This window comes from Balaenoptera borealis (genome assembly GCF_965194805.1).
Source record: "Balaenoptera borealis genome assembly, chromosome: 14".
Lineage (NCBI taxonomy): Eukaryota > Metazoa > Chordata > Mammalia > Artiodactyla > Balaenopteridae > Balaenoptera > Balaenoptera borealis.
Genome location: NC_138875.1, coordinates 87496329 through 87568417, shown reverse-complemented (window position 1 = coordinate 87568417; position 72089 = coordinate 87496329).

Here is a 72089-nt window from a genome sequence, read left to right as displayed (position 1 = left end):
CTTAGACTAAAAACATATTCTCTGTTTATCTGCGATTCAAATGGAGCTGGATGTACAAAAGCCTGCAACCGTAGCCGTCCGTCAGTAGGCAGTCTATCGGGGACGGTCAAATACACAATCGACGTGCCGTGCAATCACCAGTATGATGGCAGCTGCAGGTACAAACTGAAGCAGAAATGACAATGAGAACTGGTCCAGACAGAGGAAGTGAAGGTGGATCTTTAGGCAGAGGGAGAAGGTATAACAGACCCTGTAGGTCATCGATCCCTCTGCCCTTCACGTCACTCCTGGATCTTTCAGCCTGTACCATCCACTCTTGCCCTTGACTTGCATATTCTGGTATGTGCCCCTCTGTGCCCAAGGGCTCTCCCTCCTACCCACAGCTGTGAAAAAGTTTGCCGTGTGACTGTGGGCTGGGCTGGGAGAGCTGGGCAGTAACTGCAGCCCCTCCCAGGAGCATCCCTTCACCGGTGACTCTTAGGAGTGGAGTATAAATACCCCGGCCCCCTAACACCGCAGATTGGACCATTCTGAGGGGAGTGTGTGTGTGTGTGTGTGTGTGTGTGTGTGTGTGTGTGTGTGTGTTGCGGTTTTCCCCAAAATGTCACCACCCGATTAAGATCCAGTAATGCCCCGGGGCAGCTGGCTCGAGGGAGCACCCTTAGTGCCTGCCTTTCCTTCAAGCCATAGATTTTCCGCTTCTCATCTGCTGCCCCCTGAACTTCCCGAAGAAGCCGTCTTCCCTTGAATCCACAGTGTTGGATTTTATAGCCTAGGTGGGGAGGGTGAGAGAGAGAGCGGCCCCATTAGTGAGTTCCTTCCGTCTGTTTACCATCCGTCTCTGGGCCAGGGAGCAGCACCCGTGTCACCTGCGGAAGCAGACGCTCCACTGCCCTGGTGTCTGGAGAAAAGACGACGCCAAGATGAAGGTCCTGGAGCGTCTTTCATCTCCCCGCGCTCGCTACTTCATCAGCATCGCGGCTTCGCTGCCAAGACTGATGAAACGCTTAGAAACTTCCCGGCTCCTGCGCTCTCAGTGCCATGTGCGCTGGCAGCTGCCACCTCGTCCTACCTGTGACCCACGCGCGGCTTCCCCAAACGGCCAAAAGCAAACTTTCTCCACCCATTTGGCTTTTTACACAGAGTTGCTCAAGACAATCAGTCATGAATCTCTGGAGGCCTAGTGAGGTGTTTAGGCTTTCTCATATAAAAGCATCCGAAACCAAGATTCTCTTTCTGAGAAGGTCAATGTTGCTTTGCATCCAGGAATTAACACCAGGTAACTGTGGTCAATGAGGAAGAGGGAGGCGACAGGAGATGGAGTGAGCGGGGTCGGGTCACTCAGAGCCTCAGTGACAACTTGGGATTTTTTAAAAGTCTAAGTGGAATGGTATGTCCTTGAAGCCTGGGAAGAGAGATCGTGGCATGCTGCCGTTTCACATTTAAAATGATGTCTCCAATGAACCTATCTACAAAACAGAACTACGGACATTTAGAGCGGAAGGGTGGTTGCCAAGGTTGGGGGGAGGTGTTCGGGGGAGGGATGCATTGGGAGTTTGAGATCAGCAGATGCAAACTATTATCTACAGGATGGATAACAGCAAGGTCCTACTGTAGAGCACAGGGAACTCTATTCAACATCCTGTGATAAACCAGAATGGAGAAGAATATGAAAAAGAATGTATATACATGTATAACTGAATCACTTTGCTGTACAGCAGAAATTAACTCAACATTGTAAATGAACTATACTTCAAAAAAAGGAGAACTTTTTAAAATTAAAGTGATGTCTCTGTCAAAGGGCAAAAAAAGAATCATGGGAACAGATTGGGGGTTCTTACAAATGTCCCAGAAGGGATGATAGCGGTGTGGGTCTGGATGGTGGCAATGCCCATGGTGACACGTAGTCTGATTTGCCAACTATTTTTGAGATGGAACTGATAGGATTTGGTATTTTATTATATACAAGGAAGGATTTAAAGCCTACTTAGTGTTTATACATTTAAATAAAATCAACATATCGTCGCTGTTGTACGACGTGATATTATCAGGCTTCAGAATCTCAGCAGGTGCTGACCGGTGACCTGAGGGGACTGTTAGTTGGGCGACCAGTGATACCTGCACACCGTTATTCCCTAACAACCACGATTTATGATTTTGTCTCATTAAGTCCGCTACTCAGAGGTCACCAGGAGGCGCCCCAGCTTTGTCCCTCCTGAAGATGGCTGTCGTGGTGCATCCAAGGTCCGTGGCAACAGTGCTCTTCTCTGCTGTTACCAAGACAGGGATCGCCAGGGTACGTCACAGAGGCCGAGTCCGAAGCCCTTGCCCTTCTGGGCTCCATCCCACACTTGGACATCTGAGGCCTGTCAGCTGGGTCATCTCTGTCCTTGCAGTTTTTCACTGAAAAACCTCAAACTCACGTTTCCTTAGTCTAAAATACATTATATAATGTTATTTTCAATATAAAAGTGTATTGAGGGGCTGGGGGAGGGAAGGATTGGGAGTTTGGGATTAGCAGATGCTAGCTATTATACATAGAATGGGTAAACAACGAAGTCCTATTGTATAGCATAAGGAACTCTATTCAGTATCCTGTGATAAACCATCATGGAAAAGAATATGAAAATGAATATATATGTGTATAACTGAGTCACTTTGCTGTACAGCAGGAATTAACACAACATTGTAAATCAACTAAACTTCAATAAAATTTTTAAAAGTGTATTAAATTAACAATTTAAATGTTTTCAGTAATAACAAATAAACAATGTGGGAGATTGAAAAAGCAAAGCTTTCATTTTTCTGGGGGGGTAGTAGCCCCATTCTTCCTGCACCACATAAACACATCCATAGGCCGAATTCTTTTCAAAATTCCTTTAAGGGATATTATATCTTGATTATCTTTGTTTCTCCGTTGTTTTATTGTGGTAAATACACATAACATAAATTTTACCATCTTAACCATTTTAGGTGGACAGTTCAGTGGTATGAAATACATTCATAATGTGTCTAGAACTCTTTTCATCTTATAAAACTGAAAGTCTGTTCCCATTAAACACTAACTCCCATTCCACCCTCCCCCAAGTTCCTGGCAACCACCATTCTACATTCTGCCTCTATGGTTTTGACTACTGTGGGGACCTCATGTAACTGGAATCATATAGTATTTGTCTTTTTGTGACGAGTTAATTTCACATAATGTCCTCAGGGTTCATCTATGTTGTAGCCTGTGTCAGAATTTCCTCCCATTTTAAGGCTGAATATCATTCCACTGTATGGATAGACCACACTTTGCTTATCCACTCAACATCCATCGATGGACACTTGAGTCCTCCCAAACACCATCTAGACGATCATACTTCTCATTACCATTTTTGTGACTGTTGATAAAATTCTCACCAGCACAGCCCGCCTTACATTCCCCAAATTTCCCATTAAAATGGAACTGTCTCCTGAATTCAATCAATCTGCTAACAATTACTGAATAGGCTATTCCAAATAAATTGCCCTGTTACCAACCTGCCATCTTGGGAGTGGAAAAGGGATATTGAGATGATACAGTGAATGGATGAGTTTTGATGTGGGAAGTCATTGGATAGAAAGTTGCAAATATCTCAACTCATTTCTTTTGAAGCTGTCAATATTTTGACTTCCCAGTAAAGTTTTGCTCTGGTTAACATGAAAGTGTGCATGTTCATAAGTGATATTTTGCAAATGAAGGGAATGTCAAAGTACTGGAGGAGCCCCATCCTGTGAGTTCTACTGCATGATGTGGTGAGTTCTAACCTATGACTGACCCCCTCAGAGTGTCTGTTGTTGATGGTGGAAGAATTTGCACTTGGGTTTCCTTATAAGACCAGATCTTGCACAGAATACGATAGCAAATAAGAGTCCTAGCTTGCAACTGTAAAGCTAAAATTGGACAAGAGGATTGATATTTTAGCTTTGCATATGGAGGGTCTCAGTGTGTGACTATGTCTTTAACTTTGAACATGAGATAAGAAATTCCTTACACTTGGTGTTGACTTTGGTTTCTTACATGGGCCTTGGGCAAAATTTTACTAACACATAATGCTCTTCATGAAGCAACAGCTGGAATATACTTGGCAACAGCTGTTCATATAAATAATCACCACTAATTGGTTCGAGGGGCCCTCCTGAAATGAGATGCCAAACTGGATAATAGGTTGATGGTGCAATGGAAAGTGATAATATTATGATTATTCCCATCTGCCCTCATTGGTTACAACAAAGAGAAGGGTAACACTCCATTTCATAAGTCTGTGAACCTGGCATATTCACAGGTTCTAGGGTTTAGGAAATGGAAATATTTGGGGGCCTTTGTTCAACTCAACTAAATGTCGCCGTGTGGAAATGCAGGGCAGGTATTGATGAGACTTCTGATTTTTCAAGAGAAGCCAGGGATCTGGATTTTTGCAGAGAATATTCTGATGTTTCAAATGTTATCAAGTTTTCTTTTTTGGAAGTAAGACATGGCCCAACAACATGACACAAAACCAGACCTCATAGCACCATGTTGCTAACTCTAATTTATAATCTCAGATTATTCTGTTTTGTTCTGGGGAATGAATCTTATCTTCTTTAGCAGAAATTGGGTTCCCTGAAGGCTGGAACTGGCTGGGATGCCCTCTGTGTGTTTTCCTCTTATCCTGACTCTTAATGGGCTTTGCTTGGGGGTTGGGGAGTGGTTATGGGGGGTCTAAAACATTGCTGAACTCCCTCCTGGAGGGGTCCCATGGTAGCCTTAGAGGGAAGAGAAGTCCATCCTGATTGACAGGCACCCCTGGAAAAATTGATAAGACAGATGATCTTGTTTTCAAAACTGAAATCAAACCACCCAGCAATATCCCGCAGGACTCCTGTTTGCTTTGAAATATCATGAGGAAGAGGGAACCTTTGAAGATGCTCTCCCAAATTATTGTTTATTTTTATGACAATAGGTGAAAATGTGACTTTTGCAAATACCAGTTGTGGGATTTATAAATATCAGTGAGTCTCAATGTATGCATATACTGTGAAATGATGCTTACACAAAAAGCAGTCTTTTTTATAATTGCACAAATTCAAAGTGTGCAGGTAAAACTAGCTGTAGAATGTGGTTAAGCCATCACTGCAGGGCGGCACCACTTGGGCTGAAAAACAGAAACATCAGCTATTCCTGCACAGAATTGAGAGGTTAGTCGTTCTCCCAGGTGATTTCAATATGTTCCCAAAGGTAAGAACCAGTGTCCTGGGATATTTCTAATCATCCCACCCCCTTGTAATTCATTCTTATACCTAATAATCACATTATATTTATATAGGGAGATTTTTTAAGAGCAGATCCTGTTTAAGATGGTCAATATAAAAGTAGTGGTTAAGAACAGGGACTCTGGAACAAGACTGCTTGGGTTCAAAGCCAGCATTTGCTCCTAACATATTAACTAATAATAATATATGTGTTAGGAACAATATATTATGTAGCATATTATATAATATATTATTATTTATTCATTTGGGTATATAATTATATGCATAAGGATATATATTATATAAATATTAGGATATATATGTCCTATATATATTAATATGTATCTGTTCTATATATTATATATAATCATATAATTTGTCAAGTGTAGTCTTGACAAATTTACCTCTCAGGGTTTCTGATTCCTTCCTGTAAGACAATGATTCTACTAGTGCCGATTTTTTGAACTATTAAAAGAATTGTTTAAAGTAATGCTTTTAGGGCAGTGCTTGGCACCCTGATCTCTGACTTCCAGCCCCCAGAATTGTGGGAGATAAATGTCTCGAATGCCTCAAAACAGCAGACTGAATGGACACGGAGTGGTCGGCTATGCTCCCCCCGTAATGGAGAGCTGAAAGAGAAAGAGAAAGGCACTCAGAAATCCTGGGAAACGTAGGAGAGGTTTTTCAGACAGCCGGGCACCTGACAGATCAAACCATAAAGAACGTTACATGGTAGCTCCTCTCGCTCTCAGCATGTTATTTTTTTTTTATTGGAGTAGAGTTGATTTACAATGTTGTGTCAATCTCTGCTGTACAGCAAAGTGATTCCATTATACATATATATACATTCTTTTTCATATTCTTTCCATTATGGTTTATCACAAGATTTTGAATATAGTTTCCTGTGCTCTACAGTAGGACGTTGTTGTTTATCCACTTTATGTACAATAGTTTGCATCTGCTAACCCCAAACTCCCAGTCCTTCCCTCCCCTACCTCCCCTCCCCCTTGGCAACTGCAAGTCTGTTCTCTATGTCCCTGAGTCCGTTTCTGTTTTCATAGATAAGTTCATTTGTGTCATATTTTAGATTCCACATATAAGTGATATCATATGGTATTTGTCTTTCTCTGTCTGACTTACTTTACTTAGTATGAAAATCTCTAGGTCCATCCATGTCGATGCAAATGGCATTATTTCATTCTTTTTGATGGCTGAGTAGTATTCCATTGTGTGTGTGTGTGTGTGTATTTATATATCACATCATCTCTATTCATTCATCTGTCGATGGACATTTAGGTTGTTTCCATGTCTTGGCTATTGTGAATAGTCAGCATGTTACTGAGTTATTTCGTGGCCAGCCCTGTGCTGGAGGCTGCAGAAATTAAGGGGACACAGACACCCTCTCTATCTTCTGTCACTCATGGTCCACTGGGATAGATCAAAGGCTTACGAGCCATCAAGAGGGCCTGTCAGCCCATCATGGGAGAATAGGAGAAGAGGTGGCATTTACTTGAACCCCTGCTGCAATGTTTCCAGACTGAAAAAAGGGAAAAGCATCTTGGGGATCTTGGAAGTAGGAAGCAGTGCTTTCAAGGTACAGAAGCAGGAGAGAGTTTATTGAGGGCAATCAAGGTACAGGGTCTGCCCTGCGTGCATTTGTCAGGACTCTTCTATGCAAGTGACCAAGACCTAACTCAACCGTGAGTAAGCAAAAATCAAAATTAAATAAATAAAAATGAAAATGCATTGCTTGCTGTTGCTGAAAAGTGCAGGAGAGAACCAAGCTCTCAAAAATTTTCAGGTAATGGGACTTCCATCTTTTTGGCTCTGTTTTATGCTGGAATTCTCAGGTAGACCCTTCCCAAGTGAAAACAAGATAGGCCCATGCAATTCCAAACTATTCCACCTATCGGATGAGAAACTTGAGTGAATTAAGAACACCTTCCTCTCAATAGACCCATTTATATAGTCTCTATGGGGTGTGATGCACTGATTGGCCAGGCTTGGGTCAGGTGACCTCCTGCATCCTGAGGTTGAGGTCAGCCCCCTGCTCTGAACCAGATCCAGGGAGATGCAGTGGATGGGGAAGGTACATCCCCAAAAGAAATCAGGTGCTAATGCCAAAAGGGGGATTGGCTATGGGAAGAGAGGAAAACTAGGAACACAAAACCAAACCAAATAAACAAAACACAGATATCTTCTACAAGCAGGGAGACATTAAGTAATTTGATGCTCTCTTGTGTTTATGTGCAATGGAATTTTTCCAAATGTAAGGTATTGAGCCATACTGAAATCTGCAGAAGTGAAAGTCTTACAGGGAGAAAATAGGATAAGCAAGGAGCAGGTAAATAGTTCTACATTGTGTTTATGTGTGTGTGTGTGTGTGTGTGTGTGTGTGTGTGTGTGTGTGCGTCTGTGTGTCTTTATTTTGGTTTTGTTTGGGGAGATGTTGTTTTGGTTTTTTTTCTCTGTAATTAATGAAAATAACATGTTGAAGCATTTACAGAAACAGCTATGCTTCCTTGGAGAACTTGTAGCTTGGCTGAGTAAACTTTCTTTTATTGCCCACCCATTGTTTACAACACTGCAAGTATAGAAGGGGTTCAGAGAAATATAAGGATGTTATTTAAATAGCATTTGAAATATTTTTTTAAGAAATCTACAAATTGGATGTAAAAATTTAAATGCAGAGGACTCAAACTCACAGTTTAAAAGGAAAAGAAAGGAAAAATGATATATGGTGTGTATTTGTGCCTGTTATTCTTTACTTTTTTTTTTAAAAAAAAGCTGGTCTTTAGAGCAGTAACGACTAAAACTGTCCCCAGTCAGGGAATCCATCCTAGATGAGTCAGCTCTGGACTTAGTGATTTTTGTCAAACTCCAGGAACAGATGTTCAGGTTTATTTATTTAAGCACAGACCCAAAACAAAAGCTGGTGAGTCCTTATGTTAAAATATATTAGCGGGTCCTTTGGACACGTCTCAGCTGTCTTACTCTGTCTGGGAAGGGGATGGGGATCCCCTGCTCTGATTAAGCTGTATCTTTCATGAGAGGGACCTGGAAAGAAGCCGGTTGCCCTCTGATGGGGACTGTGTGATGCTGTGTCTCATTCAAGCCTGGTCACTCCTTTTAGGGGACGCTGAAAGGTCACTCCTTTTAGGGGACGCTGAAAGGTCACTCCTTTTAGGGGAGGCTGAACGGTCACTCCTTTTAGGGGAGGCTGAAAGGTCACTCCTTTTAGGGGAGGCTGAACGATCACTCCTTTTAGGGGAGGCTGAAAGATCACTCCTTTTAGGGGAGGCTGAAAGGTCACTCCTTTTAGGGGAGGCTGAAAGATCACTCCTTTTAGGGGAGGCTGAAAGATCACTCCTTTTAGGGGACGCTGAAAGATCACTCCTTTTAGGGGACGCTGAAAGATCACTCCTTTTAGGGGACGCTGAAAGGTCACTCCTTTTAGGGGAGGCTGAAAGGTCACTCCTTTTAGGGGAGGCTGAACGATCACTCCTTTTAGGGGATGCTGAAAGGTCACTCCTTTTAGGGGAGGCTGAAAGGTCACTCCTTTTAGGGGAGGCTGAAAGATCACTCCTTTTAGGGGATGCTGAAAGATCACTCCTTTTAGGGGAGGCTGAAAGGTCACTCCTTTTAGGGGAGGCTGAACGATCACTCCTTTTAGGGGATGCTGAAAGGTCACTCCTTTTAGGGGAGGCTGAAAGGTCACTCCTTTTAGGGGAGGCTGAAAGGTCACTCCTTTTAGGGGACGCTGAAAGGTCACTCCTTTTAGGGGACGCTGAAAGGTCACTCCTTTTAGGGGACGCTGAAAGGTCACTCCTTTTAGGGGAGGCTGAAAGGTCACTCCTTTTAGGGGACGCTGAAAGGTCACTCCTTTTAGGGGAGGCTGAAAGGTCACTCCTTTTAGGGGAGGCTGAAAGATCACTCCTTTTAGGGGAGGCTGAAAGATCACTCCTTTTAGGGGAGGCTGAAAGATCACTCCTTTTAGGGGAGGCTGAAAGATCACTCCTTTTAGGGGACGCTGAACGATCACTCCTTTTAGGGGAGGCTGAAAGATCACTCCTTTTAGGGGAGGCTGAAAGGTCACTCCTTTTAGGGGACGCTGAAAGGTCACTCCTTTTAGGGGACGCTGAAAGGTCACTCCTTTTAGGGGAGGCTGAAAGGTCACTCCTTTTAGGGGAGGCTGAACGGTCACTCCTTTTAGGGGAGGCTGAAAGGTCACTCCTTTTAGGGGAGGCTGAAAGATCACTCCTTTTAGGGGACGCTGAAAGGTCACTCCTTTTAGGGGATGCTGAAAGGTCACTCCTTTTAGGGGACGCTGAAAGGTCACTCCTTTTAGGGGAGGCTGAAAGGTCACTCCTTTTAGGGGAGGCTGAACGGTCACTCCTTTTAGTGGAGGCTGAAAGATCACTCCTTTTAGGGGAGGCTGAAAGATCACTCCTTTTAGGGGACGCTGAAAGGTCACTCCTTTTAGGGGATGCTGAAAGATCACTCCTTTTAGGGGACGCTGAAAGGTCACTCCTTTTAGGGGAGGCTGAAAGGTCACTCCTTTTAGGGGAGGCTGAAAGGTCACTCCTTTTAGGGGAGGCTGAAAGATCACTCCTTTTAGGGGAGGCTGAAAGATCACTCCTTTTAGGGGAGGCTGAAAGATCACTCCTTTTAGGGGAGGCTGAAAGATCACTCCTTTTAGGGGAGGCTGAACGATCACTCCTTTTAGGGGAGGCTGAACGATCACTCCTTTTAGGGGAGGCTGAAAGATCACTCCTTTTAGGGGAGGCTGAAAGGTCACTCCTTTTAGGGGAGGCTGAAAGATCACTCCTTTTAGGGGAGGCTGAAAGATCACTCCTTTTAGGGGAGGCTGAAAGATCACTCCTTTTAGGGGAGGCTGAAAGATCACTCCTTTTAGGGGACGCTGAACGATCACTCCTTTTAGGGGAGGCTGAAAGATCACTCCTTTTAGGGGATGCTGAAAGATCACTCCTTTTAGGGGACGCTGAACGATCACTCCTTTTAGGGGAGGCTGAAAGATCACTCCTTTTAGGGGAGGCTGAAAGATCACTCCTTTTAGGGGAGGCTGAAAGATCACTCCTTTTAGGGGATGCTGAAAGATCACTCCTTTTAGGGGAGGCTGAAAGATCACTCCTTTTAGGGGAGGCTGAAAGATCACTCCTTTTAGGGGATGCTGAACGATCACTCCTTTTAGGGGAGGCTGAAAGATCACTCCTTTTAGGGGAGGCTGAAAGATCACTCCTTTTAGGGGATGCTGAAAGATCACTCCTTTTAGGGGAGGCTGAAAGATCACTCCTTTTAGGGGAGGCTGAACGATCACTCCTTTTAGGGGACGCTGAAAGATCACTCCTTTTAGGGGAGGCTGAAAGATCACTCCTTTTAGGGGACGCTGAAAGGTCACTCCTTTTAGGGGACGCTGAAAGGTCACTCCTTTTAGGGGAGGCTGAAAGATCACTCCTTTTAGGGGACGCTGAAAGGTCACTCCTTTTAGGGGACGCTGAAAGGTCACTCCTTTTAGGGGAGGCTGAAAGATCACTCCTTTTAGGGGACGCTGAAAGGTCACTCCTTTTAGGGGACGCTGAAAGGTCACTCCTTTTAGGGGAGGCTGAAAGGTCACTCCTTTTAGGGGAGGCTGAAAGGTCACTCCTTTTAGGGGACGCTGAAAGGTCACTCCTTTTAGGGGAGGCTGAAAGGTCACTCCTTTTAGGGGAGGCTGAAAGATCACTCCTTTTAGGGGACGCTGAAAGATCACTCCTTTTAGGGGACGCTGAAAGATCACTCCTTTTAGGGGAGGCTGAACGATCACTCCTTTTAGGGGAGGCTGAAAGATCACTCCTTTTAGGGGATGCTGAAAGATCACTCCTTTTAGGGGAGGCTGAAAGATCACTCCTTTTAGGGGATGCTGAAAGATCACTCCTTTTAGGGGAGGCTGAAAGATCACTCCTTTTAGGGGACGCTGAACGATCACTCCTTTTAGGGGAGGCTGAAAGATCACTCCTTTTAGGGGATGCTGAAAGATCACTCCTTTTAGGGGACGCTGAACGATCACTCCTTTTAGGGGAGGCTGAAAGATCACTCCTTTTAGGGGAGGCTGAACGATCACTCCTTTTAGGGGAGGCTGAAAGATCACTCCTTTTAGGGGATGCTGAAAGATCACTCCTTTTAGGGGAGGCTGAAAGATCACTCCTTTTAGGGGAGGCTGAAAGATCACTCCTTTTAGGGGATGCTGAACGATCACTCCTTTTAGGGGAGGCTGAAAGATCACTCCTTTTAGGGGAGGCTGAAAGATCACTCCTTTTAGGGGATGCTGAAAGATCACTCCTTTTAGGGGAGGCTGAAAGATCACTCCTTTTAGGGGAGGCTGAACGATCACTCCTTTTAGGGGACGCTGAAAGATCACTCCTTTTAGGGGATGCTGAAAGATCACTCCTTTTAGGGGAGGCTGAAAGATCACTCCTTTTAGCGGATGCTGAAAGATCACTCCTTTTAGGGGATGCTGAACGATCACTCCTTTTAGGGGATGCTGAAAGATCACTCCTTTTAGGGGATGCTGAAAGATCACTCCTTTTAGGGGATGCTGAAAGATCACTCCTTTTAGGGGATGCTGAAAGATCACTCCTTTTAGCGGATGCTGAAATATCACTCCCTCATCAGACAACACCGCTCACTTAATTCTGGTCATTATCGTTAAAAGGGGGGACATGCTTCATTTTTATTTGATCAGAAATTCAACTCCTTCGTCCCTGCAAATCTTCGATATCCTGCCTAGTTCTTCCACGAGGCCAGATGGATGAGGAGTTTCTTCCATCTGATCGTTCCCCTGAGCTAACAAAACCACCTACCGTGGTCCACAGCTCAGCTGCATGAGATCAGCTTCTGAAGAGGCTTATCCATCACTACATGCTCACTCTTACTGGGAGATTTTGCTTTCATTGGGGAAAATGGCTTGATGCACTATATCATTTATTGTTGGCATGGAAGACTATTATATCTAAAGGACACACCCACTTTAATTCACTGTAAGAGTGGTCTCAACTGGAAGTGACTTTGATGAAAGTATATATTTGTATTCAATCTGATGACATAACATATTAGGGCAAAACAATCCTTTGGTATTGGGGAGATAGATAGATACATACATACATACACACATACATACATACAGACAGACATACATAAGGATGGATATAGAGATATAGATAGATGGATGTATGGATAGAGTAGATGGATAGACAGATAGATACATAAATATGGATGGATATAGATATATATATATACATGGATGATGGATAGATAGAGTAGATGATAGGTAGATAGGTAGATATATAGATAATGCATAGATAGATACATGCATACATACATAGATAAAGACGGATGGATATAGATATATAGAAAGATAGATGGCTGGATAGATAGAGTAGATGATAGATAGGTAGATAGGTAGATATATAGATAATGCAGAGATAGATACATGCATACATACATAGATAAAGACGGATGGATATAGATATATAGAAAGATAGATGGCTGGATAGATAGAGTAGATGATAGATAGGTAGATAGGTAGATATATAGATAATGCAGAGATAGATACATGCATACATACATAGATAAAGACGGATGGATATAGATATATAGAAAGATAGATGGCTGGATAGATAGAGTAGATGATAGATAGGTAGATAGATAGGTAGATATATAGATAATGCAGAGATAGATACATGCATACATACATAGATAAAGATGGATGGATATAGATATATAGAAAGATGGCTGGATAGATAGAGTAGATGGATAAATAGATAACTAGCTAGCTAGCTATAGGTATCATATAGATATGACATTTATATGTAAACATTCATCAGACTGTACACTTTAAATTTAATCTTTAAATATACAGTCTTCTGTACTTCACCAAAGCTGTCCATGATTAAAATAAATAAAATGTGAAAGAACCAGGGAGCATTGTGCAGAACACACGGGCAATCTCCTGCTTGATCGGGCTTCTCCTCTCCCTTGACCTTCTCCCGGATCGACTCCCCAGATTGCCAGGGGCAGGTCTGGCTCCTAGGGGAGTGCTGGGAACATTCTGTGTGGTTTGCCATAGTCCTCAGGGAAGCGGCCACGGAGCACCTCAGTGGGGACTCTCAGAACCATGAAGGGCCTTGGGACGGCCTTGGCCTTGTGTGCCAGGCTTTTTGTAGAGAAGTTATATGGGATCGTGGTAGCTGAAACCATAGGACGAGGTCCTCGTAGCTGCAGATTTCCTTGAGGGATGAGGACATCGGCACTCATCCTTGGATTTCAATCGTTCTCTTTTTTGGAGTGAAAGTTTTCACTCATTTCAAAGAAAGTACAATATTGGTAGAAGGTACGGTAAAGCAACACATGGGACACAACTGCAAAGAACTGCACACACATGCACATACACAGATCAGTGAAAGTAAAACTGGTGAAATCTGACTAAAGTAGCTGGATGGTATCAATCATAATTGTTGGTTGTGATATTGACCAATGTGATGCAAAATATTACGCTGGGGAAAACTGGGTGAAAGTGCATATGAGGTCTTTGTGTATTATTTCTTACAATTCCGTGTGAATCTACAAATTATCTTTACAATTTTTTTTACAATGTCCTTGAGTCATCCATGAAAGAGGCCAGCCTTGATCGGAAGCCAGCAGGCCCAACAAGAGGGGAGACTTACCTGAGAACAAAGGGACCAACTCTGCACATTAGGGAAAAGAGATTTTAGAATAAAAGAACTAAAGGAAGAGAAACCTAAACATGCAGACCTAGGTAAATCTGTGTCTTTATTGCCGGGAGAACAATGTCACTGGGGTGAATAGCAGAGTCCATTAAGCCATCAGTGGCTTTTCCAGTTGGAGCCCAGGGCAGGGAGCACAGCTTGTATGTGGCCCCTCCCCAAAGGGCCAGCGAGCATCACATGGCCCTTCCCTCCCTCCCTCCTTCCCTCCCTCTCTCCTTCCCTCCCTCCCTCCTTCCCTCCCTCCCTCCTTCCCTCCCCCTCTCCCTCCCTCCCCCTCACTCCCCCTCTCCCTCCCTCCCCCTCTCCCTCCCTCCCTCTCTCCTTCCCTGCCTATCTCCTTCCCTCCCTCTCTCCTTCCCTCCCTCTTCCCCTCCCCCTCCCCCTCCCTCCCTGTCTCCCTCCCTCTTAGATTCTTAATGGCATCCAGACTGTGTCCCTTCACTTCTAACTCCAGTTCAAGTTCCTGGGTTGCCAGTGTATCCAAAGAGATGGTTCATGACCCCAGGGCCTTCCTTGACTTCCAGAAAAGCATGTAGGAGCCACCCTGAGCATTCTTTCTGTCGGGGAAGTTTCTGGCTTCCAACATCTCTCAGTCAAAATAAGCCATGTCTATCCACCAAATGGGCGTCTTTTGGAGCATTTCCTGTATTCCAGGCAATATACCAAGCACTTTACACTTGCCTTCCAATGTAACTATCACACCAATCTTGGGAGTTAGGTACTAACCCTACCCAAGTTACAGATGAGGACACTGGGACACAAAGCAGTGAAGAAATTGCTCCGTGACATGGAGTAGCTCAGAGAGGGCAGCACCGGTGCTCCACTCAGGCCTGTCTGACTTGTGCTCATCTCCGCTGCACTGAATTGCCTTCTTCAGACAGAGCCTTTCGTTCTGACACCAGTCAACGCCAAGCCCCGATCCTGTCTTCCTGGGTTCTAAGCAGGGGCCGTCGACAGAGTTTATCATGGCTCCATCCCAGGGGCAGTTTGAATCCATCGGTAAAGAAAGCTGCAGTGGCTGGCGTTTGTCTTTGGAAGCAAGGTGAACAGCCACCTGGAGAGATGCTCTCCCAGGAAAGCTGACCCTCCCTCACCTGCAGGCTGCGGAGTTCCTATTTCCCCAGGTCAGTCCCTTTCCGGAAGAGGTGCTGCCCTCCACGCTGCCTTGAGAGACTTCTCCTGTTCCTGCCTCTGATCTCATCTCTGGCCTTGCTCTCTTGCTCCCGGTGCAGCCGAGGCACTTGATGCCTGGCTAAGGAGCTCCTTCTCTGGCCTTGCAATCCCTCAGGGTCACCGCCAGTGGAAGGACAAGACACAGAAGCTTCCTCTAGAAAAATACCATCAGCCTCTGCCTTTCTTCTTCCAGTAGCTCACATTTGACTCAGTCTCCTTTAAAACTGAGGATTCTGTGGGTGTTTTATTGCATTTTCAGGGTTGTCTCATGATTTAATATATATTGCCTCATATTTAAGAAAAGCAAAAGACAAAACTACCCCAAGTCCCTGTGTCCTCCTCTTTCTTCCCCTTCTTCTTCTTCATCCTCTTCTTCTTCTTCTCCTCCTCCTCCCTTCCCCCGCCTCTCCCCCTCCCCCTCCCCCACCTCTCCCCTCCCCCTCCCCCTCCTCCTCCTCCTTCTTCTTCTTTCATTATCTTTCTCTATGGTACAGTGCCCAGAAAACCAATGGCCAATGATCACCACAGTTCCCATCACCATCTTCAGAAACCCTCTGCGTCATTTCCATTTTCTGAGAAACACCATGAACCTGTGTCTGTAATTCAGCTGCAGTCTGCCTGGGGCTGGTGATGTAATGTGCAGACACTTGGCTCAGTACAAGATTCAGTGTCCTAGGCAGATGTAAAGAACAAATGTATGGAAACCAAGAGGGAAAGGGGTGGGAGTGGTGGTGGGATGAATCGGGAGATTGGGACTGAGATGTATACACTGATGTGTATAAAGTGGATAACTATTAAGAACGTGCTGTATAAAAAAATTAATAAAATAAAATTAAAAAAAAAAAAAAGAACCAATTGAGGGCCGTGGTTCAGCCACTGGCACAAAGCTGCAGAAGTTCGCTTTGCTCTGTCCCAGAGGATGGGCTAGCAGTGCAGGTGGGTGTGGGGGCCGCCATGCATGTGATTGCACTTTCTGCAACTGTGACCTTCCCAGGGGGGTTCAAGAGCAATAGAAACAGTGGACCTGGAGAAGTGGAATGATGTGGTTTGATTGAGATTCCCTGAGATAGGACTAAAGCCCAGCACGGGAGTTCACAGGTTTTCTTTTCCTTTCTTATTTTTCTTTTCCTTCAAGGGATTTCCTTCTCTGTAGCAAAGTAATTGAAGTACAGTGGATGTTTGGGGATGCCAAAATATGAGAAGAGTTCAAAGTAGAGCAGTGGGGAGAACCTCAGTTAATCAAACATTCTAAACAGGATTTCTAATAAAAGAAAGCAGTGAAGGATGGATGAGTGGTTTTTCTTTGCCTTGACCTTCCCAGGGCAGGCAGTACCCAAGGGAGTTTCTGAAGCTGATAAGTAAAGAATAATAGACAAGTATACAAGATCGGATCAAGTAGTAGAATGGTTTCTTCAGTTTGACGTTGGGAAGATGCTTTTGGTGAATACACACTTAGGTGGAGGATAGTACATGTTAAATTGAAATAAAATGACTCTGAGTGTCTAACAACGTGTAGTAATGCCATCTACTAAATCTAAACCAACACCTGTCTGATGACCCAGAGGTCCCCCTCCTAGGTACGTCCCCGAGAGAAATGAGGGCCTGAGTTACTGAAATCCCACTCTGATGGTAACCACCCAAAGTTAAGCCAGAACCTATGGATTAAGGGCAAAGTCTCCAAAAGGCCGCCCTCACTTAAGACGCCAATCACAAGTTCAGGGGTCCCCAGACCACTTGTACTTCAACCAGCCGGCTACAAGTTAGCTGTTTTCTCATGACTTCCTCTCTAGGACAACTCAGAAGGCTCAGGAAAGCATGATATTACAATTACAGTTTTATTTAATGGATACAAGCCCAGACCAGCCAAATTAAGAGACACATAGGGAGAGGGTCCAGGAGGGTCCCAAACACAGACCTTCTATGTCCTTTCCCCTTGGATTCAGGACACTCCACCATCCTGGTACATCTATATGTTCACCAACCAGGAGGCTACCCAAGCTGTCCAGAGGTTCTGTTGGGGTGTCATTGCATCACTGCGATTGATTGAATCACTGGCCCCATGTTTGAACTCAATCTGCTGCCCCCCTCGCCTCCTTAGAGGTCCAGCTGATAGCACGTGGCTCAAAGTTCCATCCGCGATCATGTTTTATCCTTCTCTCAAGGCCAGCTCTCTTCCTGAGACTCTCTAGGGTCCTACCGTGGATTCACCTCATTAGCATAAACTCAGGAGGGGCTGCCAAGGATAATAATACTCCTATCACTGGGGAAATTCCAAGGATTTAGAAGGTCCATCCCAGGAAGCTGAAACAAAGACAAGACACGTTTATTTTCTATACATCAGAGTTACCAGCTTTTTAATTCACTGTCTCTGAAACACAGATTGCATGATGATGGCATGAACAGTATCTCACCATATTTACTCATTTATTTTACCTTCTCCCATTCAAGGGAGCATATGGGCAAGCAAAGCATTGCTGCTGGAATAGGTTATAATAAGGTACTGCAGAGACCATAAGTTGTCCTCCATAGCCATTCTCCCATTGCAATAACTCCAAGTAGAGTTGGGCATTTGACCATCCACAGTAAAGATCGAATGTCCCAGGCTCCTTTGGAGTCAAGTGTGACCATGTGGTTCAGTTTTAGTCACGGAATGGAAATGGAAATGTCTGCAGCACCTTCCCTAAGAGGGTGCAATGCTTGCTCATTTGGTGCTTCCTTTTCTTATTGGCCTGGACCGTCCATGTGATTGCAGAAGCTCTAGTCACTGTACTGAATCTCGATAAGGAAAGATGACTCGGGAATGGTGCGGTGATAAACCTTCAGTCACATAAGTGACCAAACCCCTGGGCTGCTTTCCCCTGGACTTTTATGTGTGAGAGAAATTAACATCTGTCTTCATACGATTATTTTATGACGCCAACCATCATCAATATCTTTACTGATGCTCTATTTTAAGAAATCACTGTGCTCTTCTATTATTTACTTACAGTCAGTAATGAATTACCTTCTACAGACACTATTATCTCAAGATAACACACCTGCTCATTGCCTGTAGCTCTGCACTCAGATGCTCTAATGGACATTCCTTGGGTCTTAGTTACCAAGCATTCACCCACACCTCACTTCTTTGTGGTCCAAGCACCCAATTCCATTTGGGGAACACTTCTTTCCTATTCTTTGGCCACGTGTTTCAAAAGGTTTATACACCCGGATTCAGATATTGGATCATGGAACCCAGATAGAGTTAAACAGATGGTTGCCCCCGGCATGGAAATTCTCCCTAAGTGAGCCCAGATTGGTCTAAGCAGAGTGAATTCAGGTATTTATTCTGGAGCCATTAGAGAGAGATGATTTATTTTCTGCTTATAATGCTAAAATGGAGAGGGTAGCCTGAATCAATGGGGCCACAACATACAGCCCCACGGATGAGCCCAGCCCAGCCAAAGGTGGACTGTGGAGATGGAGGAAAACCAAGCGGGATACTGTCATTTAAGCCCCAGGTTCTAGGCAAGCCTGGAGCCAGCCAGCTCCGTCCCCATTATTTTAGTCATGAGTCAACAAAATCCCTCAGATGTTTTTTTTTCAGTTAAACTGGGTCGACTTGGGATTTGTGTCACTTGCATCTGTAGAGAGTTCAAACTGCTGGGAAAGAGGCCACCAACTAACCCAGGACTATGCTGCTTTCCACCCCATCACTTCCTTACTAGAGGGACCACACCTACCTCTGTTCACTCAGTCCTGTGCTTTCTGACAATGGTGCTCACGTCTACTTTTTCGTGTCTTCTTAAATGGACTATCGGCTTGCCTGACGTCACTAAGATGGAAGCAGCTCTGAGGGCAAGTTATTGCTGTAGCACTGCAGGAAAAGAGCAGCATCTGGAGTTCCTGAACCTCCAGAGACGCTGATTCCAGCCGCCTGTAAAGATTTGTGAAGCGCACCGATACACAAGGCAACAACCATGGCCTGTGAAGTGCAGCCAGGGCTTTCAGACAATAGTTTCGATCGGAGATGAGTTCCGAGAAATAAAGACTCCAGGGCCATGTCTTTATTTTAATGGAAGGGTGATTTAATACGGTCTTCAAAGATAGTATTAACACTTCAGGAAAGGACAGTGTGAATACAGTGAAACGTAATAGGCTACAAAATCCAGGACATTGGAGACGAAAATGGATACATAGGATTACTCATTGGAGGAGTCTTTCTCCTCCCTTCAACAGGGACTATCAAGTAAAACAGGTTCTTATTGAGAAAAAAAAATGCATATTTATTGATCATAAAATATTTCATGAGCCTGGTCTGATCAGAAGGTTTAGGGGTAAGGAAAAAATAAGAAAAAAGAAAAAAAAGCTTTAGTGATTAAAGTTCAAGGACTTTTCCTGATCACAGCAAGGAGGAGAATTTACACCTGTTACCTGTCCTGTTACCTGCTCCATCGTCAAATTCTCTCTCTCTGACTCAGGCAGGGCTGGGCTGTGCAGAGACCAAGGTGGGCACTAGCCTGATGTACCACCCTAGCTATGCACATGGGGACTGGCTCTCCCTGGTTGGCTTTGTAAATGTAGACTCAATGGACCTGGAGACTGGGGTTTTACCCCAGAAGAAAAAGGAAAAAAAAAAAAAAACCCTATGTTTTTCTCTTTAGATATTTTATTTGCTCTTGTATTCTGATTGGTTTCTGGGCTGAGAAAAGGGAAGTTGCTTTTAATTGCCTCTGTTCTTAAATGACTAAAATCCTACTGTTACGCTTTAGATTGGGGGAATAAAAGCTTTTAAAAATGGTTAATAACAGAAAAGAAGCAGACTCACAGACACAGAGGACAAACTAGTGGTTACCAGTGGGGAGAGAGAGGGAGGGGGAAGATAGGGGTAGGGGGTGGGAGCTACAATCTACTGGGTGTAAGGTGAGCTCAAGGATATATGTACATCATGGGGAATAGAACCAATATTTTGTAATAACTGTCAATGGAAAGTAACCTTTAAAGTTGTATAAAAAATTTTAAAAATAAAGGGACCACGAAAATAGCCTTCAGTAATGTAAAAAAGAATGAATAATAAGTTTACTTATTTTAAGGGAAACATTATTTTAGTCCTATTACTCTACTTCCTTCTAAAAAATCATAAATATAGATTCAATTTTAATCAGAAAAATGGATCCAGAAACTATTTAGGCCAGCAGCAAATAGCTCTTTTTTGCTCTGGTGCTCTGGGTTAACACACGGTGGGTGACTAATTCACCATTCCAGGCAGATCCATTCCCTACCTCAGTTTCAGGAGCAGAAATAGCCTTTATTTGTCTGTGTCGGGGGGGCTGTTACATAAAGCTGCTGTTTATGCTAATTCTTGCTTACCTGCAAATATGCCTGTGGATGTTTTGTGCTTCACAAGGCTTTGGAAGAATAATTCCCATCCTTGAAAGTGAGCTTCTGTTTTAGCCCTATTGTGAGCCTTCAGGGTCTTGGGTTTATATGGGGAATCATTATGGGGGGGAGCTGGTCCTACATTTTCTTTCCTTTCTCTATTTTCTCTCTTCCTTCCTTCCTTCCTTGCTTTCCTTCCCTTCCTCCCTCCCTCCCTTCCTTCCTTCCTCCCTCCTTCCCTCCTTTCTCTTTCTTCCTTCCTTCCTTCCTTTCTTTCTTTCTTTCTTTTTCTTTCTTTCTTTCTTCCTTCCTTCCTTCCTTCCTTCCTTCCTTCCTTTCTTCCTTTCTTCCTTCCTTCCTTCCTTTCTTTCTTTCTTTCTTTCTTTCTTTCTTTCTTTCTTTCTTTCTTTCTTTCTTTCTTTCTTCCTTCCTTTCTTCCTTCCTTCCTTCCTTCCTTCCTTTCTCTCTCTCTTTCTTTCTCTTTCTTTCTTCATTCATTCACGTTTAGTTCTGATTCATTTGGAAGTTTTTCTCGTGCGGTGTGAGGAATGGATTATATGGTCTCTGACTGAATACCTCTTCCCTTATTCTGACACCATTTATTTTTAAAGACTATTTTTTGCCCCCATGTTTTGAAAGACAATGTTAACCATGGACTAGTTAATTACATGCAGTTAGGTCTATTCTGCACTTCCTATTCCATTCCACTCACCTGGCTATCATGTGCCGATGCCAGACCCTCACTGCTCTTATTTATTTATTTATTTGATACTTGGTATGTCTAATTCCCCCTCAGACTTACTTTTCAGTAGTATTTTCCTAGCTATTCTTTTTTTTTTTTTTAATTAATTTATTTATTTATTTATTATTTATGGCCGTGTTGGGTCTTCGTTTCTGTGCGAGGGCTTTCTCTAGTTGTGGCAAGCGGGGGCCACTCTTCATCGCGGTGCGCGGGCCTCTCACTATCACGGCCTCTCTTGTTGCGGAGCACAGGCTCCAGACGCACAGGCTCAGTAGTTGTGGCACACGGGCTTAGTTGCTCCGTGGCATGTGGGATCTTCCCAGACCAGGGCTCGAACCTGTGTCCCCTGCACTGGCAGGCAGATTCTCAACCACTGTGCCACCAGGGAAGCCCTTCCTGGCTATTCTTATGTGTTTACTTTCTATATAAAATATAATGTCAGTTTGTGTCACTCCAAAAAATGTATTAAAATTCTGATGAATTAAAATATTGATGATCTTGAGATGTCCTACTGAGAACGAGAGAGACCATATCTATTCAAGTCTACTTTTGTCTTGAGTGTTTTTTTTTTCTTTTTTCATATTGGCTTTGCACATTTCTGCTTACGTTTATCCAGAAATATTTACCTACTTTGTTTCTATTACAAATGAGATTCACGGATTCATTTTATCTTCTAACTAGTTATTACAGATGCATATCAATGCTATTGATTTTTGTAAGTTAATTTTGTGTGTTGCTGTTTTGCTGGATTCTTATAGCCTTTGACTTAGTTTTAGCATTGACTCTCTAGGTATATGGTTAGGTCCTCTACAAATAAAGATGGCTTTGCTTTTTCTTCCCAATTTGTATACTCTTAACTGTTTCATTTGGTCTAATTGCCTTGACTAGTATCTCAAGGGTATCATTAAATAATAGGGGAAATGGTGGACCCTCTTGCCTTGTTCATGATCTCAGTGGGAATCCTTCTAAGGTTCCCCCATTTTATAAATTATTGGCTATAATATCGAGGTCTACATCCACCATTTTTATTTTCTTGACATTTTATATTAGGAATGTGTGTTGAATTGGGTCAATGTTTTGTGAAGCATCTGTGAAGATAACCGCTCTCTATTTTTTCTCCTCTCCTTCTCCCCACTGCCCAGAAGGGATGAAGGGCAAGGGAATTCCCGGGAAAAGGAGCCTGTGTGTCTAGGTGGGATGGGAGTCTCTGGGTCTGAGAGCTCCAAAGGGCAGAAGTGACCTCTGGACTGTCTATGCTGAGGCACTTCCCAGAATGCAACTTGTCAAAGTGCCATCGAAATAAAGGTGTACTACTGCTACCTTGGGATCTCTGTTCCTTGATCAGCCCAGAAATCCTTCCAACTCACCACCTCCTCCCTCCTCCTGCATCTTTTATGTTCCTGAAATGGTTGAAAGGCTTTAAGAACTATTGAACAAGTTCACAGTTGCACCTTTGAAAATCTGCATTCTGGTGTGTGGCCTTATTTTGGAAATGTTGATGTTTTGGTCGACACTTCCTGCTTCACAGACGTTGAGCATCTTCTATATAGACAGTGGTATAACATCATAAGGACACTTGTTTTACGGGATTAGTACCTGATCCACAGGTGAGGTGTGACCCTAAATAATCTCACTGAATCTTCCCAACAAGGAAATCTACTAACATGTGCTGAGATTATAGAGGCTAAGTATTAAGATGGAAAGGAAGAAACCTCAAGGCAGGTTGGAATGCTTGGAAATTCTTCACCATCTCTCATTGACAGCTAAGGATTTGATAGTTATCCTAAAAGAACAATTATCAGGACCTTTAAATGTCTGCTTACAGTCTTTGGTTTTATTTCTTTCTTTGTTGCGTCTCAGTGATTTCCACCTTTTATGAGCTTCATTAGTACAAAGAACAATGTTATGTATACAACAAAACCTATGTACTGCATACTATAAGGATATTTAAAGAGATTTTCGAGAGCCATTTTCTACAGGAGGTTTCCACTTGTGTTCTGAACTTACAAACCACGCACCGGTGTAAGATATGACCCGGTTGCACAAGTGTGTAGGAAACATCATGGAAGAAACAGAACTATGTCAAGTGCTGTTTCTGCACCCAAAGGGCTTTTATGTTAACAGGGGAGCTGAGTTGTCATCTTAGAGGGTTTTATGCTGGTAACTTGTCTAAGGTGACTCAGTGGGGTTGATGCATATGAAGAAGTCGCTGTGGCTAAAGGCGATGAGCAGAGGGTGAAGACGGAGATACAGGTACAGGACGGGAGGCAAGAGTGAGGTCACCCCAGGCAGCCTGGTGGGTGGTGGCCAGGTCTTTGCATTTTACTGTAAGTGAAAATGAGAAATCCGTGGAGTTTTAATCATGGAAAGACAATACCTGACTTATGTTTCAAATAGATCACTTCAGCTGCTCCATGGAGAATGGATTGTGTGATATATATTAAGGAACAGGTTGGTATGTTGAAAGCCTTGGAAGACAGGTTACAGATCTGGCCTGAATTCAAGTCAAATGTGTGCTTCTTTTTAATCTCTGCCTTCCACTCCACTTCTTGGACTGTTGACAGTAGGAAACAGCTGCGAAGGATGTGACCTTTTTTTTGGCCACGTGGCACAGCTTGCAGATCTTAGTTCTCCAAGCAGGGACTGAACCCGTGCCCCCTGCAGTGGAAGCTTGGAGTCCTAACCACTGGACCACCAGGGAAGTCCCAGGATGTGACTTTTTAAAAAAAATTTTTATTGAGGTATAGTTGATTTACAATTTGTGTTAATTTCTGCTGTACAGCAAAGTGATTGTTATACATATATATATATATTTCATATTCTTTTCCATTATGGTTTATCACAGGATATTGAATAGAGTTCCCTGTGCTTTACAGTAAGACCTTGTTGTTTATCCATTCTATATATACCAGTTTGCATCTGCTCATCCCAAACTCCTAATCCTTCACTCTCCCACACCCCTCCCCCTTGGCAACCACAAATCTATTCTCTATATCTGACTTTGTTTCTGTTTCATAGATGTGTTCATTTGTGTCATATTTTAGATTCCACCTATAAGTGATATCATATGGTATTTGTCTTTCTCTGTCTGACTGACTTCACTTAGTATGATAATCTCTAGGTCCATCCATGTTGCTGCAAATGGCATTATTTTGTTCTTTTTTTTTTTTTTTTTTTTTTTTTTTTTTTTTTTTAAATTAATTTATTTATTTTTTATCTATGGCTGTGTTGGGTCTTCGTTTCTGTGCGAGGGCTTTCTCTAGTTGCGGCAAGTGGGGGCCACTCTTCATCGCGGTGCGCGGGCCTCTCACTATCGCGGCCTCTCTTGTTGCGGAGCACAGGCTCCAGACGCGCAGGCTCAGTAGTTGTGGCTCACGGGCCTAGTTGCTCCACGGCATGTGGGATCTTCCCGGACCAGGGCTCGAACCCGTGTCCCCTGCATTGGCAGGCAGATTCTCAACCACTGTGCCACCAGGGAAGCCCCCTATTTTGTTCTTTTTTATGGCTGAGTAATATCAATTGTGTATACATACCCCATTTTCTTTTCTTTTTTTTTTAAATAAATTTATTTATTTTTGGTTGCATTGGGTCTTCATGGCTGTGTGCAGGCTTTCTCTAGTTGCGGCGAGTGGGAGCTACTCTTCCTTGTGGTGCACGGGCTTCTCATTGCGGTGGCTTCCCATGGAAGTCCCTCTTGCATTATTCTTGAAGTACATTTGTACTTACTCATGCCATGTGCATCTGTGGATGGCTGGCAAATTTGCACATGGAAACGGATACTTAGAACAAAACATCTCGTAGCTAAGCAGTCTCCTAAATTCGTCCTTTGGAAATATCCACCAGGGACCTTGAGAATTTCTAAACTGAGAAAATGTGGCAACCTAATTGCACAGGAGCTTTGAATTAGGGGAACTTTAAGAAGATTCCAAAGGCAAAGGAAGTGTTGCCACAGTGATATGCAGGAGGATGAAACGGGTGATTTCTCCCTGAGCAAAAATCAAGTTATTGGTACATCTGAAAAAAAAGAATTTGGAATCTAATATAGAAAAATGTCCATTTAGACATAGAGCATTGATTTTAGTTCTCTCGGCTTAGTCTTGTGCTCGGCTTAGTATAGATATATAGAATTTTCTTTGTATGGGCTTTTCAACATCACTTAGTGATAAAGAGTTATCTGATGTTACACAATTTAAACTGTTTTCATATGCTTTCTCAGATTCTGCTCTAATTCAGTAGCACTTAAGTTTTCAAAGGTCTGAAATGCCAAGTTTTCCCAAGTCGGATTAAGAGTTTCCTGGTTTTTTGTTTTATTTTATTTTATTTATTTTTTAAATAAATTTATTTATTTTATTCATTCATTTTTGGCTGCACTGGATCTTCGTTGCTGCTCACGGGCTTTCTCTAGTTGTAGCAAGCGGGGGCCACCCTCCGCTGCGGTGCACAGGCCTCTCATTGCGGTGGCCTCTCTTGTTGCGGAGCACGGGCTCCAGGCACGTGGGCCTCCGTAGTTGTGGCACGTGGGCTCAGTAGTTGTGGCTCACGGGCTCTAGAGCACAGGCTCAGTAGTTGTGGCGCACGGGCTTAGTTGCTCCGCGGCATGTGGGATCTTCCCGGACCAGGGATCAAACCCACATCCCCTGCACTGGCAGGCAGATTCTTAACCACTGCACCACCAGGGCAGTCCTGTTTTATTCTTTTAATTCCTATTTCATTATAGATTTTACGTAGATCCTGAAAAAAGTAAAATTGTTTTTCTGACTCACACCCATTCTCTGCCTGCTCCCCGACACTTTCCCCACCACTACATTCTTCCTCCTTACAGACCTGAACAAGAAAAAGACTTTCTAATATCATCCAACTCCTTCCACTACAAAGGACCACCCCTTCAGAATGATGCATTTTATATCCTGATCTCCTTTAGTTCTTGGAATAACCCAGTGATTGTTGCTGATTTCATTGTTTCTGTTTTACTGATGTGGAAGCTGAGGCTTAGAGAATCAGGTCTTGCTGATGGTTGTTTTTACGGGTTGAATTGTGTTCCCCCAAATATACGTTGAAGTCCTACCCCTTAGTACCTATGAACGTAACCTTCTTTGGAAACCTTGTCTTTGCAGATGTAATGGAGTTCAGAGGAGGTGATTAGGGTGGGCCTGGATCTAATCAGACTGCAGCCCTTAGAAGAAGGGGAGATTTTGACACTGGGACATAGATGCATGAATGGAGGAGAATCTGGAGCCTTTCGGAATCTTGAGCATTTGTTCCCTTCCAACCTTTAAATCCCATCACGCAGCCTTTCCTCCTATTCTCACCACGTTCTTGTCTTCATTTCTGTGCCTCAGAGAGCCTGGGTTTGTTTCTGACTCAGGGCCTTTGTCTAATTAACCTCTTCTTATGGAACGATCTGCCACTCCAACTTATGTTCCTGACCCCTGGTCTTTATCTGGATCTCAGCCCAAATACCACCTATTTGGAGATCTCTGCAGTGACCACCCTAGATAGTATTTCCTACTCATCACCTTACATTCCTTCACACTTACTGCATTATTGTCCATGGAATACTTATCTTTCTCCAAACTTATTAGTCATGTATGCCTCTGATAAAATGTGAGCTTTCTCTGCCCTTGGTCACCTTAATATTCTTAGAATCTAGAATATGGCTGGCCCATAGCAGATTCTCAAAGCAGCACTTGTGGGAATGGTACAAAGAAAACTAAAATGACCTTCATACTCAGGAATACTCTACATCAACACGAAGAAATTATCCATAACTCCATGTACCACAATTGTTACCGAATTAAGTTGTATGGACCCTGCTTGGGCTTTACCCTGGCGGAGGCTTTTTTTTCCATTCAGTTTCGAGCAGCCAAATAATGAATCAGAAGCATAAGCTTTATTCAGTGGTCAAAGATTGGAGAAGGGGAACTAAGTGCACAGATCAACTTCTTGCCCACCTGGGAAGAGGGATTTAATTTTAAGTAGTAAAGACAAAGGGAAGAGGAGTAAGACTTGATGGGGAGGCATATGCATTAGACTACCCGGGCAGGGACAGGGCTTTTCAAGGGAGAGGGGTGCCACCCCCCTTGTATGCTTTTTCGGTTCTTCATGTCTGGTCCTGGCTGCTGGTAGGTGTGTCACTTAATATATTAATGTAGTCAAATCAGCGTATAATGACACAGGGTCTGTTGGAGGTCAGGTTCTTCACCATCTTGGTCCCAGCTGGTTCCATTTGGGTTTTTTGCTTGTTTGTTTGTTTGTAGCTTCCTTTCTTATCTTTGGAGCCTTGAACTTAAAGATTTATGTTAACTCCTGCTAAAGGTGGGGTGGACGGGTTTTGAGCAAAGATCTGCAGCAGCTTTGGCAACATAACGTTTTGCAAAAAAAACCAGATACACCTATCTGGCTAACGGGCAGAATCAACCCCTGTTGCTGTTAGAAGTGAGGGTAGTGGGTGTCTTTAAATGGGTGGTAACAGGAAGGGAGCATGGGCCACCCGGGCTGGCCACATGCGATTTCTTGAGCTGGAAGCTGGTCTCACAGGTGTTGTCATCTTGTGAGTTATTCATCATGCTCTAAATACCTGTGATATAGTTTCATTGAATTGACCTTCGTTCAATATTGAATTTGTTTCTTAAATGTTGTTCTGGTTTGTATGTTTTTTGCCTTTGATATCTGTGATGTCCAAATTTTATACAATGCGCACAGACACAGACACACAGCACACTGAGTATTCTGCTGGCTGGGGAGAGACTGGGAAACTTTCTCCCTCCTAACCGTGTCCTGGGGGATGAGGTGTCCCGAGGTTCTCCCTGGATCTCGCAGGAGCCCTCAGCCCCTTGTCTGCAAACTCAAGAGAGACGGCATTGAGCCAGTCTTAGGAAGAGAGTGGGCGGCCCCTTCATACAGAGGCTCTAGGCTTTATCTAGTTTGCTGCCACAAGCCTGTAGTTTTCCAGGGGATGTTAATCCACAAACCCAGGGGACAATTACAGGAGGACAATTTCTGCCCAGGGTAAAATGAATAGATGTTGAGAAACACTCTTAACAGTACTTTCAGATGGGCAAATGTATCCAAATGTGGGCAAATCCCAGAAATTCCACTTCTAGAAATTATCCCAGGGTATAATTGGACATATGTTCAAAGATATTGTGAATAATGTAATTATCAAAGACATGCATATGATTGTGAGAATAGGAGCTAGTCTAAAGTTTCAACATTATGAAACTACATACATAAAATATAATCTATTTTCAGTTGAATTCAATGAAGGCATTAAAACAGATGCTGTAGAAAAAATAGTTAATACATTGTACAGATTCATGATTTATTGTTTTTTTTATTTTTTAACATCTTTATTGGACTATAATTGCTTTACAATCTTGTGTTAGTTTCTGCTGTATAACAAAGTGAATCAGCTATACATATACATATATCCCCATATCCCTCCCTCTTGCGTCTCCCACCCACCCTCCCTACCTCACCCCTCTAGGTGGTCACAAAGCACCGAGCTGATCTCCCTGTGCTATGCGGCTGCTTCCCACTAGATATCAATTTTACATTTGGTAGTGTATATATGTCAGTGCTACTCTCTCACTTCCTCCCAGCATACATTTCCCCCGCCCTATGTCCTCAAGTCCATTCTCTAAGTCTGGGTCTTTATTCCTGTCCTGCCCTAGGTTCCTCAGAACCATTGTTTTTTGTTTTTGTTTTTTAGATTCCATATATATGTGTTAGCAAACGGTATTTCTTTTTCTCTTTCAGACTTACTTCACTCTGTATGACAGTCTCTAGGTCCATCCAACTCACTACAAATAACTCAATTTCGTTTCTTTTTATGGCTGAGTAATATTCCATTGTATATATGTGCCACATCTTCTTTATCCATTCATATGTCGATGGACACTTAGGTTGCTTCCATGTCCTGGCTATTGTAAATAGAGCTGCAATGAACATTGTGGTACATGACTCTTTTTGAATTATGGTTTTCTCAGTGTATATGCCCAGTAGTGGGATTAGTGGGTTGTATGGTAGTTCTATTTTTAGTTTTTTAAGGAACCTCCATACTGCTCTCCATGGTGGCTGTATCAATTTACATTCCCACCAACAGTGCAAGAGGGTTCCCTTTTCTCCACACCCTCTCCAGCATTTATTGTTTGTAGATTTTTTGTTGATGGCCATTCTGACCAGTGTGAGGTGATACCTCGTTGCAGTTTTGATTTGCATTTCTCTAATGATTAGTGATGTTGAGCATCCTTTCATGTGTTTGTTGACAATCTGTATATCTTCTAGGGAGAAATGTCTATTTAGGTCTTCTGCCCATTTTTGGATTGGGTTGTTTCTTTCTTTGATATTGAGCTGCATGAGCTGCTTGTATATTTTGGAGATTAATCCTTTGTCTGTTGCTTCATTTGCAAATATTTTCTCCCATTCTGAGGGTTGCCTTTTCATCTTGTTTATGGCTTCCTTTGCTTTGCAAAAGCTTTTAAGTTTCATTAGGTCCCATTTGTTTATTTTTGTTTTTATTTCCATTTCTCTGGTAGGTGGGTCAAAAAGGATCTGTGATTTATGTCATAGAGTGTTCTGCCTATGTTTTCCTCTAAGAGTTTTATAGTGTCTGGCCTTACATTTAGGTCTTTAACCCATTTTGAGTTTATTTTGTGTATGGTGTTAGGGAGTGTTCTAATTTCATTCTTTTGCTTGTAGCTGTCCAATTTTCCCAGCACCACTTATTGAAGAGGCTGTCTTTTCTCCATTGTATGTTGTTGCCTCCTTTATCAAAGATAAGGTGACCATATGTGCGTGGGTTTATCTCTGGGCTTTCTATCCTGTTCCATCGATCTATATTTCTGTTTTTGTTCCAGTACCATAGTGTCTTGATTACTGTAGCTTTGTAGTATAGTCTGAAGTCAGGGAGCCTGATTCCTCCAGCTCCGTTTTTCTTTCTCAAGATTGCTTTGGCTATTCGGGGTCTTTTGTGTTTCCATAAAAATTGTGAAGTTTTTTGTTCTAGTTCTGTGAAAAATGCCATTGGTACTTTGATAGGGATTGCATTCAATATGTAGATTGCTTTGGGTAGTGCAGTCATTTTCACAATGTTGATTCTTCCAATCCAAGAACATGGTTTATCTCTCCATCTGTTTGTATCATCTTTATTTTCTTTCATCAGTGTCTTATAGTTTTCTGCATACAGGTCTTTTGTCTGCTTAGGTAGGTTTATCCCTAGGTATTTTATTCTTTTTCTTGCAGTGGTAAATGGGAGTGTTTCCTTAATTTCTCCTTAAGATTTTTTGTCGTTAGTGTATAGGAATGCAAGAGATTTCTGTACATTAATTTTGTATCCTGCTACTTTACCAAATTCATTGATTAGCTCTAGTAGTTTTCTGGTAGCACCTTTAGCATCCTCTGTGTATAGTATCATGTCATCTGCAAACAGTGACAGTTTTACTTCTTCTTTTCCAGTTTAGATTCCTTTTATTCCTTTTTCTTCTCTGATTGCTGTGGCTAAAACTTCCAAAGCTATGTTGAATAATAGTGGCGAGAGTGGACAACCTTGTCTTGTTCCTGATCTTAGAGGAAATGGTTTCAGTTTTTCACCATTGAGAATGATGTTGGCTGTGGGTTTGTCATATATGGCCTTTATTACGTTGAGGTAGGTTCCCTCTATGCCTGCTTTCTGGAGAGTTTTTATCATAAATGAGTGTTGAACTTTGTTGAAAGCTTTTTCTGCATCTATTGGGGTTATCATATGGTTTTTCTTCTTCAATTTGTTAATATGGTGTATCACATTGATTGATTTGCGTATATTGAAGAATCCTTGCATTCCTGGGATAAACCCCACTTGATCATGGTGTATGATCCTTTTAATATGCTGTTGGATTCTGTTTGCAGGTATTTTGTTGAGGATTTTTGCATCTATGTTCATCAGTGATACTGGCCTGTAGTTTTCTTTTATTGTGACATCTTTGTCTGGTTTTGGTATCAGGGTGATGGTGGCCTCGTAGAATGAGTTTGGGAGTGTTCCTCCCTCTGCTATATTTGGGAAGATTTTGAGAAGGATAGGTGTTAGCTCTTCTCTAAATGTTTGATAGAATTCGCCTGGGAAGCCATCTGGTCCTGGGCTTTTGTTTGTTGGAAGATTTTTAATCACAGTTTCAATTTCAGTGCTTGTGATTGATCTGTTTAAATTTTCTATTTCTTCCTGGTTCAGTTCCGGACGGTCATGCCTTTCTAAGAACTTGTCCATTTCTTCTAGGTTGTCCATTTTATTGGCATATAGTTGTTTGTAGTAATCTCTCATGATCCTTTGTATTTCTGCAGTGTCAGTTGTTACTTCTCCTTTTTCATTTCTAATTCTGTTGATTTGAGTCTTCCCCCTTTTTTTCTTGATGTGTCTGGCTAATGGTTTATCAATATTGTTTATCTTCTCAAAGACCCAGCTTTTAGTTTTATTGATCTTTGCTATTGTTTCATTCATTTCTTTTTCAATTACTTCTGATCTGATCTTTATGATTTCTTTCCTTCTGCTAACTTTGGGGTTTTTTTGTTCTTCTTTCTCTAATTGCTTAGGTGTAAGGTTAGGTTGTTTATTTGAGATTTTTCTTGTTTCTTGAGGATTTTATTGCTCTAAACTTCCCTCTTAGAACTGCTTTTGCTGCATCTCATAGGTTTTGGGTCATTGTGTTTTCATTGTCATTTGTTTCTAGGTATTGTTTGATTTCCTCTTTGATTTCTTCAGTGATCTCTTGGTTATTTAGTAGCATATTATTTAGCCTCCATGTGTTTGTATTTTTTAAAGTTTTTTTCCTGTAATTGATATCTAGTCTCATAGCGTTGTGTTCGCAAAAGATACTTGATATGATTTCAACTTTCTTAAATTTACCAAGGCTTGATTTGTGACCCAAGATATGATCTATCCTGGAGAATGTTCCATGAGCACTTGAGAAGAAAGTGTATTCTGTTGTTTTTGGATGGAATGTCCTATAAAGATCACTTAAGTCCATCTTGTCTAATGTGTCATTTAAAGCTTGTGTTTCCTTATTTATTTTCATTTTGGATGACCTGTCCATTGGTGAAAGTGGGGTGTTAAAGTCCCCTACCATTATTGTGTTACTGTCAGTTTCCCCTTTTACAGCTGTTAGCATTTGCCTTATGTATTGCGGTGCTCCTATGTTGGGTGCATAAATATTTACAATTGTTATATCTTCTTCTTGGATTGATCCCTTGATCATTATGTAGTGTCCTTCTTTGTCTCTTGTAATAATCTTTATTTTAAAGTCTATTTTGTCTGATATGAGAATTGCCACTGCAGCTTTCTTTTGATTTCCATTTGCATGGAATATCTTTTTTGATCCCCTCACTTTCAGTCTGTATGTGTCCCTAGGTCTGAAGTCGGTCTCTTGTAGACAGCATATATATGGGTCTTGTTTTTGTATCCGTTTAGTCAGTCTATGTCTTTTGGTTGGAACATTTAATCCATTTATATTTAAGGTAATTTTTGATATGTATGTTCCTATTACCATTTTCTTAATTGTTTTGGGTTTGTTTTTGTAGGTCTTTTCCTTCTCTTGTGTTTCCTGCCTAGAGAAGTTCCTTTAGCATTTGTTGTAGAGCTGGTTTGGTGGTGCTGAATTCTCTTAGCTTTTGCTTGTCTGTAAAGGTTTTAATTTCTCTGTCGAATCTGATGAGATCCTTGCTGGGTAGAGTAATCTTGGTTGTAGGTTTTTCCCTTTCATCACTTTAAATATGTCCTGCCACTCCCTTCTGGCTTGCAGAGTTTCTGCTGAAAGATCAGCTGTTAAACTTACGGGGATTCCCTTGTATGTTATTTGTTGCTTTTCCCTTGCTGCTTTTAATATTTTTTCTTTGTATTTAATTTTTGATAGTTTGATTAATATGTGTCTTGGCATGTTTCACCTTGGATTTATCCTGTATGGGACTCTCTGCACTTCCTGGACTTGATTGACTATTTCCTTTCCCATATTAGGGAAGTTTTCAACTATAATCTCTTCATATATTTTCTCAGAGCCTTTCTTCTTCTCTTCTCTTCTTCTTCTGGGACCCCTATAATTTGAATGTTGGTGTGTTTAATGTTGTCCCAGAAGTCTCTGAGACTGTCCTGAATTCTTTTCATTCTTTTATCTTTTTTCTGCTCTGCAGTAGTTATTTCCACTATTTTGTCTTCCAGGTCACTTATCTGTTCTTCTCCCTCAGTTATTCTGTTATTGATTCCTTCTAGAGTATTTTTAATTTCATCTATTGTATTGTTCATCATTGTTTGTTTGGTCTTTAGTTCTTCTACGTCCTTGTTAAACGTTTCTTGTATTTTCTCCATTCTATTTCCAAGATTTTGTATCATCTTTACTATCATTACTCTGAATTCTTTTTCAGGTAGACTGCCTATTTCCTCTTCATTTGTTTGGCCTGGTGGGTTTTTACCTTGCTCTTTCACCTGCTGCATATTTCTCCACCTTCTCATTTTGTTTAACTTACTATGTTTGGGGCCTCCTTTTCGCAGGCTGCAGATTCATAGTTCCTGTTGTTTTTGGTGTCTGCCCGCAGTGAGTGAGGTTGGTTCAGTGGCTTGTGTAGGCTTCCTGGTGAGGGGACTGGTGCCTGTGTTCCGGTGGGTGGGGCTGGATCTTGTCTTTCTGGTGGGCAGGGCCACGCCCAGTGGTGTGTACTGGGGTGTCTGTGACCTTAGTATGATTTTAGGCAGCCTCTCTGCTAATGGGTGGGGTTGTGTTCCTGTCTTGCTAGTTGTTTGTCATGGGGTGTCCAGCACTAGCTTGCTGGCTGTTTGGTGGAGCTGGGTCTTAGCGTTGAGATGGAGGTCTCTGAGCGAGCTCTCGCCAATTGATGTTACGTGGGGCAGGGAGGTCTCTGGTGGTCCAGTGTCCTGAACTTTCCCACCTCAGAGGCTCAGGCCTGACACCAGGCTGGAGCATCAAGACCCTGTCAGCCACAAAGCTTTTGGGAAGTCTGAGGTCTTCTGCCAGTGTTCAGTAGGTGTTCTCTAGGAGTTGTTCCACTTGTAGATGTATTTTTGATGTATTTGTGGGGAGAAAGGTGATCTCCACGTCTGCCTTCTTGAATGTCCCCCTCAAAGGTGAGTCACTGAATCACTGCAGAAACATTCTGGAAATGAAGCATGCTAATATCCTAAGCCCATTTAGAAATACCTTGGAGAAGAATCATGGAGTCCCCCGAGTCTGGTTTTCCTTTCTCCTTCTGTCTTACGGTGCTCTGGCCAGTTTGCCCATCTACCTCTCACTTGACTTATTGTTATGTGAAAAGAGTGGGCTATAATTTTACATATACAGCATGATAAAGAAATGTATGGATTTATACAAATACTATAAGCATACAAGAACATACAATCAATACAGTTATTCTTGGTGGGTGTATGATTGATATCACAAGTTATTTACATTTCCTAAATTTTCTGCAATGAATATATTTTTCTTTTGTAGCCATTAAAAAAGTGTATGAAGGTTATTATTTCTGTAACAAAGTTTTTGAGACTATTAATCTGAGGTTACAATTAAATTGTATCAGTGGTAGCAATTATAAAACCCCTTCTTAGCTTAAAATGTCCATGTTTGTTTATTTGCTGTTTGGTTTGTTTTGCTTTTAGGTGACTGCCCTTTCCTATATGACCGATTTGAAAGAAACAGTATAGATTTCACGCCATATTAGTTATATCTCTATTTTATTTTTGCTGTGCATAAATCATTTTACACAGTTGGACTAAGATATACAGGTGGTTAGATTATTTTACCATGGTAGTGATAAATCACTTAAAAAATAAGAAGAACCATTCTTTTCTGGTTGCCATGTGCTGGTGGAACGCTGGATAAGAGTCTCTGAATGAATTTATGAAGCTGTTTTCCAAAATTCAGAAATCCTTCTGGGGCCATTGCCTCATTCAGAACCCAGTTTGGTCCCGATGAGTCATATAGAAAGAGGGAGTCTTAATCTGACTCTTGCCGCCAAACCTCAACATTGTAATTTAGTTCTTCCATGAACAGAGAATACAAATCACACTTTCATCATGGTGCAAACATGATGTCATTTGAAACTAAAATACATTCTTTCCATTGCTAGAGTGAGGGTAAGGAATACAATGGCCAGATCGCGTTGATCAATGTCACTTTTCTGGAATCCTGGGGCCGCCTCTTGTGGCTGGTTCAAGTTTTATAAAATCCCGACTCAGACTATTCAATTGACTCACACTGTCTGGCCAGTGGGAAGGTCAAGCCTCATCTCTAGATTTTGGCTTTCCTTCCTGTTAATCTCCATCCTGGAGATCACTCTTTTTTTTTTTTTTCCTGAAAATTGAGACCTCTGCAAAAAGTCACCTGAATAGAGTTCTCCCAGGCTGGAGCCTCGCGGGAGAGCAGCCCTGCTAGTGAGCGTGGAGCACAGTGGATTGACATGTCACACCCAAAACTCTTGCCTTTTGCTGTCAGATGGCAAGTAAAGAGCTCTGAACACAATAGCTGCTTTTTTTTCTGCCCAGAGTTTCAATAGTGTTGTTTTTTTTTTCCTATGATAAGAAGTTAGTGGAAATTGACATGCTACTTTGAGATTTTTCTCTAAAGGGTCACCTGTCCAGAGCCAAGTGAACAGGGAAGGAGGAGTCCATAATTACCTTCAAACCCTGCAGCCTCCTGTGGTTGTATGAGGCCAACACATGCTTCACGCCCTTGAAATTCAAGGCACAGAGATAACATGGGGCTTCTGAATTCCTTAGCTTAATTTCTTGACCTACTTTTAAACCTGGGTAGGGGAAAGCGGGTATTTAGTCTTGTTAGATGTGGAATCTGTATCCTGGACACGGTGTCAGAAAAATGTTATTATTTTCCTCCAGCTGTGGTGCTCATTTGTTGAGTCAGCAAAGTGTTTTGGAGGGAATAATAGACACAAATCCCCAGGCATCTGCAGACAAGGAATTCAGGTGGCTTTTCTAAAGCAAAGTAGGTTAAATCTGAACATGGACAAGGTTTCCTGAAAAGTGACCTTGACTTCCTCTTGGCTCCTGATTCCAATCAAAATGATTTCTCATGCACGCTGCCTTCTACAAATTAGCAACTAATTTATAGAAGGCAGGAATTGAGGAATCTCCAATATTCTTTTTTTATTGAAGTATAGTTGATTTACAATGTTGTGTTAATTTCTGCTGTACAGCAGAGTGATTCAGTTATACATATACATATTCTTTTTCATGTTCTTTTCCTTGATGATTTATCACAGGATACTGAATATAGTTCCCTGTGCTCTACAGTAGGACCTGGTTGTTTATCCATTCTCTGTATCATATTTTGCTTCTGCTCATCCCAAACTCCCAAACCTTTCCTCTCCCCCCTCTCCCTCCCCCTTGGCAACCACAAGTCTGTTCTCTATGTCTGTGTGTCTGTTTCTGTTTCATAGATAGGTTCATTTGTGTCACATTTTAGATTCCGCATATACGTGACATCATATGGTATTTGTCTTTGTCTGACTGACATCACAGTATGATCATCTCTAGTTGCATCCACGTTGCAGCAAATGGCAGTATTTTGTTCTTTTTTATGGCTGAGGAGTGTGAGGAATCTTCAGTGTTGATGAGATACTGTGCAGGGAAGCTTGAGACCTGAGTGCTGCCTGGGTAAACTTAACATCTCTGGGCTTCATGTCTATCACCTGTACATACGGCATCACAGCTTTTGATAATCGTGTCATTAAAAAATAAGCTGGAGGGAAACACAGATTCATCTGGCTCACCTGCTTGATTTGTTAAGGACAGAATGAGGTGCACAAGGAGGTTATTGAAAGTAGACATCCCAGATTTATGACATTACCCTACAGGCAAACTGCCCTCAGACACACTGGGCTGTTTCCTCTCCCTGCAACATGACAGGCTTTTCTGTGCCTTTGCTTATATTCTTAGCTCAGCCGGATTTCCCTGGGCCCTCCTTACCTGCTTGTAGAATTTCTGCTCCGTTTCTAAAATGAATTTTCAGATTCATTTCAGTAATGAATCTTCCTTGTCGGTCTTCATTCTGTCCTTCAGATTTAACTTATCTTTCCTTCCGCTAGCACTTTGCCTTACGGTATTAAGAATTGTCTTTATATCCCCACCTCTGATTTAGTTGTGGGTGGTGTAGCAAAGAGTAGCTTAAATACTTCCATGAATCACCACCGCCCAGCACAAGACCTGGCACACAGTAGGTGCTCAATAAGCACATGCCGATGTAACAGGAAACCTTTCTCAGCAGGGATGAAAACATGTGCCCAGCTTCTTGGCTCTACCCCAAACGACCTTTCAATAGAACTCTTCCTGCATAGGTTCTGGTACTTTCTAACCTTCACTGAATCTTTCTCTCTCAATCGATAGCCATTTTACACAAAGAAACCAGAGTTTACTTTAGAGCACTTAAAGTAAAATCATTTCTGGAGAATCCTTGTCTGCTCAGCGGTGAGCAGAGAGAGGAGAGGCAGTGAAAGGCAGTGGAGGAGAGTGGGGTCAGGCTGGACCACTGCCAAGGGATTTATTCCTGTATTCAACGCCCGCAGCAGGAGACCCAAAAGTATGTCCTAGCAAAATCCCGAATTACTCTTTCTCACAGTTCTGTGGGGTGACTCAAGAACAGTCTAACTGCAAATAAGTATATTTCGTCTGTAAGTACGGAGGGACTAACACCCTGTTTAACTGCAGCTCACATTACTGAGAGCAGAGCTGAATTCACGGAAAGGTCTTAGAAATGCGTGATTGCTGTTTCATCTTGACAACAGCATTGTACTCCACAGAAACAAGCTGTCCATGTGATGCTGGTGGGTTCACTTTTTATATTCGTAGGTGTAAAGAAAAAATGCTTTTTCTCTTTCACTTACTTTATTTTTAAACAGCTTTATGGAGGTCTAATTGACATATCAACATTGCACGTGTTTACAAATGCATAAATTCTTTGAACAGCCAAGAGCAATGAAAACAGTCCCCTAGGTGGTAGGCTAATTCCTACAGAGTGGAAGGCAATGACTGCTGTAGTTCCCATAAAATAGTGGGCTGCACACTGCAGAGAGGGCTGACAAAACAGACATGCAGGCCAGAGCCTGTAAAACTGGGGTCTGCATCCTTAAAATGAACTCTGCATTCTCCTTATCAGCGTAAATAAAAAGTTGTCTTGTGACTTTCCAGAAACCTGGAAAGTTTTCTTATAAACTTATATTTAAGTTTCTTAAGTTTTCTTATAAACTTATATTGGTATGTAATAAATATATAATCATGTATTTATTACATATAATAGAATCAAAACAAGATGATTAGCAATTTAAGGCATTTCTTCATTTTCACAGTGAGAGGATAAGAAAAACCTTGAAGGAATCAACTTTAACCGTATAGAAAAAAAGTCAAATATCTATTTTTAACAATTACTTTAGCAGCGAATCACATGGACGTATTGTAAATTAGTACATGTGGAAATATTGTCTTTTCTGCTGCCATCTTCCATCCATGTTTTTGACATCACGTCAGTCTAGAGCACTTTAATGCAGTTTTGAGGAACACAGTCATTTTCACGTTTCGCTAGATTGTTTGCAAAAGAGAACATTGGAAATCGGTACCTGAGTTGTCAAGGTGTCTCAAGCTATGCACGCCTGTTTGTGTATGTAGACACATTTTTCATGCCCAGGAGGCATGCACGTACGATTGTACTGCCATCACTTGCCTATTTCTTTCTCTCAATAATCTTTTTATTTTTATTTTTTGGCCTTGCCGCGTGGCTTGTGGGATCTTATTTCCCCCACCAGGGATCGAACCCGTGCCCTTGACAGTGAAAGCGTGGAGTCCTAACCACTGGACCGCCAGGGAAGTCCCAATAATCTTTCTAAAGCTTGCGGATAGCAATAGCGTTGAATACTTCACAATTGTGAAGTCATATCCCCAGGAAGTGCAAACTCTGTAAAATCGCAATCTCTCTCTCTCCTCCATCCTTCATCCCTTTCCCCCTTCCTTTCTTTCCATCTTTCCTCGCTTTCCTCTCCTCCCTCTTCTCTCTCATCCCTCTCCTCTTCTTATTTGGCCAATTATATTATACGATCTCTAAGCATCTAAACCCTGCATTTAGGTCATTTCAGGTTGAATGCTCTCTCTCCACACAGTATTTTTTATTGCTGTCAACCAAGATAAAGTGTCAGAGAACTCAGCCATGTAAGTAGCTTTACAAAGAACTCTAACGTTAGATGCCTCTCTCTTTCTGGAGAGAAATATGGTTTTAGGAAGTAAAATCCCTCAGCATGTATTTTGGCTTATGCTGTGGTTATCACATGTCAACAAGTTTTGAATCAATAAGGTGAGAAAGGCAGATGGAAGGCTGATGTGTCCATCCAGTGGGTCCCAAACCTGACTGATTTCAGTTACTTGGGAAGAGTGTGCAACATACAGATTTATATGAACTAAATCAGAATCCCCTAGAAATTGATATTTCAGAAAATCCTCTATAGATGATTTCAATGCTTAGCCAGAGTGAGGGACCACTGGTCTGTGCTATAAAGGACTCAGTTTTCCCAGCAGAGGCTGCCATTTTCCCTGACTGATGCCCCTGGCTATCTCTCACCTTGAAACTCTCCAAAAGGGTTTCCTACTGGTGTTCAAGTCAGTCCCTCCTTCAGATGAATTATACTTTCCTGGAAATAGATCCTAGAACAATTACTTCAAGCTGGTTGCTCACCATGTGAAAAAAAAATGGGGATCCAAAGAATGAACCAAAGACAGCAAGGTATTTATGTCGAAAATACGCAATTAACAGCTCAAGGTAATTCCAGCAATCAAAACTCAAATCAAATAAGCTTGAGAAAACTGAGGGTGCCTGTGAAAAACATTTTCTCTCATCCCTTTTATCTCAAGTTATTTCCGGATATATCTTTTTTTTTTAAAATAAATTTATTTATTTATTTATTTATTTTTGGCTGTGGTGGGTCTTCGTTTCTGTGCAAGGGTTTTCTCTAGTTGTGGCAAGCGGGGGCCACTCTTCATCGCGGTGCGCGGGCCTCTCACTATCGCGGCCTCTCTCGTTGGGGAGCACAGGCTCCAGACGCGCAGGCTCAGTAGTTGTGGCTCACGGGCCCAGTTGCTCCGCGGCATGTGGGATCTTCCCAGACCAGGGCTCGAACCCGTGTCCCCTGCATTGGCAGGCAGATTCTTAACCACTGCACCACCAGGGAAGCCCCGTCCCCCTGGATACATCTTGATGGAAATCCCAAGATTGCTTAAAGTACAACTGGTACCCCTGGGTTCTGCATCCCCAGAACGTATTCACCTTGTATCTGGAAGTTTTCACTTCTTGCCATCTTCACTTATTATCATTAATCATTATCTACCTTTAGTCTGGGCATAAAGTCAACTTTAAAAATACCATTTGTTGCCTTATCATTCCTGTTCTCCATTCACCTGGTGACTTAGAGAAATATTTTTTAGACGACAACCTCTGTTCCTCCTTCTTTCGTTAACAGACACCTAGGTTTTTGTTTTGTCCTGAAATAAAACTCTCTCCACACTGAATTTTCTCTTGGTGGAAAAGGCCAATAGAGATGTATGTTAGCCAAGACACATCACAGGATTCTGTCCCCTGGAACACAGAGACTTGAACAAAGTTGTGCAAAAATGGGAAAAAAAAAATGTAAAAAAACTCATTCCTTTAGCATCAACCACAGTCCCAGCTCCCCTTTTCCCCATAATGTTATCAAGCTTCAGATTCTGTTACATTAAAAATAAAGAAAAAGAACAAAATGCTTTAAAGAAGACTCTCTGGTGGCCTGGGGGTGTGGTTGGAAGTAAATGAGATTTTCCAGAAATCGAGAGTAAAATGAAGTCTTTTTTAAAAACAATAAATTTTATTTATTTATTTTTGGCTGTGTTGGGTCTCCGTTGCTGCGCACGGGCTTTCTCTAGTTGTGGCGAGTGGGGGCTACTCTTTGTTGCAGTGCCTGGGCTTCTCATTGCGGTGGCTTCTCTTGTTGCGGAGCACGGACTCTAGGCGCACGGGCTTCAGTAGTTGTGGCGCATGAGCATAGTTGCTCTGCGGCATGTGGGAGCTTCCCGGACCAGGGCTCGAACCCGTGTCCCCTGCACTGACAGGCGGATTCCTAACCACTGCGCCACCAGGAAATTCCTAAAATGAAGTCTTGAACGACTGAACTGAGCATTGCTCTGTAAACATGATCATGAGATTTCACCATTTATAATTTTCTGGTTTTGGTAATGTTTTTGACTGTCCATTGTCATCGTTAGCACCCCCTGGTGGACATAGTTGCAAAGTGACTGGCGGGGGTTTAGGGGTCCGTTTGTCTTCTTCATGTGGGGCTAAACCAAGGAGCTGGAGCCTGTGATCCACTCTCAGCCCAGCATCGAACAGACCACAGAGAGGAAAGGTCATGGCCAGACATCTGTGCTCACTTGAGCTGGGCCAGTGAAGTGTCCTTCCGTGGTGATTCTTTACTGAAGTTTGATTTCTGTTGATAATTAAAAGCATACAGAGAGAGCAAAAAACAAATGCCACACTTAGGATAGATTTTACCTCTGGAGGAGAAGCAGCAGAATGAAATTTGGAAAGAGTACACAGAAGGTTTAATCGCACTTGTACTTTTTATTTTTATATTCTTTGAGGTCAGTGAAGAATAACTTTTCTGTTATATTATTCTTCTTAAAAATTTCATTGAAGTATGATTTATTTACAATATTGTGTTAATTTCTGCTGTACAGCAAAGTGACTCAGTTATACATATGTATACATTCTTTTTCATATTCTTTTCCATGATGGTTTATCACAGGATACTGAATATAGTTCCCTGTGCTCTACAGTAGGACCTTGTTGTTTATCCATTCTATATATAATAGTTTGCATCTGCTAATCCCAAACTCCCAATCCATCCCTCCCCTCCATCTTCTATTATTCTTTATGTCTTTTTGTACACTGGACATTTTTCACAGTAACTTCTTAGAAAGTAATTTGGGGAACAAAGAGAGAAACTTTGTTTGGCTAAGTAGTAAAACAATATTTTTAGATGGATGATCTTTGCAGTTTCCATTAAATGAATAAGGTGTTTCTGATGAACATAATTTTATTAGAGCAAAATCCTTCAGTCTCTGGAAACACATCCTTTACTCTACTCCCCACGTATTCAGGAGTTTTGAGTAGGGTTGGAACTTAATGGATGCTTCTGATTTTTCTCAGCGGTTTTCACTTGATCGGAAGCACAGCGCTGTCAAAGGAAATGTGTTCCCCGCACATCTCTTGAAAACATGAATAGGCAGGAAGTCAGAGACATCAATATACTTGATTGCTCTTCCCAACCACCTATGAGAGTGCCAGGGAGAGACATGACTCATCCCTGCTGGTGGAAATTGGATTCTAAGTGTTGCTGAAGCCAAAAGATAATTTTAAAAGCCAAGTCCATTCCTCCCTTTACAGCTGGATGACCTACAGAGGATTTGTAACCACATGTGCCACAGTTTTTAGAGATGGGGTTGTAATTCTAAGCTGGGCTACTGTGTTCTTACATTTCTGAGTTTTCAGTTGTTTCCATAATTACCTAAACTTTCATTTAAAAATACCTTAAGTCAACTATACTTCAACTAAAAAAATAAATTAAATTAAATACACCCCCAAAATACTTAACATCATCTTTCTCACAGGTACATCTCTTCAGCCTGAATGGAAACCCCTTGAAGAAGAAATTTGCATTAAATGAATGGAAAGATATATATTTGTCATCCGTTTGCAAAATGCAGAGTCCCCCTGGTTATATTTGGGTTTGCCTGGCCCCCAAAGGTCTTGGGGATCCCACCACACTCTTGTTAAGGAATTAAGAGTAATGAGCTGGTAACAGTGAATAAAATGTGGAACAATATCTACATTCGCTTTGGAATAAAGTGATCAATAACAGTGGTCCAGGTGGCTGGGACATCCATCAGTGACACAGTCAGATCAATCCGAATTCAGTATCTAGTACCTTCACCCACTGGGAAGCAAAATCTATTCTACGCTGGGTGCCTTAGATATAGTAATCAACCTCCTGGTTGCCACTTGGAGACCTTGCACTTTGGTTGGGAAGACAAGACACAGCACATAGATAGTGTAGACAGAACTCAGAAACAAGACCAGTGTAGACGGTGTGTGCCATTTGGAGTCACAAGGTTAATGGGGTCCTTTAAGAGTGGACAATCCATAGATTCCTAGAGCGAACATTTCAGGTGGAAGAAGTGACAAGAGGGGAGGCATGGAGATGCATTGGTGTGGAGGGCAGCATGAGGAAGCAGCTCACCCAGGTGGGTAGTGTGTGCTGGGCACAGAGAGAGGGGCAGAGAGGCAGGGCGGCCCAGGTGGAGTCAGGCACACAGGGCTGCCCAGTCTGGCATGAGTAAGAGGCTTACCCTCTAGTGCCCAGGCTATTACAACTTGACAACCTATATACTATCTCAATGATATTCACAAGTTAAACAGCGTTATCCCATGATACATAAGGGTACTTTTAAGATTCAAGGTCACTTGGGAATTCCCTGGTGGTCCAGTGGTTAGGACTCTGCACTTTCACTGCCTGGGACACGGGTTTGATCCCTGGTTGAGGTACTAAGATCCCACAAGCCGCGTGGCAAGGCCAAAAAAACCAGATTCAAGGTCACCTGGGTGCTGTATAGCCCAGCAGGCCCCCAAGTCAGAATGTGGACAGGAGTTCAGACTCCAGAGCCAGACTCCCGGGGTCTGATCCCAGGTCTTGCTCCTCCCGGCCCCGTGGACCCCCCTCAGCCTCTCTGACCTCAGTGTTCTCGTCTGTAAAATGGGGGTGATAATAGCTCCACGTCGTCCCGTGACATCTGGGGTTGTGGGACTTTGCCCTGGAAATTCCATAGACCAAGACAAAATTATTGTCCATTTTCCCCCCTGTGGTTGTAATTCTTACCTTTGCTGGAGTAGCTGGTAACTTCGTGTTCAGTTCTATCATGATGAAAGTTGATTTTACTTCTTCCAGTCGATACTTGAATTTTCCCTAAGGATGATGACAAAAAGCTTTTAGACAAAACCAAGCGTTGTTTTCTCTGTTGAGCGATTTAGATTAACTCCAGCTACAAACTCAGCTCTGTCAGAACAAGCAGCCATGGGCAGTTTAGAGAAACATAATCTAATCCCAAGATTTGTTGAGTGTAAAGAAAACAAGCCTGACGTTAATTTGGGTGGGGGGGCAAAACCCATATTATCAACTTGCGATATAACTAAATTTGGGGTATTTTTTGTATTTACACGAAATTTGTAATACTAAGAAGTATTCGTTTTCTTTTTTTATTGAAGTACGGTTGATTTACAATATTGTGTTAATTTCTGCTGTACGGCAAAGTGATTCAGTTACATATATATATATATATATATATATATGTATATATACATTCTTTTTAAATATTCTTTTCCATGATGGTTTATCTATCACAGGATATTGAATATAGTTCCCTTGCTCTACAGTAGGACCTTGTTGTTTATCCATTCTGTATAGAATAGTTTGCATCTGCTAATCCCAAACTCCCACTCCATCCCTCTCCCAATCCCTTGGCAACCACAAGTCTGTTGTCTATGTCTGTGAGTCTGTGTCTGTTTCGTAGATAAGTTCATTTGTGTCACATTTTAGATTCCACATATAAGTGATATCATATGGTATTTGTCTTTCACTTTGAGAAGAATTCATTTTAAGTGAGATAATTTGTGGTTATTTTCAGGTGTCCTTAACTTATAAGTCCTTGAAAGTATGCTTATGCGTATCCTTAGTCATAACCTGAGCCATATACTTATGATATATCAAATAACTATTCAGAAGATTTTCAAAGCTCATAAGAACCCATGGTCTCAGCTTATCACAAGGTTTTACTTTCTCTGGGAAGACTTATGCTGACCTGACAACTACACTGGGAGTTTAACGCAATATTTCAATTCTGCTACCACCCAGACCACAACCTTTCAGTGTTGAGTCTAAAACTCTGAGCTTCTCTTCTCCAGAAACTGGTTCCTCCTTAAAGCCTTGAGCCACCATTTGGTTTCTGAATACACAGCAGCCTAACATTTACAACAGGCTCAGACTCCCATGTCCAGCTTCCAAATGGGTTTTCGGCCATCGTGAGACCCCTTACAGAAAAGTCCTCTGAATGAAATAACTGAATCGACACAATTCCAGGGCTCTGTGCCATGTGAAACTGTAAGTAGCACTGACAATGTAATTTGCGCTCATTTATGACACAGTAGCTCATAATGGCTTCACTTTTCATGCCCTTTATGAGGACGCTCATCTGTTTCTGTGATAGAAGCCCGTTTTGTATGAGCTGTAGCTCTTCGCTCATAGAGATCCTGGGGAACGTGGATTGATGAGAAGCGGGCACGTGTGGTGTGACGGTGGGATGCATGGTAGAAGGGTACCCCAAAAGTGTGTTCTCACCCCATCCAGGTAGAAGCAGATATTATAGGACATGGTGTGAATCTTGTACACTGATTCATATGCACTATGCTTGTTTCAATTGCGGGGAACTCGTATAATAGATAAATGATTAAATTAGCCACTTCCCCGATCTGCGTGTGTCCTCTTGCAGAGGTAAAAGGGAGAGATTAACCACTGTCCGGGCTTCTCACCAGACAGCAGGTGGGAAATGGCCAAGAAAGTCCATTACTGTGAAGAGACCTTCTTGGTCACTTTTACCTGGAGAAGGCAGGGAGATACACTGAGTCTCCTGCAATCACGTGGCGGGTGGAATTATACCAGCTTTACCCTCTGCCACACCTCATTCCAAACTATCTACAATTGATAAGCTGGATCAGATGGTCATGAGGGTGAAAATGGGCAAGCGATGTGGGAAGTGCCAGCTCTCTGAACATCTCCATAGCACGGCACTCCAAGCCCCCAGAACCACATCTCTGCCCTGTTGCTTCCCACTTGCAAGCACATTTACTGGAGTGGGGGTTGGGGGGGAGATCAGGGACGGGGTTTTTAAGACAGATTAGAGCTCAAATTCCCTCCGCCTGGCAGTTCTAACCCATGCCTTGCAGCTCAAGGTATTTCATTAGAGTACCGGGAACTTGGGCGAGATCTAGAGAAACAGAGGCAAAATACATGGTTAGGTAAAATGTGTGTGTGTGTGTGTGTGTGTGTGTGTGTGTGTGTGTGTTATAGAGAGAGATTAAGGGGTAGGAAGACCAAGGCAGAGAGACAGACATAGAGAAATATTTAGGAAAATGAATTTCCCAAAATCTTTTCTATGATTTTGTTTTTCTCTTATTTACTTCTGTTTTTAAAAGTCCGGGGTTTAAATGCAGCACCAGGGGCTTAGAGCTTGAGTGGGTGGAGGTCGCTGCCGACCCCTCCTTATAGGATTTTCATATAAAGAAATGAGTAATTTAAAGTTCAACCAGTGCATTTTCGTGGTTATAATTACTCATCCCCTTGCAGTACCTGCATCCTAGGAGAGCGCACATAACCACTACAATTTCTGTCATTTTGTTTTTTTGTTTTTTTCCCCACCGTGATCTTGATGTCAGTTTTGGCTTTGACTGTTCCAGACCTGAGATTTTCATTCTGGAAAGAGTGATTTCCGCACGATTTTATGAACAGAATTTGGGGCCACAGCTCTCTTCACTGGGTCATGGGTATTGCATGTTTGTGGCACGCCAGCCTTACAAAGTAGTGTAGCGTGCATTAGGTAGTACCCATAACTTGGTGCAGACTTCTCATACAAAGAAATAAGGTACTTGATGTCACTGTTAAACTGGATCAAAATCTCACTCCCCAATTTAGGAAAATATGTTTATTTCCAATGTGATTTAATCTTTACAGATTCTTAGATCACGCATCCTGTACTGGTTTTCTGGTGCTGTAGCAAACGGCCACAATCTTAGTGGCTTAAAATAACACAAGTTTATGATCTTATGGCTCTGTGGGTAACAGGTCCTACACAGGCCTCTCTGGGTTAAAAGCAAGGTGCCAGAAGCCTGCATCACTTCTGGAGGTTCTAGGGGAGAATCTGTTTTCTTGCCTCTTCCAGGTGTTAGAAGTTTCCCGCATTCCTGGGCTCATGGTCCCTTCTTCCATCTTTGAAGCCACGGCCAGTTGAAACTTTATCATATTGCCTCTCTTGTCCACATTACTTAAATTCCTTTATCCTTATGATTACACGGGACCCACCCAAATAATTCTGGACAAGCTTCCTATTTTAAGGTCAGCTAATTGACAACCTTAATTCCATCTACTCCCTTAATCCCCCCTCGTCGTGTAACATAACACGTGTATGCAGGTTCTGGGGATTTACACATGGACCTCTTTGGGGAGGGGTCATTATTTTGTCAACCACACTCTCTTTTTGCATCTCTAAAACAATACAATTTGTATTTCTCAGCTCCTCTGTTGAATATTAGCTCTTGCTACAAATAGTAAGAAGTTTCCCCAGACCCTATAATTGAAGTAGAGCAGAAATCATTGCCATAGTTAAAAGCAGTGGAGGATGGGACTTCCCTGGTGGCGCAGTGATTAAGAATCTGCCTGCCAATGCAGGGGACATGGGTTCGAGCCCTGATCCAGGAAGATCCCACATGCCACAGAGCAACTAAGCCCGTGCGCCACAAGTACTGAGCCTGTGCTCTAGAGCCCGCAAGCCACAACTACTGAGCCTGCGTGCCACAACTACCGAAGCCTGCACACCGCAGTGAGAAGCCCGCACACTGCAACTAGAGAAAGCCGGCATGCAGCAATGAAGACCCAATGCAGCCAAAAAAAAAAAAAAAAAGCAGTGGAGGTTTTTCTATGACTATTTAAAAATATGTTTTTGTGTTTGCACACTTTGTATTTGCAAAACAGCCCCTGACCTTTCAAACTAATCATGGAATCTTCACCATTGGAAATTAATGGTCTTAGAGTTTTACTGCTATAAAAATAATTCCTTTTAAAGCACTCTAAACACAACGTCTTTTGTGAAGGTCTCGTGAAGATGGTATAATCTCTGCTTTTTAGTTTTTCCTTTTTACATTTACATATAAGGATCCCTTTGGCTTTTGCAATACAAATTAATGAGTTATAGTAAGTTTGGTTATAAAGTGAAATTCCTTATGTTAAATTCTGTTTCCCCATTGAGTGCCCCTTTATAAGGACAGAAGGATTACAAAGGGCTCTTTTCTTCAGCGCCGACAACAATACAGGGATATAAACATAGCCCCAGTGAAGGTTTATTCCTGGAACCCAGATTATGGTGCATATAACGAGTCCCTTTCAAGGCAATATGAGAAGAGTCAGTCTCTTTATTCTTAAAGCCTTACCCGCATCCTAAATTGTTGCGATGGGGAATAACTTCATTGACTAATATACTTCTAAAACAACTTAGTTATTTTGTGTTATAAAATAATGATAATAATTTATGGAAAACGTCAGATAAAAGTGAGGTCTTATATAAAATAATTGAATCAATTTTATCAGACAAAAAATTTCGGAAAGCAGACGTTTTGTTTACCAACTCATTTTGTAAGCTACACAAAACAGTTCAAAACTTTTTGAGGTCCTCGATAAACAATTTTTGTGGTAACGAGTTATTTGGAAACCTCCAGTTTAAAAAAAATAATCGAACGATCCATACTTTTTTATTTTAAAAAATGGATTTATTGAGGTATAATTGACATAGACAGAACTGCACATATTTAATGTGTGCAATTTGATGAATGTAAACATATGCAAACACCTGTGATACCATCACCACAATCAAGGTAACAGACATAATCAACACCTTGATGAGTTTCCTTTGTCCCTTTGTGTTTGTTTGTTTGGAGCCGTAACTATTTTATTTGAATATCTTCTTTGTCTGAAGTACACTATGTTTCTCTACAACATAGGGGAGGAAATTCTATTAATCTCTGTAACAATATTACTTGGTAGCAGTGAGCACCTCTATTTTACACATAATGCATCTGACATATCAAAAAATTAAAAGAAGTGTCCAAAATCATTTGGCCAGTATCTGCTGAACAGGCACTCAAAAAGAATCCTTTTAATTTGGTGGATTAGTTTGCACTTTCGTCTTGCTAATTTTTCATGCCTTCTGATACATTTCCCAAATCAGAAACAATATCCACAGCTGTGACTTTTGTCTAATTAAACCTGAGGATATTTGAGGCAAATTGTGCCTGAGTCAGTGTCTGATACATCTCCCTGGTGGGGAGTTCTAATTACCATTTGTTCTAGTTTTGAAGAAAATATATTATCCATGCCCAAGAATTGAAAATTTTCTGTAAACGTGTAAAAAAGACAATTTGAATATTAGAATATATCAGGAGGAATATGCACAGACCCAAGAACACAAGTTTTTAAAAAAGGAATATGCATTTTGCTATTAAAATTGCCTAGGTGAAACCTAAATTGTGTTTAAAAATTTAAGATTAACCACTAAGCTAATATAAATAAAACATAACTTGAAACCAGTGGGAAAAATAAAATTGAATACAGAAGATGTGATGAAGCCATTAGAAATCAGAGAATAAGGAAAAGTAAATATACAATAAGCTTTGTAGCTCTAAGAGCCCAGATCTTCTTCTAGGGTAGTGTCTTTCAAACCACAGTGCACAACACACTAGTGGTGTAAAATAAGTTAATGCATTGGGACCAACATTTATTTTTCAAATCAGAATATCCTAGGTTAGAATAGAACTGAATAGAATAGGATGTACTTGACAGCACTGCAACTCGTAAGGATAAAAATAGTTTTGCGAGATTTTGTTTTAGTATGTGTGTGTATACATTTTTGTGCACACATGTATTGCTCAAAGTATAAAATGTATTTCTTTAGAACCACCTCTTTAGAACTTATAATCAGGAATATTCATACTAAAAGCAAAGAAAAACTATGTGTTGAGTGATGGTGATAACACAGGTTCTTACTGAATGTTAAAATAATAATAATAACAACCTATAATGATAATAGCAAATACATAAAATTCTCATGTACCAGATTTCTAAGTGCTCTACATATATTAGCATTAAATTCTACAACTCAACTGTGAGGGGTAAGTCTATTACTATCCCAATTTTAGGGTGAAAAAAATCAGTAAAAAGAAGGTAGCAAGTTGGGAAAAGAGAATTCAAAAACAGGTAGAGGGTCTGTTTTTCTTGTAAATGTGGCTGTTTGTGCTGTCTCCTTGGCAGTGTTTCCTTCTGACCCAATGGAGACTGAAGGTTCACTCACTTTTTTTAGGTCTCGTTTGTTTATTTTTTGAACTTTTATTGGAGTGTAGTTGATTTACAATGTTGTGTTAGTTTCAGGTATACAGCAAAGTGAATCAGTTATACATTAATCCACTTTTTTTCAGATTCTTTTCCCATATAGGTCATTACAGAGTATTGAGTAGAGTTTCCTGTGCTATACTGTAGGTCCTTATTAGTTATCTATTTTATATATAATAGTGTGTATATGTCATACCATAAAAAAGAATGAAATAATGCCATTTGCAGCAACATGGATGGACCCAGAGATTGTCATACTGAGTGAAGTAATTCAGACAGAGAAAGACAAATATCATATGATATCGCTTATATGTGGAATGTAAAAAAAAAGGGGGGGTACAAATGAACTTCTCTACAAAACAGAAATAGAGTTACAGATGAAGAAAACAAACTTATGGTTACCAGGGGGTAAGGGGAGGGAGGGATAAATTGGGAGATTGAGATTGACATACACACATCATTTTTCACTTTTGAAAGTAGTGATGAGGAAAGACTAGGAATGACTTTAACAATCATACTAGCATCTGATCCATTGGTGTTCTGCAGTTCTCAAAGCCACAGATATTAGACCTGAGACCAGCAAGGACAGTGTTTTCTAGTCATTAGCACTTCCAGTGCCTTCTTGGTGGCTTCTAGGAGCACTGGGTGGGGAAGAGTTTTCAAATGATAAGCAGACCTAATGGGAAAATGGAATCATGCAAGTGATTAGACATGTCTGCTCTGAGCACAGGCAGGAGAGAAGAGATACACATAGCATTCTTCCATTTTTCATTGATTTAACAAACGTGTGTATCAGGGTCCCAGCCTGTGTCTGGCGTAGTGATGCTGTGATACACGGTGACCCAGAGGGACAAAGCCTCTGTCCTCATAAGGCTTAATGTTCAAGTAGAAGATGGTCAATAAAACAAATACACAAATATGTAATAACCCCCAGAGGGTGATCGTGCTGTAAAGAAACATAAAGCAGAGGAAAGGTAGAGATGCCTGGAGAGGGAGTGGTCGCTATTTCAGTTAGGGTGGTCAGCAAAGTCTTTGTGAATGCGATATTGTTATCGAGTCCAAGCACGTACTGCTCTCCACATGACAGGCCAATAAATCGAGATATGATGTGTTGAGGCAAGGAATTGCGACTTTATTCAGAAAACCAGCAGACCGAGAAGATGGTGGACTCGTGACCCAATGGCCCATCTTCCCCGAGTTAGAATTCAGGCTTCTTTTATACTAAAAGGGGAGAGGGTGCGGCTGGTTGTTGAAAACTTATGGTGTCAGAATCCTTTGTTCTTGCGGCTGTGCACGTAGGTCTGGTCACCATGTTCCTATAAACCTCCAACAAGACAAATGTTATTCTCTGTTCTGCAACTTTTTATCTCTATGTGAATGGGAACGTGTTATACCTTTAAAGGTCAGAGCCTTGAGAATGGGCTCTCCTGTGTATTTCAGGCTATAGGCAACATTCTTAACTTATAGCAAAAGCATTAGAATACAAAGGTCAAAGTAAAAGAAACAGATCCAATATGGAGTCAGATTTGTTCTTCACTATTACAGTATTTTAGCAAAGACTTGAATGAAATGCAGGCGTGGGAGAGTAATATATTTCAGGCAGAGGGAAGATCAATCACAAATATCTTTAGAGTATCTGGCATAACACCATATAAGTAAAACTTACCTAGCTCTGTTAATCATCTGCTTTTGTCTGAGTTAATTTGGGCTGCAAGGCTGGACACTGGAATGCCAGCAGTAGTTATTTTGGGGGGATAAGATGGTGCGGGCAAGAGGAACTTCTTTTATTTTCTTTACTTACTGTGCATTTCAAAATTGTTAGAATCTTTTCCAAAAATCACATCAGACTCTATAATAAAAACATTAAATTACTTACTTTACTTATGCATCACATACACTCTACCTCAGACTTAATGCAATTGGTCTTGAGATTGGACGAACAGATATTTGCCTGACTAGTTTTCCTATGACCAATAGGAAAGCCTCCAGGCAATTTTTTTTTTTTTTTAAGGAAAGGAAGCTATTGATTGTTTGCCAACTCAAATACTTGTGTTCCCACATTTCAGTGACCTGTGTAAAATTATTATACCCTGAATTCCTTGCTCCCTGGCCCTGATCTTCTGATGCAGTTGCCATGGAAACACATGCAGATTCAGTAGACGTGCAAAAGCTCTAAGGGCTGAGATAAGAGAAATAAGACAGATAGCAAATGGACTGGCACAAATGATGCTTGCAGACCGGGTCCTCAGGTGTAAGGATTTTGTCCATCACTTTGGAGGAGGTGCCAGGTGAAGCCTCATTTAAGCATCAGAAATTCTGAGTTAACAGCTGCAAATCAGAGGATGAGAATCCATCCAGAAGAACCCATATTTTCTCCTTTGGACTCAAGTTCAAAGAAGACACGGTGCATGAGGGAGCTTAGTCCAGAGTCGACATTACGCGACCACAGTCCTCATAAACAGGGCTGTTAAAAAGCACAGATGACTCTGGGTGGAACTGTGTTTCCTGGGAAATCCATACAGACTGGAGACTTTGGTATTCTGATAACAAGAACTTTGAATCACATATCATTTTGGTAAATCTGCCATAGAGCCAATCTCTGTTGATTGTTCTGTCTGCTTCTAGGATCATTTTTCTATTTCAGTCTATCATTGCTTCTAAAAATTGATATTGATCTTTCCACCCGTTAAAGAGAGGAGTGTCATCATTTTCAGGGATAGTTAATAATGCTTCAGAATGCTAGAATGAGAGAGTGGAGCAGTCTGATTACGTAGCATCAAAGTGTTAAATCTACTCCAAAAAAGAGGAGCTAATGCATGGGTATAATTTTAGTGATGATTGAAATCTGAACTCATAGGCACTTGTAGGTTAATTCACATAATAAAAGGTCTTTAAGTATTAGGGACTCAAATCGATATTCATTATCTATTTTATATTTAAATTCCTTTTAAAATTATTTTTAGATCTTTTATCTTCTCCATTTTAAAAGAAATGATACAGGGGTAGAGGTAAAATAAATTTGCATTATTAAACCATTAAAATCTAGAATAAAGGAAGCTTGGTGTAGGGTATATATAGAATCGCTTACTATCCTCTCAGTTTTCTTTAAATCTAAATTTAAACTGAACTCAAATCGAAACTAACTTTTTAAATTTGTTTTAATTGATAAGGTCCATTTTTAAAAATAAGGTAATTATCAACATGTATCAAAAGGTTTTCAAATTCCGTTTTCCAAAAATTTGCCGTACTGATGTTTCCAGTTTCCCATTCTCTCCAGAACCTCCTGACTCCTGCATCCAGAGGTGGACTCTCTTTTCCTTTCCCCTGAAACTGGGCTGAATTTGTGATTATCTCAAGGAAGAGAAAGCAGGGCACATGACTCTGTGTGACTTCCAAGGCTGGGTTGGGAAAGGAGACATGGCTTCCCCTCGGCTCTTGATTAGCTTGCTTGCTCACCCTTGGGACACAGACCTCATGGTGCGAGGAAGCCAAGTAGCCTCTTGTCTGTGGTCCAGCCCCATCCCTGGTGATCCCCAACATCAACCACCAGCGTGTGAGGGAGCTGCCCTCAGCCTCAGCTGATCTGAGCCCCAGCTGGCGCCAAGTGAGCAGATACAAAGCTTCTCTTCTGAGCCCTGCCCGTATTGCAGGGGACTGCAGGAAATGGTTAGGTAGATATATAGACCACATCTTTTTTTTAACATTGTTTTTTATTGTGGTAAAAGTCATATCATATAAAACATACTATTTTAACTATATTTAACTGTACAGTTCAGTGGCACTAAGTACATTCACATTGTTGTGCAACTCTCACCATCATCCATCTCCTGAATTTTTCACCTTTCTAAACTGAAACTCTGTCCCCATTAAACACTAACTCCCCATTCCCCTTCCAACTAAAAATAGAACTACCATACAACCCAGCAATCCCACTCCTGGGCATATACCCGGAGAAAACCATAATTCCAAAAGATGCAGGCACCCCAATGTTCATTGCAGCACTATTTACAATTGCCAGGACATGGAAGCAACCTAAATGCCCATCAACCGAGGAATGGATAAAGAAGATGTGGTACATATATACAATGGAATATTACTCAGCCATAAAATGGAAAGAAATTGTGCCATATGCAGAGATGTGGATGGACCTAGAGACTGTCATACAGAGTGAAGTAAGCCAGAAAGAGAAAAACAAATATACCACATCTTGTTTATCCATTCATCTGTTGATAGACACTTAGATTGTTTCCATATCTTGGCAATTGTAAATAGTGCTGCTATGAATATTAGGGTGCATGTATCTTTTCAAATTAGTATTTTTGTTTTTGTTTTGTTTTGTTTGGATATATACCCAGGAGTGGAATTGCTGGGTCCTGTGATGGTTCTATTTTTAGCATAAATTTTGGAATGTCAAGTCAACTAATATGGCAGGCCTGGGAACAACTGCCTTACAACAGCTAAATAATCAAATACTGTAATGGCTTAGCATCTTAAAGTTGAAATATCAGGATTTACATCATTCTCAGCCACAGGCACATTGTTTCAACTGCTTTAAAACGCTTCAGAATAACTAGAACGGCCCTATCAGCCCTGGTGCACACAACTTCTGATGCATATCAGCTCATGGAAATAAATGTATTTAGACAGAATAATATGTACATCACCAAGCAAAGATGAATCCCAATTTAATGGGGCTTGAAATTCCTTCGCTGTGTCAAACACAGCAGGAAGTTTCACCTGCCAGCTGTGTCCATTGTTTATGCCTTCAACCTGACTTTGTGGAATTACCAGGGCTTGAAACTGAGACCAGGTAAAGTCCATCTGTTATATAACATGCTGTGCAAACTCCCTGTTGTTTTTTGTTTTTGTTTTTGTTTTTCCCTTTGTAGCACGGATCATGGGTGCAAATAATACACTATTTGTGGAATTTTCTAAGGGTCCCCATCAGCCAAGAAGTGACTTCAGTGAATGAATGAAGCAGGTAGACTGCAGTCAACTGGAAGATTGTGCAAACAATACAAGATGGCTTATAAACATCACTTGAAGATGTGACATGTGCCTGTTTTATAGATAAATAGAAGCTCCAGAAAGAATAACTCCTACTCTCAGAATATTAATACCATATTTCACATGTATGCTCTGTCAAGCAAATCTCTATCTTAAATCGTAGTTGGTAATTTCCTAAAGTAGAAAACATATTTCAAGGTATAAATACTCATGGCATGCCATACCTATACCCCATTAGACAGCTAAAGGAGCTTCAACATTCTCTACCTACTTAGCCACCTAATAAGCAAGGCTATCTATGAAATTCTGATACCATGTATTCATACCCATTAAAATACATATTTGTTACTTATTTGTAATTATTCATATATTTAAATAAGGTACCAGTAACTCAATATATCCTACCTTAGTAAACAATGGTACAAAGAAATGCCTATATTTTTCAGGAATTTACTACCTAGGAGAGGGGAAGTAGGTAATTCTACTACAAGGGAAAGAAGTTGCTATAAAAAGTCTTAATAAAATTATCCAGGAGCATAAATAATGGAAGACTCCCTGTTAAGTTGGAACCTTCAATGAAAGTGCCACGAAGTAGGAAAAAAAATGTACAGGGCTCTGAAAATCAAAGATAGGGAATGGCATCCCAGAGGTAAGGAACAGTCTATGCAAAGCTGCAGAGGTAAGAAAATCATGAGTATACTAATAGCCATGAAAAAAAAAGAATATTTTTGAAAACATCTCTAATCCACTAAATACCAAGCCACAATAAACTCACATAAAATAATCACCTTTATTAAATATACTAAGCAAGACAATCAGTTCTTTCTAAAAATTGAATTATATTAATATTAACTACCATTTTGAGTATCCATCCTAGACCAGAATCTCCTTCTGGCCAAAATTTACTTCCGATATTTAGAACACCTCAGCAAGATTTGTATTGTAATATCCTGTTCACAAATAGAAAACAAAACACAAACAATCAGAAAACAAAAATGAGATTCAGGTTAAGAAACTTGTTCAAAGCCACTCTTATTCTGGTACCTTTGAAATTCAAACCCAAGTCTCCTTAGTACCAAAGCATTTAACCATTTTTAATGCTTCATGTTATTTCATGGTATAAGGGGAAGGAGAAATGAATGACCTACTTAAGAAAAGAAACTTTCTGATGATGCTTTGAAGATATACTTGACATCAGATTGAAAGAACAGTCTATTTGTATTGTTAATCTGTGGATTTTAATTACCCTCCCTATGTCAATGGTCCAACCGTAGCAACAACTGAGAAATATCTGTTCTGCTGGTAATTAGCCAGTCCACTCTGGAAATAGGTAGCATCTGTAGGGACCCAGGAACAATATGTTTAAGACGGAGGGCTGGAAGATCTGATCATTATTCATAGAATTTCTAAAATGAGCTTGGCTTTAGATTTAACAATCATCACTTAACTGTCATGGCCAAAAGACAGCATCTTTATCTGTCCCAGTGGTGAGAATAGAGGTCATTAGAAATACTTCTGGATTGATTAATTCCCATTGGTAGGATATTCAAAAATATAATTATCAGGAAATAGATTAAATGGCTACTAAGCCTATGGATAATTATCAATTTTATAAGAAATCAAGATACGCTAAATAAAAAAGCAGCATGTACTCTGTCTTTATGATTCTGGGAAGGCCAGTGATCTCAGTGAGGACAGTTAGAAATGGATGAACAAAAGTAAACAAAGGAATAATTGAAAAATTTCCGTGAATGCAATAGGGCACTAAGACATTAATAATGAACCCCAGGCCTGACTCCAGGGAAATGCAGAGACCCTAGGAGGTAAGCACAGCTTCTCAGCTGTGGCTGGTGACTTTGCCTATCAAAGTGTCAGCCCCAGTATTTATTATACTCTTTCGTTTCATTAGTCACCATTAATTGTTTAGAGTGCTTTTCCAAAGTCGTTAGCTGAGATCCTCCAGCTCACTCAGTGATGCTTTCAATTAATGCACTAAAAGAGCTCTTTGTACCACAACAAATATGTGCTTGCTGATGGGCGATGATTAGTGGGTAGTGTCCAATTTTCTCTTTTCCAAACAGTACAACTAAGTAGGAACAGGGATGATTTATCCACAACCAGAGAGGATTTTGTGAACTCCTTTTCAAAGTAGTGGAAAGAATAAAAGATTTAACAGCTATTTTTACATCTAAACCTTCCCGTGGTTTTTAGGGGGAAGAGAAGGCGGTATTGATACGGTACAGATATTAATTTTCAAAGCTCTCTGCAGTCTTCACGCATGAAGTTGAGGAGGACCATAATAAAACATTGAACAGAAAAGCAGAAAGAGCCCTGTTTACCACTTTGCAATCTCCTTGCATAAATGTGAGATGCATCTTCTAATGAATTCTGTGCCTGCCACTGATTCATTCTCAGTAGCAGGCCCTTGGCTAGCCAAAGTTATTCTGGTAGAGATCAGAACTGGTAAAATTTCCTTAGGGTGACCAGACATAGAGCAAGACCGTCTGAAGTAGACAAGGGAAGGGCTGAGCTGACCATGTGCCAGTCAGATGGGGACACCAGCCTGGCAGCAAATCAGCAGGTAGCTAAATGGGAAGCAGATCTGTGTAGCTGAGTCACTAAGCTCCCGGATTCTGGAAGGAAAACTCACAAATCTACATTGAATTCCTGCTTCCTTTACTTGTTAACCTCCCTAAACTTCAGTTTCTTTCTTTCTTTTTTTTTTTTTTCAGTTAAGATTTTGTTTTAGAGTACTTTTAGGTTCACAGCAAAATTGAGGGGAAAGTGCAAAGATTCCCATATAGAAGAACCAGAGAAGAACATTTGTAACAAACGATAAACCTACATTGACACTTCATAATCACCAAGAGTCCACAGTCTGCATTAGGGTCAACTTGGTATTGTCCATTCTATAAATTTGGACAAATGTATAATGACTTTTTTTTTCTGTCATTATGGTATCATACAGAACATTTTCACCACCCTAAGAAACCTCTGTGTTCTGCTTATCCAACCCTCTTACCTCCAAACCCTGACAAATCGCAGACCATGATTAGTTTTGCCTTTTCCAGGATATCATATAATTGGAATTGCACAGTATGTAGCCTGAAAAGTAGTCTTTTCGGATTGGCTTCTTTCACTTAGTAATCTGCATGTCAGTTTCCTCCGTGTATTTTCGTGCCTTGATAGCTCACTTCTTTTTAGCACCGAATAATATTCCATCATCGGGGTGTACCACAGTTTATTTATCCATTCATGTTGCTTCTGGGTCTGGAGCTTTCTGTTTTGGAAGGTTATGAATTTTGATTCAATTTCTTTAATAGCTATAAGCTTAGTCGGAGTGTCTATTTCTTCTTGTTGAGTTTTGGCAAATTGTGTCTTTCCAGGAATTGGTCCATTTCATCTAGGTTATAAAATTTGTCAGTATAGAATTGTTCATAGTAATTCTTTAATATCTTTTAATGTCCATGGAATCTGTAATGATGTCCCCTCATTCATTTCTGATATCAGTAATTTGTGTCCTTTCTCTTTCTTTCTTAGCCTGCCTAGAAGCGTATCAATTTTATGGACCTTTTCAAAGAACCAGATTTGCATTTCAATGATTTTCTCTACCGATTTCCTGTTTTCAATTTCACTGACTTCTGCTCCAATTCTTAAGTATTTATTTTCTTCTTACTTTGGATTTAGTTTGCTCTTCTCTTTCTAGTTTCCTAAGGTGAGAACTTAGAATCCTGATTTTCAGTATATTTTCTTTCTTACTATATGCATTCAGTGCTATAAATCTCCCTTTAGGCACTGCTTTTGCTGTATCCCACAAATTTTGATAAACTGTGTTTTCATTTTCATTTGGCTCCAAATCTTCAATAAGCCCAATTAAAGTCATGATATGTTTTGTACCAGTTAGCTGTTGCCATAATAATGCTGTGTACTAAGTAATCCCCAAATTCAGTAACTTTAAACAATAACCACTTATTATTATTCATAAGACTATGGGTAAACTGAGCAGTTGTGCTGATCTTGACTGGTATTACCTTAGCGTTTTGTTTGTTTGTTTGTTTGTTTCCCCAGTTTTGCCTGACATTCATTTACATGCCTGGCTGTCAGCTGACTGTGGGCAAATTTAGGATAAAGTGGCTATGCTTTACCTGGTCTCTCACCCTGAGCAGGTGAGCCCAGGCTTATTCTCATGCTAGAGGCAGAGGTACAAGAAAAAAGCAGAAGCATGCAAGCCCTCTTGCAGCTAGACTCAGAAATGGCACATCGCCACACCTGACTGAAATAAGTCACGTGGCTACACAAGATTCAAGTTTGGAAAGGGTTGGAAAATATTTATAGATTGAGGGCTTCTAGGAAGGAGGAGTGTTCTTTCCTTTGTCCTGCTGTGCAGCTTTCAGCAGCTAGAGAGATGGGGGAGAGCCTTCAAGCACAGGAGATGCATAAAGGACCAGTTGGAAGGTGTCAGGAATGATGAGGCAGGTCTGTGGGTGTGGCCCTGGCGGCATCTGCTACACCTACAGTTTTGTCTGCCCAAAGACCTCCCTTTCTTCTTTAGCTGAGCCTACTTCCAATCAGCCTTGTTCTTCAACATGGACATACTTCTCTAAAAAAGCCTTTCCTCAGCCTTGACGTCCTGATTTGTGCCCCTCTGCAATGTCCCAGGATTGCTTGCACCTCCCATCATAGAATTCATCACCTCGTCATTTAATGGCTCATTGACTCTATTCCCTACTCAGGCACAAGCTGTTCGAAGGCTGGGATTTTGTCGACCATTGAGTTCCACAGTGCCTGGGACATAATACACATTCGATAAACACTTGGTGTATTTTAAAGAGCCTTTAACCATGTCTTTAAATTCAAATTTAAACCTCACTGTATAAACCTGAGTTTGATTCCCATTGGATCCTGAACAAATAATCTACGTCTTCTCAGTGATATGGCATTCAACACACGTGAACTTGGGAAGAGCATCCCCTCTCTGTCAAGGGCAAAAATCACCTTTCAGGACCTCCAAATGGAAACTGTAGCACAGCCAAGACAATGAAGCTGTAATAGGGGTTTTCAGCTGAATAATTGGGTTTCCAAATATATGCATATTTTATGTCTCCTTGTGTTAATCACTAGTGGAAAATAGGTTGCTGTTAAATAAAATAGTGTATGACAACAATCAATAGACACATAATGACTTTTCTCTTTCACACTTGGTTAGGTAAAAAGTTTTTGCCATAATGTGCTGTCAAACAGAGGTGACTGCTATTATTGGGAACAACAACACAGGACTGTTTCATGCACGCTGCTGTTTGATGCAGGACCAGGGGTAGAGTAAACTGTTGGAGAGCAGCCTCAGACACTGAATCTAAACAAGGTGGTGACGGTTACCATTAGCTATTGTCCCAACTTAGTCAAAAGCTCTACTGAGGAATTCAGGAAGCTCTGGAGAAGGAAATGTCTCTCCTTCAGCAAGCTGGCCCAGCCTTCAGTCTGGTTTTCCCTGCACTGTGGTACTTACACACACCTTCCCCATGCCCGAAAGAACTCCCCAGTGCGAAGTCATGCATGATGATGGGAAGGCCATTAACCTCAAGGCTTTTGCTTCCTATGAGGAAAGGGTGCAGAGAGGGGCAGGTGTAGGGCTTCAGGCTTTTCCTGCAGCAGCAGGAAAGGTGTGCTCCATTTTCTGTTCTTTATTTCTTCCATTTTTACTAAGATATAATTGACATACAGCACTATATAAGTTTAAGGTGTACAGCATAATTATTTGACTTACATCATGAAATGATTATCGCAATATGTTTAACAAACGTCCATCATCTTCCATAGACCCAAAATTAAAGTAATAAAAAAAATTTTTTTCTGGCTTCTCTGGTGGCGCAGTTGTTAAGAGTCCGCCTGCCAATGCAGGGGACATGGGTTCGAGCCCTGGTCCGGGAAGATCCCACATGCCGCGGAGCAGCTAAGCCCATGCGCCACAACTACTGAGCCTGCGCTCTAGAGCCCGCGAGCCACAACTACTGAGCCCATGTGCCACAAATACTGAAGCCCACACGCCTAGAGCCCGTGCTCCGCAACAAGAGAAGCCACCACAACGAAGAGTAACCCCCGCTCGCCGCAACTAGAGAAAGCCTGCACTCATCAACGAAGACCCAACACAGCCAAAAAAAAATTAAAAACAAAAAAATTTTCCTTGTGATGAGATCTCTTAGGATTTACTCTCTTAACTTTCATATCTAACTTACAGCAGCACTAATTATATCTATCACATTGTACATCACATCCTCAGTACTTATTTATCTTAGAACTGGGAGGAGCAATCTCTGAGTTATAAGATAAATAAGTATTGGGGGTGTACTTGACCACCTTCACCCAATTCCCCTTCCCCCACCCCTCCTCTGGTAACCACAATTCTGATCTCTTTTTCTATGAGTGGGTTTGTTTTTGAAGTATAATTGACTTTTTTTAACATCTTTATTGGAGTATAATTGCTTTACAATGGTGTGTTAGTTTCTGCTTTATAACAAAGTGAATCAGTTATACATATACATATGTTCCCATATCTCTTCCCTCTTCCCTCTCCCTCCCTCCCACCCTCCCTATCCCACCCCTCTAGGTGGTCACAAAGCACAGAGCTGATCTCCCTGTGCTATGCAGCTGCTTCCCACTAGCTATCTATTTTACGTTTGGTAGTGTGTATATGTCCATGCCACTCTCTCACTTTGTCACATCTTACCCTTCCCCCTCCCCATATCCTCAAGTCCATTCTCTAGTAGGTCTGTGTTTCTATTCCCATCTTGCCACTAGGTTCTTCATGACCTTTTTTTTTTTTCCTTAGATTCCATATATATGTGTTAGCATACTGTATTTGTTTTTCTCTTTCTGACTTACTTCACTCTGTATGACAGACTCTAACTCCATCCACCTCACTACAAATAACTCAATTTCGTTTCTTTTTATGGCTGAGTAATTATGATACTATGTTAGTTCCTATTACACATCCTAGTGATTCTATATTTCTGTACATTTCAAAGGATCACCATGATTAAGTCTAGTTACATTAAATATGTCACCATACGAAGGTATTACACAGTTATTGACTATATTCCCCACACAGTATATTTCATCACCGTAACTCATTTATTTTGCAACTGGAAGTTTGTACCTCATACTCTCCCTCACCTATGTCCCTCCCTGCACCACACCTCTCCCCTCTTGAGCAACCACCTGCTTGTTCTCTGTATCTATAACTCTGTTTCTGTTTGGTTATGTTTGTTCATTTGCTTTGTTTTGTAGATTCCGCATGTAAGTGATATCATACAGTATTTGTCTTTCTCTCTCTGACTTATTTCACTTAGCATAATACCCTTTAGATCCATCCATGTTGCCACAAATGGCAAGATGTCATTCTTTTTTATGGCTGAGTAATATTCCATTGTATGTGTGTGTGTATATATATATATATATATATACCACACCTTCTTTATCCATTCATCTATTGATGGGCACTTAGGTTGTCCATCTTGTCAATTGTAAATAATGCTGCAATTAACATAGGGGTGTATATATCTTTTCTAATTAGTGTTTTTTTTAATCTTCAGATAAATACCCAGGAGTGGGTTTCCTAGATCATATGATAGTTCTATTTTTAATTTTTTGAGGAACCTCCATACTGTTTTCCACAGTGGCTGCGCCAATTTACATTCCCATCAACAGTGCACAAGGGCTGCCTTTTCTCCATACCCTCACCAACAGTTTTGTCATTTTTAAAAAAATATTTATTTATTTATTTATTTATTTTTGGCTGTGTTGGGTCTTCGTTTCTGTGCGAGGGCTTTCTCTAGTTGTGGCAAGCGGGGGCCACTCTTCATCACGGTGTGCGGGCCTCTCACTGTTGCAGCCTCTCTTGTTTCGGAGCACAAGCTCCAGACATGAAGGCTCAGTAGTTGTGGCTCACAGGCTTAGTTGCTCCGCGGCATGTGGGATCTTCCCAGACCAGGGCTCTAACCCATGTCCCCTGCATTGGCAGGCGGATTCTCAACCACTGTGCCACCAGGGAAGCCCTGTCATCTTTTGATGATGACTATTCTGACAGGTGTGAGGTGATATCTCATTTTACTCTGGATTTGCATTTCTCTGATGATTAGTGACGTTGAGCATCTTTTCATTCACGCGTTGGCCATCTGTATGTCTTCTTTGGAAAAATGTCTGTTCTGATCCTCTGTCCATCTCTAAAATTCTTTTTTTTTTTTTTTGCTGTTGAGTTGTATGAATTCTTTGTATGGGTTTGCTCTATTTTCACTCCTGCCTTCAACCTTTCTCATGAGCATGAAGAGGAGGGTCTGTACAAAAGATTCTGCAGGTGTGTGCAAATTCCCCCGTATCCAGGGCAGTTAGAGGTTCCATAACTTCACAGTAGCCCACTCCCAGCTTTGAGCAGATTGTTAAAATTGCTGTTACCCAGTTCAGGTAGCCATCCCTCCCCCTCGTGCTCTGCTACAATAGAAACAGATCATGCCATCCAATTGTCCTTAGCTGAAGGGCTGACCCTGAGCGGACTTTAGGATGTATCTACCCAACAATATCAGTTCTCTGATAGGTTAGATAAAAGTCGTGATTTTTGGTGTAGTTGACCTTTTTCATTGCTAAGTTGAAAGCAGTGCTCTTTCCAGTGAAGCAAAACCTCTTTCATGCTTTGAAAGGAATTAAACAGATGAGTGAAGTAAGAGCCTCAGCAAGGGTGAATATAAATTGTTGGAAACTAATTGTAGCCATGTAAACAGTCATTTTCGATTAGACTAAAATGCAACAGCAAGGAAGATACATAGTAAATATGTCATTGCTGTTTGACAAGCCTGCAGTTTTCTCCTTTCCAAATTAATGAAAAGCCTCTCTCTTTTAGAAAAAAAAAATGCTTTGAAATATTTTTGAAATTTAAAGCATTTCAATTAGATAACAAATTTTAGAAAGAAATTGAAAATGAAAATTAGAAAATAAAAACAAAATTAAAAGGATCCTACCTCCCAAAGGGGAAAATCTATTAGTAATTGGCAAATCTTCCTGTTCAGTAGTAAATGGTTATCTAGGGTTTTATGAACATGAATGTTGGCTTCAGTTTCTAAATAATTTGGTTTCAAATAGCATTTGCAAAATAATGGCATGCATACAAAAAGGTACACTTTCAGGGAAAATAAAAAAGTCAGACATTTCTCGGACTTATTACTGATGAGTACTGGACCTGAGTTTACAGGATAGATGTCTATATATACATATATGTGTATGTGTATAACATGACTACAGCATGGTTTGCTATTCCTTATGTACCTGCATGAAATCATACCCAGATTTAAAACTTGTAGCTCTCTGAACCTGTATCCCTCTTAACCCAGCTCTATTATAAGTCATATTGTAGTTTTCACAAGCCAGTCTAAGACCTTTTGAGTCTGTTTTTTTTTATCATTCTTTATTTTTTATTGAAGTATAGTTGATTTACAGTGTTTCAGATGGAGAGCAAAGTGAATACATGTATATATTCGCTTTGCTTTTTCAGATTCTTTTCCATTATAGGTTATTACAAGACACTGAATATACTTCCCTGTGCTATACAGTTGGTCCTTGTTGTTTATCTTGTTTATATATAGTAGTGTGTATCTGTTAAACCTACATTCCCAATTTATCTCTCCTCCCCACCCCCCACTTTTTCCCTTTGGTAACTGTACGTTTGTTTTCAATCCAAGACCCTTTGAATCTGTCCTCCTATTTAAAGTCAATAACTAATTACCCAGTGGCTTCCCTAGCTCCTCATGGTCTGGGGAGTGGATTGCCATTTGAAATGGGATTGCTGTTTTGACTTCTAAGTCAGTCACAGATGCTCACGTGCTGGTCAGATGGGGCAGGAGCCAAGTGGGCTGGATTCAGGCGATTTAAATAAATGCCTAAGCGACAAAGATGGCCAAGCGACTTTTCTTCCTTACAAAGAAATTACTTCATTGCACACACAAAATCCTTTCCCTCGGAAATAAGATAAGCAGGTGGCTGCAATTTATATCAATTAAATTGTGACCTTGTTTCTGTAATTTGCATTTTTTCTTTCTTAATGATAGCTTTTTATCAAAACTGCTGATGGATAAGCACTTATGAGGTTTGATTTTTCTATGTCTGTCTTCTTTTTTGCACTACTTAGAAAAGTTTTAATAAGAAATATAACCACGCTCCAATTGAAACTTAATGAATGAAAGACTAATGCATTTTCTTTTGATTAAAAAAATTGCAAAGCCAAGTAGAGCACTTTTGGAAATGATGAATATGGAAATTATGATTCTGCATGTTGGCCTTGAAAAAGTTTTGTCTGAGTGATTATTACAAATCAATTTATTTTTCTTGAAAAAAATTTCAAAACTTGAAATAGAGCATAAGGCAAGTTAGATAGCAGCTAATGCAAGGAGTTAACGCAAAATTGGGTGAGTTGATGAGGGACTAGTTACAAATAATGATGCGAGTTGTTTTTGTTAGGAACTAATTTTCCATGATTTTATTTTATTTGATTTTTCCTGCTGTAGTTATACTGATGTGTCCCAGTACCCTGGGCAACAACTTAGTTTGTGGAAGTCATTAAGGCAACAGGAGGGTGGAATGAAAAGCTTGACTTGCAGTTTTGTAGGCATCTGGGATTCATATCGCCCTCCTCTCAGCCATGCAACACTCCATTTTGCATCTAACAGTTTCGCAGTTTTCATTTTCAGTCAACTCCACCATTAGCATCTTCGCCATCAACACGACTTCTTTTTCCTCAAGTCCTGCCTAAATCTTCAAAAACCACCAGACAAACAAAGGTAGCCTGACTCTATCACTAATACAATTCCCGAAAGCATTTTAACAACTGTATATACATGTACACACGTATGTACTTACACACATATAACATGCACGTATATATACAAACATATACCTGTATGCACATGTAATATTCATATTTTAAGTATATAATACATGTTATAAATAGACACGCAATAATATGCATACACAACATATCTTTGTACTTTCTTTGAAAGTTCTAAGACTTATGTTCATCCACTCAGACAACAAATATTTCCTGGGGACTCTCTCTCTGCTGGCCACATTGTCACATGCTGTGAGGTGTTATAAAAAAGGCAAAAGCCCATCCCTTATGTCACTTGCAGTCACTGACGATTTAGTGCAATGGGATTTTGAGGGGCAAGTGAGGAGCATGAAGCAGATAATGAGGGTGTTCAGATGGGAAGGAGGGATACTATTACTAATGAGAGCAGAAAATAATAGTGACAGACAGTGATAGAGATTGTGATAATAATGATGATGTCATTCATGAGGAAGACTGTCCAGCAGAGAGCTCTCCGTGCCTCCCCCAAACACATGGGCTAGGTATGCTTTCTGCCCTAGTGATGTCCGGCTTGACCATAGATTTACTTTGGCCAGTGCAACGTGGACAGGAGTGGGAGGGTGCCAGTTAAAAATATGCCGAGTTTCCGCCAGCCCTGCTTTTAAAAAATGTCATTGACAGCAGAGCTTTTCATCATATTTTGATGGGCAGAAAACTGCTGACTTTAAGGCACGTCGAATGTATTTGCTTATTGTCAATGATGAACAGGAAAGACCCACAGTAGTGTATCGTTAAAAAAATGTTTGCACGTAAAGAAAATCGCTGGTCCACATATTGATTCCACATTTTCAAAATAAAGCCATCCCCTGGTACTGAAATTTGCAAGGTTCAATGTAAAACAGTGAATAAATAGAGTTCATGTATAAGCAGATAGACTAAGAACAGTTTCCCTCTATTTCAGTGTTTCACAGTTTTGTTCAGTGTTCATTCCCTAGTGCCCTGTGTGCTATCTGGTACAGAGTAAATTGTTGATAAGTATTTCTCAGTAAGCGAATCAAGTTCAGAAACAGCACTCAGTATCTGATCAATTTGTTCATTCAGCAAGTATATATTTGTTGAGTATATAAGCAAACCTTAGAACTAATCACAGGTACCATTTCCCGTGTCCTTCTAAGAACACAGCTGGTCATCTGATTGCCCTTTTTGCAGGGAGGTGGGACCATGTGAATTGTTTGAGCTGATGGAAAATGGAAAAGGAAAAATGGAAGCACTTACTTGCTTGGTCTTGACTTTCCACCTCACTTCTTTGCCTCCATGATTATGAAATCTTGGGGTTTTTTAAAATTTATTGAAGTATAGTTGATTTACAATGTTGTGTTAATTTCTACCGTGCAGCAAAGTGTCTCAGTTATACATATATATACATTCTTTTTCATGTTCTTTTCCATTATGGTTCATCACAGGATACTGAATATAGTTCCCTGTGCTCTACGGTAGGACCTTGTTTATCTACTCTATACATAATAGTTTGCATCTGCTAATCCCAAGTTCCTAATCAATCCCTCCCCCACCCCCTTCTCCCTTGGCAACTACCAGTCTGTTCTCTATGTCCCTGAGTCTGTTTCTGTTTCACAGATAAGTTCATTTGTGTCATATTTTAGATTTCACATATAGTGATATCATTTCCTCTTTCTTTTTTTAACAACTTTTATTGGAGTGTAGTTGATTTACAATGTTGTGTTAGTTTCAGGTGTACAGCAAAGTGACTCAATTAAACATACGCATATAAGCACTCTTTTTTAGATTCTTTTCCCATATAGGTCATTACAGAGTATTGAGTAGAGTTCCCTGTGCTATACAGTAGGTCATTATTTGTTATCTGTTTTATATATAGTAGTGTGTAGATGTCAGTCCTAATCTCCCAATTTATCCCTGGCCCCCTTTCCACCCTGGTAAACATAAGTTTGTGTTCTGCATCTGTGACTCTATTTCTGTTTTGTAAATAAATTCATTTGTACCTTTTTTTTTTTTAGGTTCCACATATAAGCGATATCATATGGCGTTTGTCTTTCTCTTTCTGACTTACTTCACTCAGTATGACAATTTCTAGGTCCATCCATGTTGCTTCAAATGGCATTGTTTCATTCTTTTTTATGGCTGAGTAGTATTCCATTGTATATATGTACCACATCTTCTTTATCCATTCATCTGTCGATGGACACTTAGGTTGCTTCCATGTCTTGGCTATAAATAGTGCTGCTATGAATATAGGGGTGCATGTATCTTTTCAAATTATAGTTTTGTCCAGATATATGCCCAGGAGTGGGATTGCTGGATGATATGGCAACTCTATTTTTGTGAAATCTTGTTTTTTAATTGAGCCTTCACCATCCTGGGTCCATGAGCAACTACAGTGACAGAACCTCTCACCCCGTTGATCCATGTTAGTCATTCAACACATTGGATAAGTATTCTTTGGTTGTTATCAGCTGGTGAGATTTTGATTTGGGGGGCACAATCTGGTTCACCCTGACTGATAGGAGCTCTGCTCTCTGCTAAACGTTATATTAGATGCCATAAACAAGACAGGCTCCACCCTAAAGGTGTTAACACCCAATTAAAATGCCTAGTAGAGACTAAGCAAGAGATACGGTACAGTTGGCAGATGGATGTAGTTGATATCAATCTACCTGTGTATGTATGTGTGTGTGTATATATATATATATATATATGTATATATATATACACATACATACATATATACATCTACTTTATATATGTATATAAAGTAAAGCTTTTATATATATATATATATATATATATATATATATCTACGTTATATTTATATAGAGAGTTGAAGTTTACCATTTTCTCTCCCCCAGCTGTGATCTTTGGCTGTAAGATAACCACTATCCTGAATTTGATGTTTGTCATTCTCAGAAGCTTTTTATTTAGCAGTTTGGGTGCTCCTGGTCATAAGAGCTTAAAGCACCATCTGCAGCTTGACCTAAAAGCATCCACGGAGAGATTACAAATGTAGACTTACAATGACCAGAGTTAATGAATATTAATATTTCATAAGGAGTCAATCTATTTCATTACATTTTACATTGGTTCTAATAAATCTTTTCCCACCAGCAGTCCTGACAAATTTAATAGACTTTATAAATAATTAGCCAATACCAAATGTGTCATAAATTCACCCCAACTTTGGAAAGAGTCCCAGTAACTACTTTTATGCTGTATTCTTGCAAACAAGCCATAATTCACAATTAACTCTGGTTTAAAATGTGACAGCTACTTGATGCTGTCAAACGGCGAGCTTTGCTTAAGTGCAAAAAACCAGTTAAATTCCCTATAATGTTAGGTCTGGAGAATGCTAATTTCAGTGTCCTCTAGCCCCCCGTGGCAGGACTTTGCTAAGAATGATTTTAATGAAAGATACTCTATGGGGGGGAAAAATCCAAGTTCAGAGAAACAACTGAAATGTAAATCAGAGTCACAGAAAGCTGCAGTTCTGTAATCGGTTGTACTACTTTTTCTTCCATCAGAAATTTGGTAATGTCAGCTCTGCAAAGTATTATATTCGTTTCACCTATTGTGTGCACCTCTTCAGTAAATGCAATATGGTGATTTATCCTTAAGATGCAGCCATGTCTTTTTTTCTTCTAATATGAAAAAAAGCACCAGTTAAGTTTTGACTTTTAATAAGCACACAGCATCTACATTAAAAAGGTTCAATTCCGTCTTCTTTACAGTCTGAAAGATGACAAAATCTGCCACCATATTATTATTTGAGATTTTCTAGGGAATAAGACAACAAATTAACTCTTATAAAGCTAAGGGAAAGATAGATTTTTGTCATGTTTTGTTTCTCATTTAAAGGTCAAGCTAGATTTTTTTTTTAGTAGATTTGTCCCTTTCATGAGATAGAAGACTAGCTCCTAAGTCAGTTTCAAGTTTTTCAGCATTTTTATGCAGATTTTTTAAAGCTTTAGATTGAAAAAAGCAAATCTTCAAATCTCCATTTCGAAATCCAACTATTCAACTTTAAATATAAGAAAACTATATTATAAATAATATTCTGACATGTTAAAAGAAAATATTATTGAATCATAAAATCACTTTTCAGAAAAGACTTTTTGGAAAGAATTAATACATTGTTTCAAAATAAGGCAGCAGTGCATTTCTCGTGTTTTCTTACAGGTTCCAGGAAAAGTTTGTGTTTTCACAATAATGTTTTATTGAATGAAAGGGAAGTTGCAAAGATTTAGCTGGTAGAGCTAAAGATACATAGTACAAGCCCAGTGGAAGTACTGAAAGTAAACTGAGTTGTTCTCTGGAAATGTGCATACCTTTGCTCCGAATTTTCTACTTTAGAACATTTTAGAAAGCACAGGAACACACAGAGACATCCCATTAGTCTTCACCGTGGTGATGTCATCACACATCACGTAGCCTCTAGAAAATTCCACTGTATTATTATAAACATGTTTCTGATCTCACTATCTTCCTAAAGTGGTTTTCTGAGACCCTCAAGGGTTTCCCTAATCGCATTTGGAGAAGTAGTGTCCCAGCACGTAGAGTTTAGAGGGTTTGAATAATTAAAAATGCTTCCTTCCATTCATATGATTTCTGTCCATGTTTTGTCACATCCGATAACTTATTTGCTTCTCACGCTATTCCTGTATTCCTGTAAATAGGTAAGGCAGAGATCATAAACCAGTTTCTAGGTGTGAAAAGTGAGGTCCCAAAACTTGCCCAAGTTTGCCTAGTAAGTCTCTCTTCCAAGACAAAGCTCCCAAGTTTCAGAGTTCTCTTTGCAACATTTATCACATCCATGATAGATGCCACATGTGTGTACATGATGTCAGAATCTCAAAATCAGAACCGAAGTATCACAGGAAGAGCCAGCTAAACATACTAAAGCACACATAAAAATGCAAACAGAAAAGTTAGATATGAGTTCTCTTTTTACCTGACTTGAATAAACCCCTCATTCCTTTTCTAACTTCTCTCAGAGCTAATTCACAGTCTCTCAAATTGTAAAATATTTCAAGTGGTAAAATATTATAAAATATTTCAAAATTTTCCTAGTCTGTCATTCCTACCCCTGTAGCCCAAAGCATCACCTACCCATGAAACACTTGCCTCTTCCTAGCACTTTTTCTAGCAAATATGCGAACAGGTCCTGCAAAATTATTTCCATCTTAGCTTATGCCTTTCTGGCGTCTTAGAAATGTCAGCCTACAGAGAATGAGATGCCCAGGAAAGATAATTTAAATAACCTACTTCCATATCTGTTGTCTGCCAGCTTTATTCTCAAAGAATAAAAAAACCGAACAGAAAGCAAACACATAATCCATAACCCAAGGCAAATGCATTTCCTTTGACAAGAAATGGTTTAGAAAACTATAATTTATGAGACAATATTTTAAAAATGATAACACTGAATTATTTGACTTTTACCATTTTTGAAGTGAATTTCTCATGGGGTAAGACAAATATAACATATTTAGGGGAACTATCTTAGCAATAGCAATTGTTAGTAAAGCTCATTATCAAATAAAATATATTAAGATGCTTACTGTACATTTTTAAAGGGACAAATAACTTTATAGAAGGCATGGAGTTGGGATCATCTTCAGTCTAATAGAACTTTAAG